A 72089-nucleotide genomic window follows, 5' to 3' on the forward strand; every position below is an offset into this window, starting at 1 on the left:
TGAACACGATAACTTGAGTAAATATAAAGCGAGCTTAATGAAACATTGTATGTAAACTAACATTAAAAGATCTCGGGTGATTTCGAAATTCAGCGTGATACGAACGTAAATTACGGAGTTTTTGCCCTTTACACTAATAATTATTATTGGACATTGTGAACGCGATATCCTGAGTAAATATTAAGCGACCTTAATGAAACTCTGTATGTAGACTAACATGAGAAAGATCTCGGATTAGTGTGAAAAAAGCGTGATTTGACTTAAATTTACGAAGTTATAGCCCTTTGCACTAATAATTATTTTTGGACCTTATGAGCAAGAAAACCTGAGTATATATAAACCGACCTTAATGAAACTTTGTATGTAGACTAATATTAGAAAGATCTCGGACAAGGTCGAAAATCAGCTTTATGCGATTGTAACTAACAGAGTAATTGTGCTTTTCAATAATAATAATTGAACCTTGTGGACACGATAATTTGAGTAAATATGAACCGAGCTTTATAACTTTGTATATAATAGACTAACATTGGAAATATCTCGGACAAGTCGAAAATGAGCTTGATTCAACAGTACTTTAAGGAGTTATTGCCCTTTGCACTAATAATTATTATTGGACCTTGTGATTAAGATAGCTTGAGTAAATATGCACCCAGCTTAATTTAAACTTTATATGTAGACTAACGTTAGAAAGATCTTCGCGAGTTCAAAAATGAGCTTTTTTCGACTCAATTACTTTAACTTAATTACAGAGTTATTTCCCTTTGCGATAATACTTTTTGAACCTTTTGAAGTTAATAAGCACCAATCTTAATGAAACTTTATATGCAGATCTATTAGATATATGTTCCTATTTAATGAACAATCAGTTGGCTAGTAAATGACATAACTAATAGTTATCAAATATCAGACCGTTAAGGCCCATTGGCTTCTTGTTCACTATGTTGTGTCTCAGCAGGGGAACAGAACCCAGTGCCTACCTTACAAGGGCGGGCGCGCAACAGACCAAAGGCTAAAAGTAAGTCGTTGTCGAGGGAGATGTAATGCAGAAGAAAGTTAGTTAGAAAGAGAGAAAAATACAATCCTTCATTAATTCGTCTTTCACGATTCTTGATGGAAAACAAAAAGAACCCGTTCATTCTGCAAGTCTTGTTTAATGACGTTATGTGTTTATAATGATGTCATAATTAATGTTTAATAATGACATGAATGAAACACAGTAAAGGTATACATGTTTGTGAAGAAATAACCTTCATTTTCGTTTATTTTCAATAAATGGTCTGTAATGAACATCAAGCCCATGTAATTACACTAGAGTTATCGTCATAAAATGGTTTGCTGCTGCAGCCAATAAGATAAGGAGACTAAGGAAGTACCTTCTCGCTTTGATTATACGTCTTTACGTTTGAAATTGATAGTCTAGCTACTAAACCCAGGAAAATAATGATAAATGATTAAAACTCTGGACTGTTCTATTAATTCCAGTTAAATACTCTAATTGGAAAACATTATGTAATTATAAGAGAGACAATACTTCCTAGTTAATCTAAGACAGCCTAAGTTATTTTGGTATTGTGTTATTCTATTCAAATGTCCTATAACTAACTAAAGTCATTAAAATCCTTTCCATTGTTGTATATTGTGTAAATGGTATACGTTTTGCTTGTGACTTCTGTCTAGATTACTTATGTACACGACCCGATCCAATACCGCTATATCGATACATTAGTAACGGGTGATATTGGTAAAGCAGGATATGTTTCTGTTTTATGTTTGTTTTGGCCATCAAAATCCACATTTGTTATTATTTTATTTTACGCGGGTAAAACTAGTAAGCTTTAATGGCCATTTTTGTTTTCTTTATGGTTTTCGCTGTGTAACTATGTCAGAGATCCTTTATGGATTGTTAGCACACGCAGTCGCCGTATGATCACTTTGTAACTTACTCTCCTTCAGGCGGCGATATAGTTACCTGCATTAAAATATTTTTGGATTAAGTAAGCCAAATGCTATTGGCAGACAATTTTATCCTAAATGCCTGATGCATTACTTCCGTTCTTCCGTTTTATTTGATGGATTAGATAGAATAGTGCTATATCGTATATCTTACGTGTTGCCTTAAAAATATCAACACGGTTCCGCCCCCTGAAATAAATAATTGCATTTCGATTAGATTTAACACCTGTCTGGCTTCTCGATTGGTTTTTCCTAACTTCATATAATGTCGAAATGGACTGAATTCATATCCAACAACTGATTAATATCTCGTCGCAACACCGCGATTATTAGGTTAGTGTATTAAAGCGTCATTACATAATAGAAATTACGAAACATGAACACCAATAACACTTCCTTATTGGCAGCAAGGTTTCTTCATAGTATTTCTATCTATTCCCTACACAATTACAGATTAATTCATGGTTGTGTATATATATCATAAATACATTAATCTTAAAATGGTTACATTTTAGTAATTTAGTTTTCTTTTTTTTTCCAAATAGTAATTATCTTAAACATTTGATGAGTGTAAGAATAACTTATTATAACAAATAGTAGTTGTTATATATTTTCCGTTTATTTTGTTGTAATTAAAAGCTAGAAACGCGAAAAGGAAATCAATCTTTTATTTTTCTTTAATTGAAACACAATCCAGTGCAAAATTTCCAATTTGTAAGCCGACAGCCACAAAAACACCATTGTTACATTTGTATGTCCTGCTATCGAAATTCCACGACACTCGTCACATCTTACACAGGAAGAAAACGTTCACTTTACCTCATCTAAACCTGTACACCTTAGATTTACCTGCTTACCCGATCTCCATCTGATATTTACCTAAACGTTACATGAATTATGGAAAAATATGTAATTGTCAGGCAAATATCAGATAATTTTATGTGATTTTGACCAGATCATCAGGTACAAATTATGTGACTATCTAAACTCAGGTACGGGTATTTTGACTGCAGCGTACAACATGGTAATCCAGACAATAGGAACCATATGACCTTATTATGCAAAAAAACCCAGAGACACAATAACATGTGGAAAAGGAATGGTTCCACATAAGTTCATGTTTTACTTGTTATTTTATGTGTGTATTTTTTTGATGTTTTTTGTTTTTTTGTTTCAGCCACCTCAACTTGTAATACATTACCCCATCACATTATATGGTCATCTTAGTATGTAGTCTGCAGTGGATTCACTTTTTTCTCGGGAACGATATGACTGATTTCTAACAAACTCTCGAAACCTAATACCTGTAGTGTTTTTATACTTATTGATAAGCTCAAAACATATTAGTTATTATCTTAAAAAAAGTGTAACTGAAGTAAATATGACTTTCAAATGAATTCATAATTATGAACGTTGTTAATTATATATCTTTGATGAGCAGTGGCGTCACTAGGAAAATAAATCTTATTTCTAAAGGGATCTGGTGTGAATGTATCGCATTCAAAGAGAGGTAACTCCTGTTATAATAACTCTTGAATTAGTTTTGCTCCTACCGTTTACTGATTTGTTACTGGCTTTAGCTGTGAGATATTTCTCTCTCAACCACTAGAGTATGACAAATTGCACGTTTAATCTCTTAAACCTGAAGAAACAATTAGCTGACGTCATGACTTAATGCGATGTAACCGTGGTCTGCATGATATCATTAATTTTGAAGTGCAATCTACAGAACCATATTCATGTTGCGTTTAAGGCTTAAATTATCTTAGCTTTTTTTGTATATGGGAGACAATGAATCCTACTTCTAAAGAGTATGAGAAATAAATCACAACACTCGAGGTAATTCATAAATGTCCATCCCACGGCAAGCCTCGAGTTGGACGTTCATGAATTACCCCTCGGGTTTATGATGTCGTTGTTATACTCTCTAGGTAGGGGAAAATTCTATTATAACATGTTGTATATTCAAATTGTCTACACTATACAGAAATGCATTATTTTCAACCCAGGGTATTTTTGGTCTTTGTATGTTTATGTAATCGTCCGAAACGTGCATTACGTAGGGCATGTTTCAAATTTCCGTGCATTTTTCACCAATAGGAACATCATAACATTAGGTACCTTAAGAATCTCCGAGACTGTTTAGTCACATACTCAACGATAGGTATGAAAAATCGGAAAAATTTCAAATAATATTTCCACTATACATTGTGTTTTATTTGCATCATCTGACACACACATAAATATGTAAACAATAACAAAACTATCTTTTTATTATTTGCCAGCGTTGCGGTTTGCACACGGTGGCACTCCATTTAGTGGCTCTAGAATAGAGCTTAAATTTCTACAGTATCGGTGCAACGTTTTTAAAAACTGACAATTGACATAATACTCATCAAGACAGATACGACCATACTATGTATACTGGAATGCACTGAACCATTAAGAATGTTACCGTTGACATTACGACCGACTGCTTACTACAGTAATGTTACATTTATCCATTTGGTGGTATGAACAAGATATAAAGTTCATAGTGTCTATATTTTGAATTTATAACCAGAGTAAAATGTTCATTAAAGGTTGCATTACATATTTATAATCATTTATAATAACTTAAGATTGTACATGGAATGTCCATATTATCAACCATTTAAGTCTGTTCTTTTTGTATGGTAGACAAGGCAGAATTTCGTCGAACTACTTAGTAAGTCTCCAAGAGTGTTACGTGTATACAAAAAGATAATGTGTCGCTTTTATCGGTTAGAGATAGATTTAATTACCCGTTTTTTATGTTGATTTGCTGTGATCCTTTTTAGTCTTATTGTTAGTCTGTCCATGACCTGATTTATACAAGGTCATATTATTAACTGTTTGATGTTAAAAAACGTTCGACTCATTCTAATCACAATCTTTTAATTACCTTTCTCTGCTGGTTCTGACGAAATTCTGGCAGACGTGTTAGTGTTATATTACGTAAATACATTGTTGATTGTCTTTTATGGGTTATAGATATACCATCTGTTTTCTCAGAACCATATTTATATACAAATACTAGCTGTCGTCTAAGGTTGACAAGAAGATATACACACAGGAAACACCTTTTAAATGCTAATGTTAAAATGCAAGTGCGTTGATATTTCATGTAGTTATATTAACTTAACATTCAGGGCACCCAAAGAAAGATATTACGATGTCATAAACTCGAATATGGATATTTTTCAATGTCAATGCAGATATGATCGATTATGATATTTTTGCAAAACTGCCCAACCGATGTCCATCACAGCGTTCTCACCATTACAGAAATATTAGTGTATTAAGGCTTTTAGAGTTTTTTTTATATCGTTTAAGGATTATATGCATTATACATTTTTATATATTTAAGGAGTTTTAAAAGATGTTGTTTAAACAAAATGGAATTAGCACAGTCTACTTAGATATAGTTGATCTTGAACAAACACAAATGTTGTGATCAATCATTATAACACTTATAGTTTGTACTTAGGTGACTGTGATTTGTTTGCCAGTGTACGAATGAATATATCCTTGATCTTCTGCCAAATATATAAGGCACATTGAGACGACATCCTTCGTTGACCTGATTCAGATCCTAGCTATGCATGCTATTTTAAACACTGCTAGCTCCTTTTTCTATTTACACATTAGCAATAGTATGTTCTTGGAGTGTAGTATCACTTGTTCTCTCAGTAAGAGTCTGCCAGATAGCAATTAAAATGAGCAAGATGTCGACTATTTCCATGAGATAAAACATGGTCATACCGCAGTCTGTCAAAACACGCACGTCATATATACAGTCAGCACATAACAAACACAGGAGGCCGTCCTTAATTTACCATAACTGTTATTAGGACGTCAAACAGTTTATCGTGTTAACTCACTGAAGCATGCATAATTTCATTTCTTGGTTTGTTAACAGCAAAGGTAATTTAAGGACAGCCTCCCCTGTATGCAATGTGCTGCGTGTGTGAATGTTTTATATTTCGCGAAAGGAATGATAGAATTGTACCTATTGCCCTGATTGAATGATCGTAAAAGGGGCTAGATTTTAAATTATATTTCCCTTATTGATTTTTTTTTGAAGTATCTCTTCACACCGACTTATTTTGGTGTTGAGTTGAGCGCTTGTGAAGAAGGTTCTTAGTTCTTAGCCTGTATGTATACAAATATATACTTTTGATCACGCTAATTTCGACTAATGCCTGTACATGTATGAACAAAAGGTGGCGTGCTTCAGTAAACATAGCACCATAAATTTGACAAGAGTACCACTATCACAAGGAGACACAACACAAATATTCGAGTTTTAACAGAATGTTTATTTCACAGAATTAGGTTTGGGAATAAAAAGTACACTTGGGGTACTATGTCAGTAGCAAACTATATACTCGGGGTACTATGTTAGTAAGGTATACTCGGGGTACTAAGTCATTAAGGTATACTCGGGGTACTATGTCAGTAAAGTATACTCGGGGTACTATGTCAGTAGCAAACTATATACTCGAGGTACTTTGTCAGAAGCAAAAGGTATACTCGGGGACTATGTCAATAGCAAAAGGTATACTCGGGGTACTATGTCAATAGCAAAAGGTATAGTCGGGGTACTATGTCAGTAACAAACTATATACTCGGGGTACTATGTCAATAGCAAAAGGTATACTCGATGTACTATATGTCAATAGCAAAAGGTATACTCGGTGTACTATGTCAATAGCAAAAGGTATACTCGGTGTACTATGTCAATAGCAAAAGGTATAGTCGGGGTACTATGTCAGTAACAAACTATATACTCGGGGTACTAAGTCAATAGCAAAAGGTATACTCGGTGTACTATGTCAGAAGTAAAAGGTATACTCGGGGTACTATGTCAATAGCAAAAGGTATACTCGGTGTACTATGTCAATAGCAAAAGGTATAGTCGGGGTACTATGTCAGTAACAAACTATATACTCGGGGTACTAAGTCAATAGCAAAAGGTATACTCGGTGTACTATGTCAGAAGTAAAAGGTATACTCGGGGTACTATGTCAGTAGCAAAAGAATACTTTTGAGAGAAACGACACTATCGCTACTTTGTTTGTTGCCATAGAGTATAAATTGTGAATTTCATCACATTTATTTCAAAAACGAAAAGAATCAAACAACAATGTCTGTTTTAGTTCTCCCCAGATAACAATGAGTATACACATGTGATTTAACAAACCATTGGTATATATTATTGAGTATTGATTAAGTTTTTTTTCTTAAATGAGGACTATAGTTAAATTTTTAACTTAATATCATTTGTGCTAATTTTTTTCGGAATGTTCTTGAGGAATATAATGTGGTAACAATGACTGGAATTCACATATGATATACATAGCTAACGTGTCCTTAATGGTTTGGTCGCCATTGGTCGTCCACCCATGTAATATAGGAGACTATCATGGTTACCGTAAACGTAGTTATTAAAGCGCTGATAAATTGTAGCACAAAAAAATTATTTAAATTAGTTACCTTTTCTTCATGAATAAGTGCTTCAACGACAACGCTGAAATGAAACTACAGCTGAAATGAAGCTACCGCTAAAATGAAACTACTGCTAAAATTAAACTACCGCTGAAATTAAACTACAGCTAAATGGAACTACTGCTTTAATGAAACTAGCGCTGAAATGAAACTACCGCTTCAATTAAACTACAGCTAAATGAAACTACTGCTAAAATGAAGCTACCGCTAACATGAAACTATCGCTAAAATTAAACTACAGCTAAATGAAACTACCGCTATAATGAGTAGGTTTACAGTATTACAGCTTTAACTACATATCAATTATAGACCTCTTTTGAGGTCCATATGGTGTTATATCACCAGAGTAGATAAATAATGAACGAGGTCATTATCTTAAATTCTATAAGGGCAATATTATAATATATTTCTGTTTTATATTGTATGCATTTTTTAACGTAAAACGTTTTGTTGAACTAGATAAAGAAACGACTTAAGGTCATTTTCAGGACTCTCGCTCAGTTATTCAATATCCGTTTCCTCTGTTTCTTCCACTGACACTGGTTTAGGGTTTGGCAAAAAATAATGATACATACAACGAAATGGATAGGTCAATGTACCTCTGATAATCTCGTAGTTAGTGGCGATAGCAGGGTTTGGTAGGTCACCGATTGTGACACTTGATCCGCTTCTGATTCTTGCGGAGATACTGTCCTCAAGTTTTCGATCTGTTAGCGATATCCATAAACTTAATGTTTGACCTTCGTAATAATGCTTCAGGAAAACAACGTCCTTCCAAAGAACGATGGGCGAATACACATGCATTAGTTGATCAATGTTATCAACAACAAAAAGGAACGATACGACTTTCTTCTCGTCCATCCCGACCGTGCTAATGACCTTCGTGGTGATCACTGTCTCTCTTCTGTAGTAAATATCATCCAGGCACAGGGATAGTTGGTCCTTAATCGTACACAACGATATCGACCAGTACATGTTGCGTTGTTTATGAAAGGTTTTTGATTGCTCGTTAAGGTGGAACAGTTTCATGGTTATCAACTTGCCGGATTTAACGACTCTATATGCCTTGGCAATGTTAATGTCGATGTCAAGTACAAAATATGTCTTGTTTCTGTCTAGTAGATCGTAGTGAAAGATATTAAATGTACATACTGTTCTGTGGGACTGCTTCTTTGATAAACTCAGGTTTTGATAAACCTCCGTCTTAGTACGGGGTCTACATAACATGTTGACTGAATTCACTGTAACACAAGAAACAAGACTTTTTGATAAGAAACATTGTACATGGAGTTAGGTGTAATACTAAGTATTAACTAGTGTTTTCTAAATTATCAGCAGTTTTTATCATTTTGCACTGGTAATAAACAAGTGGAAAAAGAAATAGGTTTTTTCAACTGGTGTGTTATATACATGTAATGATAATAATAAAGTCAATTAATCAAAATGAATCAAGGAATCAAATAACTTTTGGTCAAGTATACATAAAAAAGTACAGTATTTACAAGTCATAACATATCACACAGCATAAATCATAGTCAAACTATAATGAAGATAATACAAGGCAATAATCTATTAGAATGAGTCCAGAAAAACTTCTCTGCACTTTGTTCAAAAGATAAAAATGATGTGGCATTCCTGACATGGTTACGTAAAATTGACAGGTGTTAGATAGGTTAATGAAATAAGGTGATAAAACTGAATGGCCTCTATCACTCAAAGTATAATTATCAAAATGACGTCTACTATTGGTAATTTTGGAAAACTTGCTGAAATTATCAGGATTATACATATACGTAGACAAACTCACCTTCATCGAATGGTAGAACCATATGGGCGGGCAAGCTAGGAATAAAATATCCTAGAGGGATGAGGATCGCTAGGAGAAGCACAGAAGTTACAGAACACCAAGCGGCCCAACTAGCCGCGATCCCTGATAGTAAAATCAAAAGACGACTTTGTGTAACACCATCTACCAGAGTTTCGAATGTGATCGGAACTATTTCGTCAGAAAGCAGTCTCATTGCAGCCAAACCTTGTTGTCTTTCTTACTTTTAAGTAAAATGATGACACTGAACAGGTTTGTGTAATGATGAATTCGTGCATTGGCATCGTCATATTCGCTTTATACAAAAATTGCTATTAACGCAAAGTTACTAGTTGGAGAAAGTGCTAAAATATAATTGCCCATAACGTAAATATGTACTTTATATTATAAATTTACAGTATATTACTTGAGTAATATAGATTTGCCTGCAACAAGCATTTCCATGGAAGGAGACAATGACATCGCTGTTTGTAACGTCGTTTCCTACTTGGTGATATATCGGCGTGATGATTTCATAGCAAACATAAAAATCACCAAAATGAACTTTGAAGAAGCGGTTATTTAAAAAAGATTGAATGTTCCACATTTCTACTGATATAACGCTATATGTATAAGGATTAACATTATTATCTGTTTATGCTAAGGAAATATATATTCAAATTGATCCTTAAACATGGTTGGTACAGGCCTTGAAACGCCTTTGAATTTATATTTTTAGCCTTGGAAGTCCTTGAAATGCACAAAAAGGCAATGAAAGTCCATGAAAAAATACATTTATTCTAAAAAAGAATTTTGATTACCCATTCAAAATTCGTATCAAAGCGTAAAATTAAAATGAAATTAGATACAACTTGTCGCGGAGGTATTGTGGAAGAATCAGCCTGATTTTAGATGTTTAATTCCAGACTACGGACCCTGTTTTTGTTTTGATTTAGACATACCCAGAACTTCATTTATTGGACCATTTCTTTGTTCATAATCATCAGTGATGATGGTAAATTCAATAATTATTCCAGAAGTTGTAGCTGACAGAACATTTGAATTTTGTATCGATTGAATCTAAATTGATTTATATGGGGCCTTGAAAATGACAAAAGAAGGCCTTGAAAAGTTCTTAAAAAGCTCTGGATTTTTTTTTAATTCAAAACCATGACTTTGTTCATGAACCATGAACCATGTTCATTGAATACCACCCTATGTGTTCACTCACTACTCACGTATAGGTTCTTGTTTCTGTTCTTCTTCTGCATGTTTTCGCTGTGGATAATGCTCCACATCATTGATCAGAAATAGCGGCCTTCTGTTCTGCTGAAATTGGACTAGAAGCCCTGGAGCGAGACGAATTGTCCCTTAAAATATAAACGAGATACAGTTTGATATTTTATAAGGTCTTACAGTGATATCTTTCATTTTGTCTTAATATATTGCTTGATTATTGGCTCAATACTTTTTGATTAAAGGACAGCTGAGCTAGGCAATGACATCAAGTTATATGAAAACCATCACTTTCTCGAATTCCTATTTATCATATGATAAAAGTTTGAGAGGAACAAAACCACTGTATGTGACGCTTATATTTTACCGTTTCATTTATTGTTTTGAACATAAACACCTTTGTGGATATAATGTTAACCAACATATGTTTTGCATGGGTTTATGGTTCTTGTATATCACGGATGCTAAATCGCAAGAATGATTCACCGCAAAGGTATTTTAAACACTTGGACAATAGACGAATGAGTTTAAATGACGAAATGACAAATCCCTGATCAGTATCTCGTCCGTGCTGATCATTATATCCCTTATCTGGGCCGTACTGATTAGCGTATTTTTCTTCAGTATTGCAACGGAAGTAAATTGTTTACATGAACTCGTATAAACCATATAGTTTACAATTTGCGTTTGCGGATGAACCATTAGCATTTCACTTCTGATTGTTAAGACAAGTTCTGTTGATGTGGTGACAAATTTACCCTTCGAGCATTATTATGAACACAATATGGGTACAGGACACCATTACGCAGAGTGGTTTATAGATTTATCTATGGATACATTTGATTTGTTTTCATATTTGTATTTGTATAAACAATTACATTGTGTTTTGTTTAGATCTGCAACAAATAGAAGCAGTGTAAACTACACAATAATATTGATGGATATCAGATTATAACAAGATTACTTGCGCAATACTTATCACTATCATGATAAAATTAAAACATGAGATTATAAGATTAAAATAACATTCTGCGCTTCAACTGATAATCGTAAAACTGACCTGTTCCACCATATCAATAATTTCTTTCTTTATTGAAGGAGTTTTTTTTAATTGTTTGTTGTTTACTGGTGTGTAAACTGCATTTTTATGCAGATATTTTAAATGACACGCGTTAGCGCATCAATGCAGTTTACACACCAGTAAACAATAAAAATAATTCCTTATGTTTACATTTCCAATGATCATTTCATTTAGATTAGGTGTTCAAATAAAATAAAGCTCTGTTGTTTTTTCAATGTTGTACGATTGTTGGAACAGCTGGTCAATTGATGGAATCCCGGAACAGCTGGCTTCAATTTGGCGGGAAATGGTGTCAAACACAAAATATAGTTCCACATTAACTTTATTTTTTTTCTATCTCATTTACACATATTTGTAAAAATATATTTGCTGATATATGCCTCTCGGATGCGCATTCACACTACTTGCGGAAGTCAGTGTTCCGGTTTGTGTATTCTTGCGCGTCAACCACTGCGTTTACGCAAGTGTAAATGATTTCGCAGTCGGTAAGGTTATATAGCAAAGAGAAAACGGGAATGTAAATATCTAACCGTATACACAACTACCTACAAAATGAGTGAACATGAGTATATGCAACTTAGATATTGAAATGGCTGTTGATCATATTAAACGATTTTCCGACATAAATAATACTCACGGATTTGTGTTTTTCTCAATTGCAACTGCTGATCACCAAATTCCTGATCAGTATCTTCTCCGTGCTGCTCACTAAATCCCTGATCAGTATCTAGTCCGTGCTGATCACCAAATACCTGATCAATATCTCGTCCATGCTGATTATAATATCTCTGATCTGGGCCGTACTGATTAGCGTATGTTTCTTCAGTATCTCCTCTTTCCGCCATTTTGTCAATGATATTGAGACAAAGGATGCGTTTTTCTTGAAGAGGACAAAAATAATTTTCGTTATTTTGACAAGGTAGCGTAAGTAGAGATGGGAACAATTATAACAATTGAGTTATGCCTAAAAAGTACTTTTGCAAAGCGTTATGTCGATATAATGCAAATATATTAGCTGTTTACAGTTGGGACCAAAATATGCACCGGGTTTTACCAGTTTGTAACCACATTGAATGATAATATCTCGTCAGCCATACCTATCCATTTAAGATTTTTTTCGCCTTTTTTAATAGCCCCTCATTGCATTGTCTTATTCTAAGTTGCAATACAGATGTACAAATGTATTAACTGAACTTTACAGCATATAGCTATTGTTTAAATGTGTTAGTATGCAATATACCTATCATGCATGCAAAACAGTTCATTGTTAACAAGCTGCAATTCCTGATTCCTGCACTTCATTCAACAGCTTCAAATAATGGTCAGGTGTATGAAAGATTGACCAAGTATTAGTAAGGAATCGTTCGAAGTTTTAAAAGCTTGTCAAACCTATATCGAATAGCTTCGTCGTCTCCTTACCAGCAGGTATTTTTTATAAGATTGTACAAACGACTTACATGGCGGGCATGTCAATATGCTGACAAAGGCGTATATGTATGGCTGTCATTTAACTATCGACTTAATGCCCGGATCATACCGTGTTACAGTTATAAGTATTAACGGAGATAATTATATTGTCTGTTAAAAGTTTGTTAGTGACAAATCCCTCATAGACCCTAAACGTAATTATACACACATTTAAGACCTACCTGGTTAATATCACAGCAATATCACGGAGACTAAACAGTGAACAGACTTATTATTAAAACAATTATATAACATACCTCACGAATACCTCTACCAATGAATGCCTATTTAAGTGCTATCTATACATATTAAAAACTACACTACATTTACATTGACTGATCCCGACAGCATTTATGAACAAACTGCACAATATATGTCTGATGACCATCTGCATGATTATGTACTCATACAATGGAATGACGCATGCTGATTTAAAATGCTAATTTGCATTTATTTTTTTTACGAAAAGTTCCTGGAAGAAGACGTTTCCACGAATATTTAATAGACTTAATATGTCCGCCTTCGAAATATAAACTTTAGGTCACTACATGATCGACTGGGTGGCTACCAAGGGTATGAGTCACCTGGAGTCAGGCAGGATAGAATGTGTGACCAGCTCGTGTTTACATTGACTTCTTAATGTTTAGTGATACAATAAAAGTACCTACAATTTCGGAGTGAAGTGGTAGGTAATTTCCAATCGTATCTACTCTGAAACCAAGAACCCATTTTAAACTTGCTGCTACAAAATAAGCCACGGTTACAACAAGTGTTTATGGATGTTAAACGATATCATAAAGGAATTCAAATGAGCAACAATACCCTTGCAGTTGTCTTGTTGTCCTATAGATATGTAATTGGCGATACACATTTGTAACCACTTAATGCATACACGAATGACCTTGAAAGAATATCCGTCACTTCCTTAACATTTTGTTTAGTTTATAATGTGTCTGGGTGGGGTCTGCTGCTTGGTGTCTTCGGCGGCATGCTTCAGTGATATAGCAATATAAAAAGGACAAGAGTTCCACTTTACAAGTAGACACAACAGAAATATACCACAATCTCCCAAAACACTCGCACCACGCACTACAAACACGCAACACACCGCATACAAGGCCTTAGCTGTTAATAGGACATTACCTAATCAAACAAACAAATTATACTGACAATGGGTGACGCCAAACGACAACAAAAACTTAAGACAAAATGGCCGAATTTTCCTATTTTCATAATAAATGCATATTTCAAGTGGCTATCATGGCAACTAAATCTGCAATATTAGAAAACTATTATTATAATTCATTCTGGGATGTACTAAATATTAAACAAATTAATCACTCAATAATAGTCCTGAAAATATGATGAATTATCATCAGCTAGCCCAAAAAAGCCACACAATTGCTTTTATAGTACAATATGTTCCATATCTTCATTATTGAAGTAACATTTTCCAATACACAAGTAAAATAATTGAGCCGTTAGAAACTTTATTTTATTAATGACTGATACAATATTCATTGTGTACCTAACTATGTTTTGCTTTGTGAATAGCATTTATAGTTTGATTCACTGAAAGCAAGTCAGATATTTATACTGCACTGTTTTATTGCGAGCTCAAAGTTCCCGCGGGACATTTGCCAGACCTGCACACACACCGCGACATAACATTAGCACTGATAATTGATATGATTGATATAGAATATTCTCGCTTGTTTGACGTCAGAATTGGGACCAAAGTGTAATTGACATAGGATACAAATGACACCGTTCTGTGTTCATTAGTTTGATATCTATATCTAGAGAAGGAAGTCTTTTGTAGTATAAAATCTACCCAAAAAGTCCCAAACATTTGAAATATTCACTAAAAGTTGAAATGAAAACCAGGCAATACAGCGTTCAAAACTTTAAAAACAATATTACGAAGGAACACAAAACGAATATACCACAGCCTCACAAAGATGCATGTACATACATTATAAATAACCTCAACAAGTAATCTTTATTTACCCATGTACATGAGATAACAAACAAATTGTGGAGAGGTAAAATATGAACTTTATATCAATACCAAACCTGTAAGGTGATTTGCTATATGAGTGATGTACTATTCATTAGATACTGCTATGCATTGTGGGTTTAAAATAATTCAGAAAAAATATATATATTTTTACAACATCCAATTCGATTTACCTGAATACCTTAGTATTAACGCAAAGTTCATGACTTATATAACTTAAAAATAGTATAATAATGAAATATGTTTGCAGATAATGGAAATTGACCGCAAAGATAAACAAATCACAAACATTGTGACAAATCGAACTTCAATCTAAGATTTCATGTATGCATGTTCTATAATTACCAGCTTTACTAAATAGACAAATGATGTGGAAAATTATGAATCACTAACAATGATAATTTCTGAGTACCACAGTTGACAAGGTATCAAAATTGAAATATACCTTTTTCCAAGGACAGCGTGATATATACACGATACTGTACAAATGTGGTTTGATGTGTATTAATGTTAAGGACCTAATGTTAATCAGTCTTAAAATAAATACAAATACATAAACTATTGAAAAAAGACCCATAGAGCGTAGTATACCGTTCAATAACGCATATAAGTACATGTACAATGTTCATTGTGTACTTCATACACGCTACACACGACATCCATGGGAGGCCTGACCTTGGGAGTTAATAGGACGTAGATTTAATAATTAAAAAAACAAGTTTACATTTCACATGTCGACAGAATGTAAAATAGGTGTATACGATTACTTTGTTTCATTATCGAAAGGATCACGGAATTCAAAAAAACTATTTATTCAACACATTTATGAGGATTATTTGTTCAATTTTCATAGGAAATTAATTAACCTTTGTAGGAATTATTAGCCTGAGATATCATTTGAACATCATATCCAGATTGGGCCTGTCTGACCCCAAGGAGCCAAATGGGCGGGGCCAAACTTAACTAAAATTTCAAAATCTTATTCTCCATTTGCAGATGTGGTAAAATCAAAAAGTCTTCTGAATTCACAGATGTAATAGAATTAAATGTTCCTCATAGATTAAAATGCCAAATTGATAAAATCACTGCCTATCTTCAAGAGTCTGATGAGCCAATGTATATAGTGTTTATGTGTCTTTGTCTTCTGTTTCCGAACTCGGGTGACAGTTAAGAGCCATGTGCCTTTTGTCATAATTGAAAACTACACTTCCATATATATATTGGTACATATGCATGTCAGATTAATATATATCTGGTATGTGTTGCATAGTTTTGCATTTAGTACGCGTTAGGAGTACACTATGTCATTGTTTGAAGAAACTTTAATACATCTCCACAAGCTAGTCTTAGCTTTCCAACGATGTCAAGTGAGCGAATACTGAGCGAATAAATAGTCAAGATGAAATGGTTAAAAGACATACCTTTCATCGACTATTTGCAAATTAAACTTAAAAGTACAAGAAATGAAACCGGTGCATTTATTTGAAAGCAAATATCACGTGAAATGTGCTTACAATTTTTGTATCTCGTAATTACGATTGTATTGTCTCGAGATAACGGAGCAATAAACGAAGTCGTTGTAATAATGTATAGAGAAGGAAGCTTGTGGATATTGGAGAGAAAGAAAGAGACGACTGATTATTTTTTGTATTTTGCATATTAATCACATAATGTTAATTCAAGTTGGAAAACTTACCTTAATTACCACTTAGGAAAAATACTGACGAGCTCGCGGTACTATCGACTTGGCTGTGTGTTAATATATATATACATTGTATATATATATATGACAAACGCAAGATCGTGTGTTTTCCCAGAATGCTATTTATACATGTATATCGTCTTATTACCTCAATCCGACGTAGTAAGCAAACAAACCATAAAACATATCACAGGATCCTGATCACTAATGTTTTCTTTAACTTTAAACATATATAAACGTCAATAGCCTATTATAAATCATAATATAATGCTGCATTAGCCTGTGATACTTTGCGTTGTACTTATAAATAGATAAAAGGTCGTACTATTTTGGAAAAATAAATGGCAGGTACCATTATGGATATTAGCTAATAAGCATGTTTAAAATCAATCATTGTATCGTGCAATGTAGCGCGTTTACTGGTATTTCAAAGTCAGAATAAAGATATGTCAAGGAATGAATAAACTTTGCCGTAAACTGAAATGACAAGCTTGGGTAATATAATGTTTATGGTATGCAGGCTACTGCATTTTCACCAATATCATTTTTGATCGATTTGTGGTCAGTTGACATACTTTAATATTGGAAATCAAATATTCTTGATACACGTGACAATTACTACTTCACTAAAGTATTGTTATCCCGATCAACAACGTATTCTTCCATAAAATGGTTCCGACTTTAATATGATATCCTTGCCAAACATTAAGTTAGTTCATAACACAAGACTTTACTCATACCTTATTAGACTGTCGTTTTAAGCTTAAAAAGTCGCCTCACACATGGTCAATACAGAAAGGAATGAAAACATTTATGGTATATACACCGCAAATGACATGAACGACCTGACTCTGAAGCTATCGTGTGGGGTGGAGGATAACGAATGTATTCAATGGAAAGCTAAAAATCACTCCATAAAAAGGTCTTATACAAGCGCGGTACATTTTCTGATGAGGACATCCGTAGATCAGCTCCTTGATATTTCATTTTTAAACATAAAACTTCTAAAGGTATGTGTATAGTGAGTTAGTAAAATACATTTGAATTTTACATTATGATACGTATATTGATGGATATGACATATATATATCGGTAAATCAATTCAAAATCCAAATCAATTGAAAATGGGTTCATGTTGTTAAGTGTTTTGTACATTAAATATATACATTAGCTATATAAATATTTTTACTGAAAGTCAGTAATAATGCAAGGTATTGAAAAATTGAAAACTCACAATTTTAAAAATTATTTTCTATTCATTTCTGAAGGCACTTCAACTTTGCAATGTTCATGTTCGTACCATCACCACGACTGCCGCACAGTTACATAAATCAAATCTGATCACTCATAAAGTGTTTTCCAAAATGATTGACCAATAAATACCAGTATTCCTCACGAATTTCGCAAGTTTTAAAGAAAAAAACAACATGTTTGATTAAATTATAGCATCCTATTAACAGTCAGTGTCATGTAAAGACAGCCTCCCATGTATGCGGTGTGTAGCATGTGTGAAGTGCGTGAAACTGCGGTATATTCGTGTTGTGTCTGCTTGTATAGTGAAACCCTTGTCCGTTTTATAGTGCTATAGCCGCCGACCACATCAAGTAACACACCCCATCCGGTCACATTACACCGACAAAGGGCGAACCAGTCGTTCCACTCCCTTAATGCTGAACGCTAAGGAGGAGCAGAATCTGCCACTTTTATAGACTTTGGTGTATCTCGGCCAGGGGACAGAACCTAAAGCCTACCTCACAGGGGCGAGCGCTCAACAAAAGGCCAAAAGTGAGGCGGTGTCAAGGGAGACGTTAGGAAGAAGAAAGGTAGTTTGTAAGAGGAGAAAAGATAAAACCCTAAATTTAGTCGTTTTTTACGATCATGCAATAGGGGCAACAGTACAATTATAATGCCCTACCTGCAGGGCCATCCACAATATCAACTGATACTAGAGAAGTTAATATTTGACATTTTCAATATTTACATAATTATGGACATGTGCAGATATTTTAAATGACAGATAATTAATCGTATTGTGAATTGCAAACAAACACGGCGATATTATAATGTAGGTTTTTTTCTGATTTACTTACATTGCAAACCGCCTCACCTTTGGCATTGTTTGAGCGCTCGCCCCTTTAAGAAAGGCTCTGTCACCTGGTCGAGACACACTATTGTCTATAAAAGTGGTAATTCCTGTTCCTGTTCAGCATACCTAGTCCGAATAGACGATATCATTAACTGTCTAAAAAGTCTTTTGAGCTACAATGTTGCAGCTAAAGGGGCATTGGACGACTGGTTTGTCCGTTGTCAGATTACCGGTGTCTTCGAAAGTATGCTTTATGGTGAGAAACGCTATAGAATGGACAAGAGTTTCCACTATTACGAAGAGACACACAAAATACTTTTATGGTATTTTTATGGCATTTATGGTAGGTAGTCTTCATTGTTGTAAAAGGTGATTAAATTTGGAATCTTATTTATTCTCTGTTTCATAAAATGACTTTTATCTCCCTAATGCCTCTCTTGTCTCACTTTTGGCCTAGAACTAAGCACTTCCAAGCAAGGAGACTCCGGGTTCTGTAAAACAAAAAAATTGTAAACTGATTTGCCCATTCTTAGTATTATTTTACTGGGTGGGATGTGTTTTTCGTTGTCTCTGGTGGCATATGCATGTGAGAGATGGAACTACGAGATATAAATTCTAAATATCAGCACAACAAGTTATTTCTATAATTATACAATGAATATAGTTTTCAGTGTTTTTTATTTACCGGATACTTCACATGACCTCCAGGTAGGGCATTAGTATTGTACCTGTTGCAACTATTGCAAGATCATAAAAGGCGTCTAAATTTAGGATCTTATCTTTTTCTTTCTTCCAATCTTACATTATTCCTTCCAATGTCTCTCTTGACACCACCTCACTTTTGGCCTTCTGTTGGACACTCGTCGGCGTACGGTAGTGGGTTCTATTCCCTTGTCGAGTTACACCAAAGTATATAAAAGTGGTAGTTGCTGCTCCTGCTTAGCGCTCAGCATAAAGGGGGTGGGACGACTGATTTGCCCGTTGTCATATGAGGTGTGTTGATACATGTCTTCGGTGGCATGCTTTAGTTATATATAATTATATTTCACTGTAAACAGGCCAACATTTTTGCTATACAAGAAGACACAATACGAAAGTCTCCCAAAACACACCTCGCACGTGGGAGGCCAAAGACGTAAACTATGGCATGTTGTTCCACACATCAACTATGAGAAAAGCTTATTTTCTTTTCCTGAGATCAATCTCGGAATGCTCACCTTGTGAATAATTACCAAGAGAGGTATTTTTTATATGAATTGTGATATTTCATTTTGTACCTTTAAAGGCCAGGTGCTTATGTAGCTTTCCGAGACAAAAAAAAAGGTTCCCTAGAACAATAATAATATAAGAAACTTTATGTTAGTGACTAAGAATGAGGTTACAGCGTTAACAGCAAACAAATGCAACATTCCATGCGTAATCACTGAAAATTAATATTTCGCTTTTCCGTTTGGCGTAGTGCTCGTGGTCATGATATTAGTCAATTAATGAAGCTATGTACAAGTAAATTGGACAACTGTGGGAAACATAAGATGAATGGCCCGTGTTATGAAAAATAACATTTATTTCATTTCAATTAAATTGTTTAGGAGTCGATAATACATGTAAGTGTAGTAATAACATTAAGCTAATAACTTCTGCGACACTGAAAAAATATCAAACTCGTTTTTCAATACCATTTTAGAAATAAAAAAAAACATGTCGGAAAAGTGTATGTAGTGTTCTTATATCCAATTTGTCACTTTTTATTGAAAATTATTTTGCATCGAAATTATTGAAATTAATTTAGAATCTAGTCATATTTTGATACAAGAGCTCGTACATGTACGTTCAAAATATTTGTATTCTGTAAACAGACAACAAAATATCAAATTAAAATAATTTATTCTAAAATAAAACATGAAAAGTATGGTTATTGTACATGTAACATATTACAATGTCAATGTGGTGATCTAGCCATGCATACTCAAGGTATAAAAATCCGGAATATCTTTTCCGGCTCGATTCACAATTTATAGCTCCGGTGTCGACTTCCGGTCAAAGCAAAACGAGAAACCGATCGCGAGGGAAATGGACCTGTTTGGTGATTTACCAGAACCAAGTACTTTAAATATTTTATCTAACGCTGTTCACATGACGAGACATTAACCGCTTCGTTTCCTGTTAACGTTGATTTTTGCGCCTTTACACAATGATCATGATTTCTAGCTAGGTCTGTAATATGGCTAGCTACATGTATGTTAGTGTAACGTTAGCTAATGTATATATTGGTACATGTATTTTACAGCAGCTGTCACCACTTGCACTGGACTGGTACCAGGAACAGACGGAGATGTTAGTCAGACACTTCAGACAGAGGAAAGAGGACAAAAGAGAAAAGAAACAGATGATGATCTTATCCATAACAGATCCACCAGAACAAAGGCTTCTGGTATTAATTATATTTATAAGTTTTAAATTTAATCAAGGACGTATATGAGAAGGATAAGTCACACTGGGTTTTGGGGAAGGCCGAGGCAGGCGCTTTTGTGTTTGTGCACTGACCGTGACGTTGGGCGACGACTGATTTTCCTTTGATATCCGCCGGCGCTGCCTTTGATGTAGCTTGCGGGTGCGAGGGTTACCGTCTTACTTTCTGAAGCGGTGCTGTCATTTCATGGGCTGTCAATTTTTTTTAACGAAAATTTAAGACATATCCCCTAAATATTCCGTCTTTAAAGCAAGTTATAAACGTCGTGAAATTTAATAAACTCTACAATGGTGTTTCGTTTGACTCGATAAGACAAGTATTTGTTGAAAAAAACGGTTTTTATTCCCGGTTCATAGGCGTCTCGCGTGGTGTTTAGTAATGTAAAGAGACAGACACGAATCCTTCTCACTTATAAATCCTTGATTTAATATTTAGTTAATGCATGGCAGCTGCATGTACTTATACATTTTTGTCTTCATTCGATTTAATGGACATACTAAAAGAATTGAATACATTTGTCCCTACAGTGATATTGTGAATTTAATGAAATGACTATATATCTGTAGATAATTATATTTAATTTATTGTATAAGAAACATATTATATATGTATAAGTAAGATTACTTAGTGATACATTTGTTGTTTAACTTAATAAGCATTGTAACTGGGGAGTAGAAAATGTAGCAGCCAGACCAGGATCCGAACCAGGGACCACTGAACATAAGTTGGAAAACTCTAACCAACTGAGCTAGATGCAGTTCACCAATCGCAATGCTCAACCCAGTCAAATTTAGTTACACAATATATATCAATAATGGTTTGCATTAAAGTTAATTATATGTGCCATATTTTTCATATTCACAAATCAAGAAGAGCTTATAATGTGTTATTCAACACCAAAAGTTAGCAAAATTTTGAAAATTACTTAACTTACAATGCAATGTAGATTTTAATTGTACAAATAATCAAGGTAATATAATTACATACTACAGTGTAAAAAATAAGTACGTACAATTTGAACTATGAAGGAAAGTATTATTTAGTAATTGTAAAGTGATTTCTGCTGCAGGCACAATGTATGTTTCCATATTAACATATACATAAGGCATAAAAAAACTATTTTTACAGCTAGCACATACATGTAATGTCTTGTGTTGTAACTAACATTTATAATCCATCATGCATGTTTGTTCATTGGACAGAGTTTCAAAGCTTAATTCATAAATCTTATGGTTTTCAATAGATTATTTAAATTGAAAATTACTGAAGAAAAATTAACTTGTCAGAGTTGTCGCTTCAATTATATTTTACTGGTATACGTAGTTACTTTTATAATAAATAACGAGACACAAACTATTGGTTTGCATTTTGGTATGTTTTCAGAGTTACATGTATATCTGAAATTATATATGTTTGTCTTGTTTAGTTCAATTCAGACTGAAGGGCTACATGGCGGAGAGGCGTGGAGAGAGAGATGAAATGCAGGATGCACATATTATGTTAGATGACTTTACTTCAGAGTTTAACAACTTGGATCCTTCTATGTAAGTATAAGCATTCCTTACTAACTAAATCCAGCCAATAAAGTTGATAAATGTGTGACCTATAGCACCTAACTGTCCGTAGGTATGGTTTTATTAGTTTAACGTCCTATTAACAGCCAGGGTAATTCAAGGATGTGCCAAGTTTGTTTGTAGAGGAAAGCTGAAGTACTTTGAAAAAAATCACTGTGTCACAGTCAGTACCTGGCAATTGCACATGCCAACATGGAATTCAAACTCGCAACCCAGAGGGGAGGGCTTATGGTACCGGGAAAGTGGGGGGAGAGGGGGTGTAATATGTCACGACATCTTAACAACTGGTCAAATGCTGCCCCCTATACCTCATTATATGCTAAGCACATATATCTGTAAAGTTACGAAATACAAATCATTATACTGATATCAATATTTTTACTTGTTGATTTATTTTGATGAAGTCACTGTGGTTTAAAAAGTGAAAATATCCTTATACATTCTGTCTCTAATCTATAAACAGTTACACAAGCCTATGTGTTGTGAGTTTGAAGTCCTCTTGTAACAGTTACCAGCTACTGACCATACTGGCCTGGTAGATGAGTTCATTTTGGTGATGGGCAGGGGTAAATTTAATTATAGCGGTATCCTTGCTTTACTCCATCTCCAAAACGTGATTATATTTAAGCATTGAAGTCACTATTTTTTAATTTCATTGGGGTATGACAGAAATTTTGTTTGCAAACTGTGTGAATCAGAGTAGTGGATTCTCACAAAAATTTGCAAACAAAATTTATTTCATACCCCGATGAAATTAAAAAATAGTGACTTCAATGCTTATAATTAATTTTCCGGTCTACTTTATAAAATGAAATACGTTTACATGTATGATTCCATTGATTTTTCAAGAGATTATTTTTGCCAAATCAATACGCAACGTAAATGTTTCTATTGTGACGTCAAGTTAACGTCAGATGTCCGCGCCATTCCCGATTTTTTTTTTCATCGTGGAATGCAAAAAATGAATAGGCCACTCAGAAAGCCAGAAACAAAGAAAAATTATTTATAAATCTTTAAATGATCCGCTGGTTCTCCATAATATGTTGAACAAAAATAAACCAAATCATGTTTATCACATCACTGTGACCAGAATAATAATATCATATGATGTGCTTTGTAATTTGAACAAGAAATATTTCAACTTGTTCTGAACTCAAATCAATGTGCTGTCACAGGAGTGTAAACATATGGATCTGCCTGTCACAGCCATAGCAATTTTATTTCCTACTGTACATACTAGTATATATAAACCTTGTTGTTTGCATGAAAGAAGTATATGGCAATTGTCTTAGTTTTGAGGATAAAGGAATTACCTTTTGAATAAGACAAATTCTGTTGAATGCTGTCATGATTCCATTCCAGTGTACGCATGTCACTTTATGCTGTCTTCGACGGTCATGGCGGAGCTAGGGCATCCAGGTTTGCATCCGAGCATTTGCATAAAATTCTGCGAGATAATTTTCCTAAGGGTAAAGTATAATGAGATGAAATCACACACTTCTGTGTTGAATGAAACTGATTTTCTCCATGTTAAAATGGCCTTTAAGGACATTGTTTTGATATTTTATTGTTAATTATTCAAATATAGTTATATTGTAACTCATGCTTTATTGGATAAAGTCAATGCATTTAAGAATAGTGAGGCTGTATTTTGGTAATTTCAATAAGATCAACACAAATCTTAAGTTATAAATTTAGATACTGTGCCTGATATTTTTGAATACATCATATTGTATAAGATTACAGGGATTACACTATGACCTTTTGTATTGTACCGCTTTTTATGTTACATTAATATTAGCTATTAGCTATAAAGCTACCCGGTAATCTTGGATTTTTTGTGCAATATTTTTTTTGAAAGCATTGGCTTTATTTTTAGTCATTATTTTTGTTTCAGGAGACATAACCCAGGTTGATAGAGAGATCAAAAAGGCTTTTGTTGAAACATGCAAAAAAATGGATGAGGAATTTCTAAAACTAGCAACTAAAAGGTAGGTATACTAGCTAGCACTGGTATCATGATTATTAAATATATTTATTATGATATTGAAATTTCCCTTCTTGTGAGAACTTTAACAAAGATCTTTGGTAATACTGCCATGTGTAGAATGATTGTTTAATCAGAGTTTTAAAAAAAAATTGTCAGAAACATCCTTGGGGAAATGTGAACTGATTTTGTATAAACTTTAAACAGTATAAATATCTCTTACACAAATTTTTGGCCTGTTGGCCATCTTCAGGTACATAGAAACACAAGAAAAGCTAGGTGAAATCCATTTTGAACCTTTTGATATGATGCTGTAGGACTAGTATTTGGAAGGTGATTCTGTATAAATGATGGCTCTGACCCCTCTGGGGCAGGAGGGATGGGGCCCAATAGAAGAAATTTTGGTAATTTTTAAAACGCTACTAGTCATAAAATTCTCATTGAATTTTGACTAAATTTGGTCAGAAACATCTTTTGGGGAATATGAACAGATTTTGTATAAGTGATGGCTCTTACCCCCTTGGGCAGGAGGGATGGGGCCCTATAGGGTAAATTTCGGTAATTCTTTAAAACACTACCAGTCATAAAGTTCTCATTGGATTTTGACCAAATTTGGTCAGAAACATCTTTGGGAGAATGTGAATTTTGTATAAATGATGGCTCTGATACCCCTGGGGCAGGAGGGGCAGGGCCAAATAGGGGAAATTGAGGAAAATTCCTTCAAAATGCTACAATGTCAATAAGTTTCGAAAGAATTTCAACCAGATTTGTTCTGAGATATCTTTTTACGAGAAGGGGAACAGATTTTGTATTTACGAGAAGGGGAACAGATTTTGTATAAATGGTTACTCTGACCCTCCAGAGGCAGGAAGGGCGAGGCCCAATTGGGGAAATAGAGGAAAATTCCTTCAAAACACTATTAGTCATAAAGTTCTTATTGTATTTTGACCAAATTTTGTTAGAATCATCTTTGGGTAAATGTGAACAGATTTTGTATAAATGATGGCTCTGACCCCACTGGGACAGGAGTATAGAACAGTATAGTAAGTCTGACCAACACTGTTGTTTTGGTTTCTATTTCACCAAATATTTGTTTTCCCTCCCTCCAGTTATAATTTGTTGGAATGATTTTCAGATGACAGTTTAGGCTCATGGGTCTCTTGTTTGTAGAAACACCTATTTCTGTATTTCTGACTTCTAAAGTTTTGTCAATTGGATTCTGTTTCAGTGAGAAATTGCCTCAAACTATTGTTTCTTTGATTATAATTTAAATTTGTAAATGGTATCCTGATAATTTTTAGTATGATATCATACTATAGAAGTTGTAGTATACACACATATAATGTGTTATTGTTGGTAGGTAATTGTTGAGGTCTATATGTTTTATTTGCAGTAAACCTTCCTGGAAGGATGGTACAACTGTGTCTACTGTTCTGGTGGTCAACGACACAGTGTATACAGCTAATCTGGGCGATAGTCAGGTTTGTCCTCTGATCTCAACACCAGTATGGCATTTGTTTCATTGTGTCTTATATTGGTCAATTTAAATATAGTTTAATTTCCATGAAGTTTTTTTATATGGTCATTTTCATAATTTTGATTCTTATAAATCTTGTGATGTTAATACAAGGTTAGTATTAAATTTAATGATGATGTATTGACATCTAGATGGCATAGTATAGCTGGTTGTACTCTACGTATACCAGCAAACCTATTTTATTACCAGTAAAAGTTTAATATTTTGTATTACATTACTCAGGTGTTCCTTTGTCGTCAGAAAGATGATAAACATATCCCAATACATCTAACCACTGTACACAACCCATCAGCTTACGAGGAGCGCATCAGAATCCAGAAAGCTGGTGGATCAGTCAAGTAAGAATTACCTCCCCTCATATGGGAGTCAGAAAGCTTTGCGTCATATAAAGTAAATTAAAAACCTTGTTTGCCTAAAATATTTTCCTCATATGTTACACTAAAAACAACATCACTTAACTTGAACATCTAAACCACTACATTGTTAATTAGACTTTGAAATGATTTTTATAAATTTAAATGTATATTTATAATGTAGCTTTTAGTTTGATTAATGTTGCAGAATAAACAGATTGCATGATCAGGGTCTTACTAATTTTGAGCTACTCTTTTGAATTCAGACTACCGGGTACATTGTATTAGTTTAGATGTGTCTTGCCGCCCTAAGTAAGTCACACTTCTGTTTCTAATGCTTATACAGTGGAGACTGTCTGAGCGACCCCCTGTATGTAGCGACTCCCTGTCTTATGTGACCTTACTTGAGACCCCCAACATATTTTGCTATATAATGGGTCTGTTTTCAGCGACTCCCTGTCTTATGTGACAAGCGGCCATGTTTTTACAACCCACACATCATAAAAAGTCTGTCTTGAGCGACTTTTTAGCCCACCATCATCAGATGGTGGGCTATTCAAATCGCCCTGCGTCCGTCCGTCGTCCGTCGTCCGTCCGTAAACAATGCTTGTTATCACTATTTCTTAAAAACTGCTGCAGGGATTTTGTTCAAACTTCACATGGAGGGTCCCCTTGGTCCATATTTGTGCCATACAGATTTTGAGGCTGATTGGAAAAACAAGATGGCCGCCAGGCAGCCATCTTTGATTTTGGCAGTTGAAGTTTGTTATCGATATTTCTTGAGAACTACTGAAGGGATTTTGTTCAAACTTCACATGGAGGTTACCCTTGGTCCCTAGTTGTGCCATACAGATTTTGAGGCTGATCGGAAAAACAAGATGGCCGCCAGGCAGCCATCTTTGATTTTGGCAGTTGAAGTTTGTTATAGATATTTCTTGAGAACTACTGAAGGGATTTTATTCAAACTTCACATGGAGGTTACCCTTGGTCCCTAGTTGTGCCATACAGATTTTGAGGCTGATCGGAAAAACAAGATGGCCGCCAGGCAGCCATCTTTGATTTTGGCAGTTGAAGTTTGTTATCGATATTTCTTGAGAACTACTGAAGGGATTTTGTTCAAACTTCACATGGAGGTTACCCTTGGTCCCTAGTTGTGCCATACAGATTTTGAGGCTGATCGGAAAAACAAGATGGCCGCCAGGCAGCCATCTTTGATTTTGGCAGTTGAAGTTTGTTATAGATATTTCTTGAGAACTACTGAAGGGATTTTGTTCAAACTTCACATGGAGGTTACCCTTGGTCCCTAGTTGTGCCATACAGATTTTGAGGCTGATCGGAAAAACAAGATGGCCGCCAGGCAGCCATCTTTGATTTTGGCAGTTGAAGTTTGTTATCGATATTTCTTGAGAACTACTGAAGGGATTTTGTTCAAACTTCACATGGAGGGTACCCTTGGTCCCTAGTTGTGCCATACAGATTTTGCGGCTGATCGGAAAAACAAGATGGCCGCCAGGCAGCCATCTTTGATTTTGGCAGTTGAAGTTTGTTATCGATATTTCTTGAGAACTACTGAAGGAATTTTGTTCAAACTTCACATGGAGGTTACCCTTGGTCCCTATTTGTGCCATACAGATTTTGAGGCTGATAGGAAAAACAAGATGGCCGCCAGGCGGCCATCTTGGATTTTGATAGTTAAGGTTTGATATCCCCATTTCTCAAAAAGTGCTGAAGGGATCTTTCTCAAATTTACTATGTAGGTTCCCCTAGGGCCCTTGTTGTGCATATTGCATTTTTGGACCAATCGGTGAACAAGATGGCCGCCAGGCCGCCATCTTGGATTTCGATAGTTAAAGTTTGTTATGGCTATTTCTCAGATAGTACTGAAGGGATCTGTCTCAAATTTCATATGTAGGTTCCCCTAGGGACCTAGTTGTGCATATTGCATTTTGGGACCGATCGGTTAACAAGATGGCCGCCAGGCAGCCATCTTGGATTTTGTTATTCAAAGTTTGTTATGGCTATTTCTCAGAAAGTACTGAAGGGATCTGTCTCAAAATTCATATGTAGGTTCCCCTAGGGCCCTAGTTGTGCATATTGTGATTTGGGACCGATCGGTCAACAAAATTGCTGCCAGGCAGCCATCTTGGATTTTTATATTCAAAATTTGTTATCGCTATTTCTCAGAAAGTATTGAATGGATCTTTCTCAAATTTCACATGTAGGTTCCCCTAGGGCCCTAGTTGTGCATATTGTGATTTGGGACCGATTGATCAACAAGATGGCCGCCAAGGAGTCATCTTGGATTTTGATAGTTGAAGTTTGTTACCGCTATTTCTCAAAAGGTACTGAAGCGATCTGTCTCAAATTTTATATGTAGTATGTTTGAAAAAGTTTAAAAAGTAGAGAAAAGATCCATCTTTCCTTTGTCAGATATAGATCATTCTTTGGTGGGCGCCAAGATCCCTCTTGGATCTCTTGTTATTCGCCTGAGGCCATAATTATGTTCGATAATGAGGTGTGAACTTCGCACTAAACATTGACTGTTGACTACGATAAGAGTACATTACTGTGTAACCAGTTTTGACGGATCATGAAAGATCGTTTTTTTCCCCCACAAAATGTGGCCTTAAACTATTAAAGAGGCTAGATATCGTTCAGATATTTCTCCATACTAAACAATGGTAAACATTGACAATTAATAACGGAACTCCTTAAATAAATTGGCATGTTTTATTTTGCCTACCATATCATCCTGTGGCTTGGCGTGGGTGACTCTCTTCTTGTTTTGTATATGGCATTTACGACCAAACATAATTTCGTTCTTTTGTATGAGTAAACTGTCATTATAACTGCCATCCCAAAGTCTGAAACCCTATATTTTCTTCAAGCGTTTCTCATAACACCAAAAAGTCTTGTAAAAACAAATGCACACGACTTGGGCTTCTGTAATGGCCGCCATTTAAATTCAGCAAAATAAAGCCCAGGTTTTAAAATGTTACCTCTACTGTACAGTAGTAATGGGTTTTTTTAATTTACACAACATCTGCAATTGTTTTGCAATGGTTGTTTTCGGACAAGTGTGATTTTTGTATTTTTTTTTCAAGCCTGAAAAACCATGACACACAAATATTTTTTTTTAATTGCAAAAAAATGAGATTTTTAACCCAAAATTACACTGCCTCCAGATAGAATTTTTTTTCTTGAACAAAGTTTAAAACCAAACATCAATGTATGTCTGCTGGTAATTTATAACTAGATCTAAATGATTTTTAATTAAAAAAATCATTTTTGTTTTATTATTATTTTTTTTTATTTTTTTTTTAAATCAGGTAAGAATAAATTTACAGACAATTAAAGACAGATTTTTGTACAGTGATGTTGCAGATGAACTTGGACTGCCTTAAGTGACTCCCTGTCTTATGTGACTTTTTTGTGATGGTCCCTTGGAAAGTCACATAAGACAGTCTCGACTGTATTTGAAGAAAATGACAAATTATTCTGAAGAAAATCATTGTCCCTGAACTTTTCCAAAATTTGTATGAACCATGTGTTGTCTTTAAAAAACCTTCTATTGATAGGGAGGGCAGGGTAATGGGAGTTTTGGACGTGTCACGCTCCATCGGCGATGGTCAGTACAAAAAGCATGGTGTCACCTGTCTACCAGATATGAAGAAATGTCAACTTACACCAAATGATAGGTGGGTAGTGTTTGATCTATGTGGATAATATAATCAGATGAATTAGGTGGTTGGAATACTATTATATTAACTACTTGAAAGTCTTTGAATCACGATGATCTCCCTGCACATTTTTATCTTAGATGCAGAATCCTACCTAATCTAAAATGCCATATTGTATCATTTATAGAGTGAAATGAAGGGAAGTAACTCTGGTAGAGCTGGAACATTTGTGAGCCATTACAGACATATCATTAACCCAGTTTTTATTTAGTTTCTTCAGACAGCCATAAAACATAGAAACTAAAATGAAAGTGTTCTTTTTATACAGATGTTTTGTGTATGAAGAGATTGTGTCTGTCAAATGCATTTATATGTAGCTGATGTTATGTTTTGAAAGCATATAATAGATAAATGTTCTGAAAAAAAATCCTCTTCGTTGATGACCTAGTTATTCTGTGGTTTACAGATATCTCCTGATTGCCTGTGATGGGTTATGGAAGGCATTTTCTCCAGAGGAATGTATCAAATTTACAAACAACATTTTAGAGGTATAGTTTAATTAAAGATTCTTTTAATTGTTTGATGCTCTAATTTGTAATTGTGCATGTAAGATAAAAAGCAAGAAGCTTCTTTGTAAATGTGTTCCATGTTGTTTCAGGGAAATCTAATTTTTTAATGTATCATTAATATTATATTGTATCGGCAGCAAAGTGGCTATTTCATTGCATACTACAATATGTTTTTCTGAACAAACAATACTAGTTTTCTTTGTGAATAGGTGTGAACATGGTGTTATTTTTCTTTTGAAAATTGCAGAAAATTTCATGCAACTTAACCTGTATGATAAAAACTATCAAAGCTGCTTTTATGGGCAGGTTACTCATAAAGAACAATAAGAACATTCTGCAAGGTCACATGTATTTTGCTTTAAGTTCATTGGTTAAAGTTAAATAGTATGGTACTGATTTCGCTTCATTGAATAGACTGCTGGCTGTATCAGTGACTTTAGGTAAATGTTGTGATAAATGTTTGATGTATCATTACTGTTGAGAGGTATATTATAATTCTGTTGTTATGTTTTCAGGATTCCAGTATACAAGGCACAGACAGTTTGTCTACCTCAGAGGTCCGATTAGACAGTGTTGTTAACAAACTGGCTAACACTGCCGTACTTCGACTTAGCTCTGATAATGTGACCGTGATGGTTGTGGACATTAGAAACAAAAACAGCTGATACAACAAGGTCAAAGACTATATATAGATGTGTACAACAACAATGTGAAATCAAGGTCAAAGACTATATCGATGTGTAAAGCTGATAAAATATCCTGGAAAACACATTAGGTTCAAGGTCAGATGTTTGACTTTACCCCATAGTAGCATTGAATGGAGACGTTGAGAGCTGATACATGAACTGGAGTGTAACACCTAAGAAATTCTTCTTATGGATATGAAAAGGTATAATGTAATTAACTACAGAAAGACATATTGAAAGCCAAGAAGTTGTCAATAGGACCCAGATGTAGGATCAAGGTCAAGTTCTGAATACTGTATAAATGTGAACGAATGATAAATCTTTAGCCAATCAAATCTCACAATGTCACAGATCTACATTGTCAGAGTGGTGTGTTCTCCATTTGCCCACTTTTTAGAAAACAAAGAAAAGTATTGGTATAGGAGAACGATGGAAAATCAATTATAGTCATTTTCATAATAATTTTTACCTGTGCTTACCTGTATTCGTTTACCTGAGCTTACCTATAGTTTGTCAAATAGAGATATATCAATATATACAATACAGTACTACGTGTATATATATTTTATGCATTTTGACTTAATATGCATAATATTTAATATGTTACATCTTTATAAATTTCAGCATTGAGATAAGAATAAGAACAAAATTGCATCCAAGTTTTAGGAGAAGTGTCACAGGAAGAGCAAATTATTTTTTACCAACTGTTTCAATGTCAAGAATTAGATAAAATCATAAAAAAAACTTCTACATCTGTCGTTATTAGGAGAACCCAATCCAGATAATAATGCTTGTAATGTTGGCATGTGTACTTATGTAGCTATATAGAGGATATATCACAAGAAACTGTTCAATTCTATAGGATGATACATGTAACATGTAACATGTAAATATGCATGTATCTATAAATAATTATATAATATACAGTTGTATTCCATATACATTGTATATCAAACTTTATTGATGTGCCGACATTCCAATTCTATACAGTAACAAGAAAGTCAAACATACTGTATATATTTGTATGTTAGACATTGAGAAAATCCAGCTATTTTTCATCAAGGATGATATTTTCGCATTTCTTTTTTTGGAAATTTCCAGGTGGTCGCTAAAATAGGTATGAAATGTTAATAAATTAAATGTACTTTTTAGTCAGAATGTTATATTTGGATTAATTGAGATATCTTTTGTTTACAGTAACCTGCAAAACTTGGTAGATTTGCATAATTTGATAATACATGTATTATTATATAAATGCTACCTGCATTAGAGGGTGACAGTGCCTAGTGTCACCCCGAGGATATCACTGTCACCCGAGGCGAAGCCCAGCCTAGTTGGGACTTCAAAAGCCGATACAGGTATGGAGAGTACATTGAGTACATTTTTTATTGTAATTGAATAAATTTTTACAACATTCATTATGTTCTCTTGTTCATTCTTGTAAGAGCTATGTTACCACAAAGCAGTCTTTGAATATGTATTATCATGGAATTGATAAATGATTTCTATTTGCTTTTAAATCCAACTGATTAGCTCAGCTCTTGGAAAAAAATGTTTATGGAATGCTTGATGGAAAAAAATGTTTATGGAATGCTTGATGCCGGTATTCATGTAAATGTTTAAGCGCTGGTGCTTTCCCTAATCAAATGACGTTGATTTATGAGATATATTGGATTATAAGTGTTGTTTTTGGTAAATAAATGAGGAAAATGCAGGATTTCATTATTTCAAGAGGTCACTGTACATGATTGCATTTGGTTTTACTTTCCTCCGTAATAACGACTAGAGGTGAGATTTATTGTTAGCAAACTGCCACAGTGAATATAGTATGATATATTGAGTAATGATATGTTATAGACTGGCGTAACAAATTTGGCATCCGAGCCAATTGCACGCTCGTTCGTTATTCAGTTCCGGATCTGCCTCAGCCGGTTCTATTTATCACTTCTACTCCACTTCGGAATTATGGAAGCGGAAGTTGACATGTAATGGATGTAGTCCGAATTATCTAACCATTCGATTGCCTTTTTATATAGGTCTTGAGACAATGAAAAGCTCAAAGCTTGAATAAAAAGACGATGAACGGCAGAAGAATTCGGACTGACCTCATGCTGTTTTTGTCTCCCATAACGTTAGCTCTAAAGACCGATCTTATATCGTTTTAGACTCCCATTACGTTAGCTCTAAAGACCGATCTTATATCGTTTTAGACTCCCATTACATTAGCTACAAGGACCGACCTTATATTGTTTTTGTCTCCCATTACGTTAGCTCTAAAGACCGATCTTATATCGTTTTAGACTCCCATTACGTTAGCTCTAAAGACCGATCTTATATCGTTTTAGACTCCCATTACATTAGCTCCAAGGACCGACCTTATATTGTTTTTGTCTCCCATTACGTAAGCTTCAATGACCGACCTTACATTTGTACATTGTTTTTGTCTCCCATTACGTTAGCTACAAGGACCGACCTTACATTGTTTTTGTCTCCCATTACGTAAGCTTCAATGACCGACCTTACATTGTTTTTGTCTCCCATTATGTTAGCTCCAAGGACTGACAGACCTTATATTTATTTCGTCTCGCATTACGTTAGCTCCAAGGACCGACCTTGCATCGTTTTTGTCTGTCATTACGTAAGCTCTAAGGACCGATCTTAAATTATTTTAGTCTCCCATTACGTTAGCTCTAAGAACCGTCTTAAATTGTTTTAATCTCCCACTACGTTAGCTCCAAGGACCGATCTTATATTGTTTTATTATCCCATTACGTTAGCTCTTAGGACCGATCTTATATTGTTTTATTTTCCCATTACGTTAAGCTCTAAGTACTGACCTTATATAGTTTTAGTCTCCCATTACGTTAGCTCCAGGGACTGACATTATTTATTTTTTGTCTCCCATTACGTTAGCTCATAGTACTGACCTTATATAGTTTTAGTCTTCCATTACGTTAGCTCCAAGGACTGACATTATATATTTTTTGTCTCCCAATACGTTAGCTCCTAGTACTGACCTTATATAGTTTTAGTCTCCCATTACGTTAGCTCCAGGGACTGACATTATTTATTTTTTGTCTCCCATTACGTTAGCTCCAGGGACTGACATTATTTATTTTTTGTCTCCCATTACGTTAGCTCGAAGGACTGACCTTATATTGTTTTTGTTTGTCATTACGTTAGCTCCAAAGGTTCTTTCCCTTTGAAATTCCTACACGTTCTTTAATTACTCCGCCCGTTAATGTCTTTTATTGAACTACCTCGCATCCCTTTGTCTTTGATGTATTGTCTTCACAAGTTTTGTTAAATTTCATTCTTATTGTTTTAACAATTACATCATCTAAATCAGTTCGCGACCTTCCCCAACTTCCATGCTCTGTTGATATTTTCTTTCGCTTTTCTCCAAATTTCGTTAGCCTTTAAACGACATCATTTTTTTAAATCCAATTATGTGAAACAGCATTAAATTTTATGGCATGTGGCATCGTTCTAAAGGTTCAGATGTTTTGTAACCCCTGCAGGCGGTGTTTGGTTATAGAAATGAATTATCGCAGCGTATTGCTCAAAATTAAATTATACTTTCTAATGCTATTACAAGGAATTTCAAGACAGTAAAATATTAAGTTTAGTGACGTAATAAAATTACTGTCAGTTCCTGATGAAATACTTTCTTTCGTCATTTTTGATTTCGTCTAGTGATCATTTTGTAAAACGTAATTGAGCAAATTTCAAACACAAATGCATACGACAAGGTTGATGAAATCAAATGATCGTTTTGTAAAACGTCAAATCAAACTTCAAAAACCACTCTATAATATGAACACAACATTTTTGGGGAAAATGTCGGGAAAATATAGACCTCGAAGTTTCAAAAGGGCAGACTTTAGCGTATTATGTACAATGTCTTTGGTGGCATACTATGTGAAATACTCGTAGCAATATCAATAGAGCAAAAGTCCCTTTATTACAAAGAGACAAAACATGAATATACCGCAGTCCACCAAAACATAGACATTTGTAGGTCGACATTAAATTACCTCATCTGGTAATGGGACACTTATGAAATATAAGCATTATGAACGCGTCACGGATGCGTACATTGTACGTGTATATATCCTTAATGGGGACACGTGTGCTCCAGATTTCATATTGCTTTGGTGCTTTCAGGCACGTATGTAATAAGAGGTCAAATACTCACGGAACATATTTATATGAAGGAAGCATACTGTGAATAAAATTTCATTTGCGGTAAATTTCGCGATTTTTATTTTAAAATAAGTTCGCGAAGATTGGTTATCGCGAATTTTACAATTAATGGAATTTTATACCATTTACTACTAATTGATATCGATGTTAATTCGCGGTAAGAAACTTTCGCGAATTTATTTGGATCGCAAAAGAAAGATGGTTAACAGTTATTAAACAATCCTACTTACATTAGATAGGACACGTCCACTATCAGATGTACTAGACCTTTCATTTCACTTAGATTTGGGTGCTACAGTAAAGATATCAAGGTATATATTCATTAATGTCATTCAGACTCTTTTTTAATGTCATTGTAAACAGTGCTAATTAATTCATTTTAAAGTGTTATGGTCAATAGTGATTTTAAATATCCAAACGTACGCTTTTGACAAATAAGAACACATACTCTTAGTATTCTAGCTATACAATATCGCCTTTTCTACTCGATCATCACACTTTCCCTCCAGTTCTCACCATACAGACGACTGCGGATTTAGTGCTGTAAGGTTATACAATCCGGTAATACGGGGGATACTACTACTAGCTGATATTTCAAATCACTGTCTCGTTTTTCAGGAAATTCAGCGACACTAACGGCCTAACCATCTTATCCGGATTCGGTTTTTTTTTTTCCGATGGACCGAGCTCAAAATTGTAATTTTGTTATAGGCCATGAATAAAACCTACGAAATGGTTTTTCTAGTGATTCTATTCTTTGGTGATTCGTAATTATATACATGATGTATATGGAACACGAGACTATTAGGTGTTCGCTTTCTATTTTTGTGACAGTGAGGTGTAATTATCAACCGAAACTATTTCATTTTACTGCATTCTACACCTCTTCTGTGTAATGAAATAAAAGTCACTGTAATAAAGCTCATTTATTTATTTTTTACTGATTCAATTTTCAAACTCTCTCCATATATAATGTATTCCTCGTCATCGGTCAATATCATTTTTCGTTTGAGTAATACAATAATGGATTGACCTCGAAACATGGTTAAGCTTTAGAAATAATAGTAAATTTAGAATCCCCACTTTGATTTGAAATATCTTACGAATCGTCATCCTTCATTCTATCGTATCCCCGCATAGCTGATTGCACCAGATTGAATCCTTTGATCTTAATTACAGTGATTTCCTCCTATTCAAACTTATTTGCATTTCCTTGAGTTAGGGCCTTAATTTCAGGGTTCATTTTGTTACGTGTAATTATACCTCTGTGGAAATACTATGAGAATGCCTATCAATATTTCATTGATTGCAATAAGGCTAGCAAATGTTTCTTTTCCACGTTGAAATATTCGGACAAGTTATGGACGTCTTAAACTTTCATTCGTCTTCACTTCATACCGTCAAACGGTCTGTTTTAAGTTAATTATATTTGAAAGACAAATATTGATGACCATTCGTTGTCTTCTAATAAGTCTAATAATTAATCAACATAGTCATCGGGAAATACAGCGTTCCAGGATAATGGATGCACATACGAACAAAAGTTTGTATAACATGTCACTTAATACTAAAACTGCAAGTGATAAGTACATGGATCAGTAACTCAAAATGTGTCTGAACTGTATCACTTAGTGTTCGGTCGAAATATCTGTTTATCCCAAAGGGGTTGCCATCGCTATTAATGAAATTAAAACAAACACTCATACAGATAGTGCTTTGTCAAGGGAAGCCTTACGTATTACTTTATTTGTGTTCTAATTGAGTTTCTTCAATGAAAGCATCTTCCAGGTATTTTGTGAATTCCCCGATGAACGTGCTAATATTGTCTAATGTTATATACCAGTACTAGGTTTAATCTCGCTTCTTTGTGAAGCGATATTTAAACAAGGACAGGAAAAGAAGATAAAACGTTTAATGTTTTAGAATAGACCGAAATCCAATCCTGGTCATTCCGCACCTCCCGAAGCCCGAAGGAAATCAAATGAAAACGTGTCAATTAAAGAAACCTCGCATAGAGACCGAGGCCGAGATGTTTTTACTCTAAAACTAAAAGTCGCCAGTCTATAGTCGAGGTTTCAAATAAACGTACTTTTACTTTCCCAATAAAATAGCATGTGGTGAAACAGACGGGCATATATGATTATCGTTGTAATCGCTGCCTGGAAAAAAACAAGGTTACTTGAGTTCAAACTAAAGGTCAAACGAAAATATAGCAAACAATTTGATAGGGTATATGGAGGTATTTTATTTCGTCCCATATAAAAGTATGGTGAGTTTGTGTCAATGGCGTTTATTTACCTATCGGAATTTCTTTAACTGTTCCATTTGCAATGAATTTTGTATGAATTCGTTATAGCTGGGATAATCAAGGTACCACACATTAGCTGGTATTGACAACGCTCCTTCCCTGCTAGAATGATCCAAATATAAATACAAGCTCTATATACAAATACACATGTGCTTGGGACAGAAACCTTTGTTACAATTCGAATTACACCACCGTATGATCTGTTGGTCGCGTGAGTATGGTCCATTTCCTTTACACCGTAACAAGCCGGAAGACTTGCTCTTACTCTGTCTTCTTGAGACTATTGAAATGTCATTGCTCTTTCCACTAGAACGTAAAATTGGACGGAAAGGACTTACACGTGGAGAAACAGGCTTAGTTTCAATGCGTGTTCTTTTAATATTCATACTGCATGTACACATAACACTTGGACAGTTTCCGGCTTTACAATTAACTGTACACCACTTTGCAATGCCTGAAACTTTGGCGAAATTATTTGTTCCGTGGCATGTTGTAACGTTTTTTAAGTTTCTAAAAACTGATGGTAGTATTTTCTTCTTAACTTCCTGCTCAAACGGCGGTTCAGACAAAATGAATGGACCTGTCTGTGTTTTATCAACTGTTGCCTCGACGATCATTGGTTGTTTAGGCGGCCAATGAGATCTCACGTTATTAACAGAAAGGCGACCTTGCTGTCCTGGTTGTCTAACATTAGGACGGACGTAAACAATATTGGACTTATAACTCCGACTTTTGGGGTCCCATTTGACCAAAGCGACATTCCGTCCACTCGGATCATTATTCGTTAAACTTTTTAAAAGTGTCCACAAAACACCGCTTAGATTATTCAATTCCTTGCCTTTGCGGACAACTGCTTCTGGAATCGTGTTTTTATGGTATTTCACCCTTGCCATCTGCTTAACTGCCGTATTTAAGACTTTGTTTCTGATGACTTTGTTTTTTGATGGTCTTTTTACCACCCTGATAACAGGTTTTCGGGTTCGGCTGGATACTCTTCTAACTTTACTGACAGGTTTGGAAACAGGAAGTGACGACATGGATAAGCGGAAGTCAAGAATAGAAATATCTGCGCAGCCATAAAACTCTTCCTGTGGTCCCAGTCCCTTACCACATTTACCGCTCTTCTGGTCACAGTTCCATCGGTTACCTGAAACAAGATAAGGCCATATTAATTATTTTATTAACGTAAAATTAGTTTATGTACGTAATTGATTAATGTATTTTAATCAAAAACAAATATCGAAAGGTAAAAGTGGAATAAGAGTAAATATGTATATGCCTCGTTCTTCTGGAACGACTCGCTACATGCAACACTGAAGTTTGAAACAGGTAAAAAAGTACGTTGGCTAAAATAATTCCTCTCAACCACATCCATCTGATTAAAATCATCTGGCAATGACTTTGTTTACTATGTTCTGGATACTCTACGCCTGAACAAGCAACGGGGATAATGAACAAGTTACGGACAGAGAGACTTAAATCAGATTATATCACATCGTCATTACAATTGTTTTCAGTTTTGCTTAAAGTTGTATCTGCCGTATCATCATTCTCACGATTCAAGAAGAGGTTTTAATATGTTACTTGTCACCAAAAGATTTTGGGAATTACAATACCTACAATGCATAGGTTTTAGTTTTACAAGTACGGGCTAAGAATTGTTTTTAGCAGTACTGCCAAATATCATGATATCTACATCTACTGTACAGTGCTGTGAAATGAGTGCATCCGGTCAGGCTATGAAGTCAAGGTGTGGTCTACAATTTTCATTTTTACAATGTAATTAGTAATTGTTAAGAAGGCATCATACATCCATTTGAATGATTTTCATTGCTTAATTTATCAAGCCTGTTGATTTGCAGTAGGTTACTGAACATAAAATTACATGCTTAAATGTTCGCTTGGTTATGTGGCATATATAACTTTAAAAACGTTTTATGAGCTTATAATAAGAAATGTAGTTTTGATATGAATCTTAGTTTGGGAACTGCTCCACATAGATTTTCAACTCGCAGTCAAGAGGTGGAGATGAGCCGTGCAATAGTTTTGGCCACTCGGCAACCGCCTCCCCTTAGGATTTAGATTTCAACGAAAAAAAATCACAAGACGTCTAAATTAGATTTTAATGTTGGAGAAAAAAGATATCTTTCCCGACAGATATCTCACCGCACTATGTACAGCGAGTGGTTAGACGTGGGCGGTGAGTAGTTGTGTCACACAAGTGCTGTAGCAGATGTTTCTCTAGCGCAGTAATGACCATTTATATATCACTGAACTGTATTGACATTGACATGTAATACATAACATAAAACATAACACATAAAAACTATTTCCATTATGACAGTAACAATGAATTACCTATCAATTAAGCAAATGACGTATTATTAAAATTTACACTAAATTACAGCTTGACGCCGAGTCATGGTTTGTCGTTAAAATATACTGTATAAGCACTGTTGTCGATAAATCGAACTCAAACGTTTCCTTCCTCGTATTAATAGTTTGGTGGTAAATACTGTCAATTTATAGAACGGCTTGTCGTAAATTAAATAACCCGGACATGGCTCTTTTGGTTTTAACGACAATTGTGATACAATTGATAAAATGATATGTTCAAAACAATTCTATAAAGATTAATTTGCCAAAGGTCAGAACGTCATATGTATTGTAAATATTTAACAAATGATTGATACGAGATAGTTTTGTATAGGAGATCGTGTTAAATTTAATTAAAGCTCAGATGATTTAATAAAACTATTTAGACAAGGTGTAGATTTGTCATTTTTATGTTTCCATAAATACTTGTGTTATGTTAAATTGATTTGATACATCAAATAATTTCTATTTGAAGTTCATCAGCATTATGCTTATTTGACATGTTTGCATATATAGTAATAATATGGCCTACAGCACTAAAAAAGCAGCTGTAAATACGACAATGTAGAATCTGATATTATATACAACCACTATTTCCATTAATGTCAAACTATCAAAATAGAATAAATGATCAAACAAAGAATAGCAGTCTTGTACAAGAAATGGCGACCCGAACGATCTGCCCCTTTTCCCTGAAGCATAGATTTTTTTCGCATATTGTGCCGTTATTTACAAGCTTTGCAAGCATCAACAGCATGTAGATCATTTAATTAGTCACGTCTAACCATTGATCAAATTTCTTCCGTTAAAATCAGAGTAGAATAGCTTATGGACTTGCAAGATGGCACTAGATTTGCCTTGGATATTGATATTTTTAAGTTTTACGGTTGTGCAACAACACATGAAGTTGCATTTATCGAATATATGTTTTTGCGTGGAAAGCACTAAGTACAATGTTTTAAAGAGCGTCCCTTAGTAGCAATGCTCAAATGTTCCTGCATCCAACGTATTTTATAGTATACATAAATAGTTATTTAGTGTACCCAAAGTCTAGTCCATCTTCCGCTAGAGGTATTGTTTGAAAATTTAATAAACACGTTGCTTTTCCTGAAATTTATATCCCCCCTGTTGGATCCAAAAGTACGCTTAGGCAACTATCGAAGTTTATAGCTGTTTTGGTCATTGATATTCCTCCAAACGAGCGGAACAGTACAATCTACAATTGGTGATCTTAGCATTTTGTATGCCTCTAGTACAATATTTTTTGATAGCAGCAGTGCTAGTGGATTCTTTAGTCCACAAGGCTGGTCCTAACATATACGCACATTATCACTCGTTAAATAACAACACATCATAGAAAATACATATGTTATACGATTATTCCTAAATCAGGTTTGAAAATGGTGAAATATTTCCAAAAATGCTTATTTTGCTCTTTCAATAAACATTCTTGACAAACGTTTCTTTAATGTAAAGTTTACAATTCGGTTTTCCACGCCTTCAATAATAAATAATCGTGGCTAATAGCTTTTCTCTGTAGTCCAATATTGGCTTTTGGTCCGCCACGGTGTTCTTCATATCTCCAGATTAAACTCACTTGCCGGAAACTTCCAAAATTATCCGTTGGTGATATCCAAACTTATCCGATTCAAGCACTCAAACCTGAATAGCAATTGGTAATGGAACAGATAAAAATGTCAGACTTCTCTCGTTTATTTTTTCTAGTGCGACAATTTATTGATTTCGTTCACAGCCTGGATTGATGTTAATCCGAAATCGAATTAAGTTATAATCTAACGAGTTCTAGAAAGGCATAGCTCTTTTGCGATAAGGCTTCTGCGTTGAGCAGACTATTAATAATTAAATCCGGAGAGGCTTGGGTAAGAGGTTTTAATATTTCATCGTATGTCACGCACGGGTCTAAACTCATTAGTATGGTGTACAAATAAATTATGTGTCTCAGTTCAACAAAATAAAAACACTTTCAGACATAAATCAAGAAAAAAAAAAAACTTCGTTAATCTTTTAATGTTTTATAAGATAACCCTCTGATTACAATGTATTACTGCGATTAACAATTCCTCGTATTTTTTTTCTATTTGTTTTCCTTTGATTATAGTTGTGGAGTAAGAATACCACTCGAAACACTTTTGAAGTATTTGATATTTTAATTGGAAGCACAAAACCAAATGGAACGAAAATCGACCACGCTTGCTACATTTGAAACAAGCGTTGTGAATTTGAATCGAAAGCTGTACTAAGTACAGAAGGGATCGCGAATAAGGGGTCTTCATATGCCAGTAATGCGTTTAGATCGGGATCAAAGTTAGGTCCTTATGCATCTTTGATGTAGAATATATATATATAGGTATCTAAACGTACGCAACGATATTGAGACTATATTTCACTTATTTTTATAAGATTCTATATTAGAATACTCGCAATGATGAATGTTCTTTTCGTGTTGCCAATATCCTGTATATTTTAATATACAATCTAAAAGTAATGACAACGTTGAAATACAATAAATGTATATGTTTATAATATCTTTGTGTGTTTAATACGAAAATCAAAAACGAAATTATTTTCATGATGAATAAACTCGGTGGCACTGATCACTGAAGCGGGTAATGTGCATCGAGTACAATTTTGGACAGCGTCACATCAATGTTCGACATTCCGCATTATAGCCGCTAGATCAGTTACACAATAGGACTTTAATTCAATGTATCTATATGAGTGATTCATTGCAGTTATTTGCATTCATCGTTACATGAACTATCGTCGAGGACCTGTTATGAATGCACCTAACACTGGAACACATGGCTAATGATTAAAAGTATAGGCTCATAGTGGGGAACATTTCGGACACGTCGTTGACATTTTTACTGTGAAATATGTGCAGCTAGCTGTCACCATCAAATGAGATTGTTAAGATATATGCATCTATGTAGGATACTTTATGGACACATTAGTTGATATTACAGCGTGTACAAAACTTATTCCTAACGGAATGTCAAAATGTTTTGCCCCGTCGGTAACCAAGGTGTCCGCCTCCTAAATCTATACCTACGCTTTTGGGGTAAAAAACGTGTAGTAGATATGATCAGCATTCTACCACTGCGTGTTTACTTCCCGTCTCCTCTCATTTTCTGCATCCTGAGTTGCAACCCGACAATCTACTACTATAACACGATTGGCTAGTTGGCATAGTAATTCAGATGTGTGTTTGTTGTATTTGTTTGCCACCAATCTCCACTTCTGAACAACAGTAGCAAAGTGGTTAAAGTGTCTAACATTTCAGTTGATTAACTACTGCGCACAAACTGTCTGGCATTGGAAAAGGGTGACCAAATACGAATTTAGATTAAAACAAAAACAATTTGGATGAGTATTTTCAAACCTTCATAAAAATATATGGAAACAAATGTTTGACTTCTTAAAGTTGCTCTTTGTAAATCACAGAACGCCGGTAACCGACCATATGTTAACCGTAAACTTTGTTAAAGATATGATTCATTAATGACAAAGGGTATGTTTTGGCTTGTTTCGATTTTCCTTTATATCAATTGTATATCGTATTGTCTTATGAAGAATTCAAATAAAAAAATTTAAATTAAGATAGCACAGTAAATGTATGACACAATACAGACAAATCATTCAACAGTCATTCATATTGATATCTTGAGCATGAGCTTTTAAAATGTTGGTTGCATGATTTGATATGTTTATTACGACTGTAATTTCAACGATGGAAAAAAAGTGATATCCTAATATGCACATTTGTAGCTAACATCTTATTAACACTCGTGTCATGTAAGGTCACAATATACTGTAACAGGTAAAGCAGTCATCTCTCTTATGCTGAGTGCAAAGCAGGAACAGTTATTGAAAGTTTGGTAAATGGTAGCAGTGTTAATGATTGCGCAAGCGCCCCAAGGATTCATACATGCACAATGACAATTAATTGTACGTGATGCGAACATGAAGATTTGTGTCATTCTATACGAGGAAATAAATGGACAATAGACTTTTCAAAAACTGTCAGTTTCGTCATTTAGAGTTTGAAAAATGCATGTATTATGGTGTCTTTGAGAAACACACGCAAAACACATCACTGATATTAAAAATATTCATATTTTTGCACTTTTGTTGAAGTCGTAATATCTTTTAGATTAATGAATGTATAGCGTATAAACTTATAAAACACGGATATATTAAAAATATTAGCATACACCTGGACATAAGCTTTAAATAACTACAGTTTGATTGTCACAATAAAGCAGATATAATTACTTCTTCCTGCTGCTTATTTTCATATTAGTATCCGCTTAACCGCTAATCGTTTGTCTTCATCGTAAAGTTCCTAGACTAGTAGTCACGCCTTTAATATTCCTGATTTATTAAATCTCGCAGGTGATGTGTTAAACAATAAACATGTTATATATACCCTAATCAAACAGCTTTTTGTGGTTTTATTGGTAACACTTATATGACCAGTACTTTAAATGAAAGGTTTTGCGTCGATCAGCTATTTTCATCATCATGCGCAGTAATATCATTCAACGGTCAACGGATTTTTTTTTTAAATTTCAGTTTAGCATAACATCGTGGAAATTTTGGAAACAAAGCCACCAAATAATATCTTGAAAAACCAGTAATTGTTTTTATTTGAAAATTTTATACACCTTGTTTGTCTTAATTGTTTGCTTCAGATTTTTATGCACCACCAAGATGAAGTTTTTGACGATTACTATTTCTACATACAATCAAAACAAGTAGATTTATACCGGTAAGATTGCGGTGAAATATGGCCAATTTCTAAAATATCTTGCTGCGATACAAAACAAGAGATTTAGCAATTTTTCAAAAGTTTTAAATACAATAACATTTTTACAAATTGTACATCAAGTACATCATATTGGAGCCATGCTTGTTGTCGTCGTCTGTGGTACGGGCGCCAGATACATATATCAACAGTACAGAATTATATTGTCATTGCTGTTACGAGCAGATGACCTACTAACTTCATGAGCATTAATATCTCAAGAGTTTTGAGTTCTTGATGAAACACGTCAAAAATGACTAAAGAGAAAACGGAATGTTTTTGTACTCACTCAGTGATGGCTTTGCCGTTGATTAAAATCAAGTATAAACTATTTACGGGGAATCCTCAATCTAATGACTCCAAATGCACTATGACTTGTTGCGTATTTTGCATAATGTCTTGTATTCCAATATTCAGCATCAACCTTAAAAAGGTTTTAGGAACCAAGTCTAAAATGTGAAGGACAATATGTAACATAAAATGCGATTAGACACTTCTTTTTAGAACATATTCTCCCTGCATGCTATCGAACACTCTATTTCTAATAATTAGTTCCCTTTATTTATGTTCTTTAGACTGGCCTAACATGCCATCAGAGTTAATATACTGTTCATTAATTTAAGCAGTTGTACGATTTCTTCTCTCTCGTTCCATGTTTCTTTAATGATTTAGTTACGCTACACATGAAACGGACATGTTTGTTAAAGTGTCTTATTAGTAATCATGAGGATATAGAATGAAAGAACATACGTCTTCAAGGCAGGAAGTGTCCGATCGGTGTTTAGGATATCTGACAACATTCTCCCCTGAATAAGGACCGCGATAACAATGTTGGATTTTTTTTACGTTTTACTTACATGATATTTTGTGAGGGCTGACCTCGGGGACTGCTGGCGGAACACAATAATGCTTGCTTGTACAATATAGAAAAAAACCCAGTTGGACGTTGTTTGATATCAATTGGCAAGTACTTTATCATTATTCATCAACATAAACCTCAAAGGACTGTCAATAAACAAGGCCGATAACTAGAATTTTGTGTTCTTTTAGTGCAGTCTAAACAGTTATCTTTGTTTCAGAGAATTCCATATGAAGTTTCCTATAAAATAGCATAAATTGTTGGCGTTATTATGATAAATTCATATGAATGTTTTATCGTTACATTATGATAATCTGTGTGGTTTTTGTTTGTTTTGGTCTCGCTAGATTAAGGTGAAACGTCCGGTCACGCGGAATGACTTGACCCCATTAATCTGGACAGTGTGACGTCGTTTAGCCCCGAATGTACTGTGTGTGACATACATATGTCAGGAACTAGCTGGCCTCACACATTTGACGAATATTTTCATTATTGCATATTGTAATGGATATATAGACGTGAAGTCATTCACATTCTGCATGTATGTATACATTTGGATATTTAAGAATACGGAGCTGAATATTCCTTCATCGGATATTATCAGTTACATAGTTTATTAGTGACTTAGTAAGGACAAAAATATTGGGTCTAAAACAAACGTGTATCAGGCGAGGCGAAGTCAAGCCTGATACATCTTTATTTTAGACCCTATATTCTTCCGTATTAGGTCACAGACACACTGTGTAGAAATCTATCCCGTCGAAGGCCCTTTCAAATATATAACTGCAAATGCTTTATGCATGGGAAACAATCTGATTGAAATACAGATCCTTATAACCGCTCAATTCTACAGAGGCCCCTTATCTAACGTAATGATAAAAAGGATCTGTATTTTAATCAGATTGGCAAGGGAAACAATATGACACAGATTTTGTTTGTTTGATTACTTAACGTCCTCTTAACAGCTATGGTCATGTAAGGACGGCCTCCTATGTATGCAGTGTGTTGCGTGTATGTTGTGCGAGGTGCGTGGTTTTGGAGACTGTGGTATATTCATGTTGTGTTTTCTTGTGTAGTGGAACTGTTGCCCTTTTTATAGTGCTATATCACGGAGGCATGCCATCGATGACACCACGCAACACATCTCATCCGGTAACATTATACTGATAACGGCCGAAGAACGTTTCCACCGCATTAAATGACTCGAATACATGATCATGGTTCATTTCTGTGAAATAATCCAAAACAAGTATTGCCGATTTAGTTTTGCTTTTGAAAGTGGTCATCAGCGTCAGTATTCACACATTTTGTTTCTTCCATCTCTGTGACTGCCGTCGTAACGGAGCGCTGCTTGGCCGCCATCTTGTGACTAAAGACGTTAGGAACAAAGATAATTCTAAACCTAATACGATATCTACTAACCTAATACCACAATATCTTGGATATTACGTGACGTCATTTTAACCAACTGGAAAACAAAATTGTTGTCCGAGACTGGATAAATATTACTGTTGACAGACTTTTTCGTGTGCGATTCAATTTCGCGTATTTCGTGTGCGAATAGACGACGCAAAATGGATCGTCGTAAATATGTTTTAAGCAGAAAGGGGATGCAGGGCTAATAGAATCTTACATGGGTCTGTCAGGTGGACAGAGATATCTCAACCTGAGTGAAAAAATTTGGCTGGTCAATCTGAGACTTGTCGAAGGTTGACAACCAATATTCCTCATACTTAAATGGAAAAAAAAGCTAAAAATGAAATCGTATAGAAACATTTCAAAAGCACCGCCATCAAAGGAACGTCGCAGTGCTTCAAAATTCATGACGTCGCCGACAATAGTCCCCACATATAATGCATATAATATAACGCCATTGTCTAACGCGTGTAAGCTACTGGTAAATAGGGTTGGCGGTCAAAATCTTTCACGAGGTTTGAAATATCCCTGTCCACTTGACAGACCCATGTAAGATTGTTTTTCTCCCATATTTAAAAAAAATATATTAGGAATTATTTTTATAGTGTTGACAATTAATGGCGTCCCCGACAATAATCTACGTATGTATCGATGACGTCATAGTCAAGCGCGTGTGAACTGTCTTTTCCCTACCCCGGTTAAAGACAGAGTTGTCTTTTTCCTAGCAACCGCGGTATAACCCTGTAGGAATGGGTGAGCACCCTTTCAAGTATGGGAGAAAACATGATTACAGATCAAGAAAGTAATGTCAGCGTAAAAGTGTTGACATAAAAACACGAAACAATCAGCCGGTTGACAAAATGAACAATGGTTTAAATTACTGAACATGGAAAACACAAGGACAATGACTTATGCATACATGAAGACTAAAATAAAAAGCGAGTGTCATTCAAAGACAAAAGACATATGTTGATACAATTATACATATCTACATGTACAAAGACATGGCTATTGTTCAATAGACAGTTGTTAATCACAAAGCACACTCATTGATATCAAGAGATTTTTCTGTGTTTCCTTAAACAAACATAGGTATTATAGCTTAGTGCAGACTTTGATCGTATGCGTATCTGTAATGAAAGCTGTCGTTGAATTTTAATACAATGGCATCGTATGTGTTTTATCTCAACGGAAATGGGTCATACCAGTTAACATGTACAATGTACTATTTCACGAAGACTCGATCTTATCGACGCCTTTTACTACTTATAATTAATATTCCTGGACATTATAATTGATACATGCAATTTTTTCTTCCCTGCGAGTCGCATTTCGAGAGCGTAAATTTATCTTTCGGCCTTGGTAAAAATTACTATTTCATGAATTTCGTGTAAGTTTATGGAATTGCACGCATGGCAGATGTTAAGGTTGAATACTGAGAATATAAGTTTGAGATTGATTACCTTAAGGTTATTTGCATTATCAAACAAAAAGATCTGAGGATTTCGCCATAAAACTTGTCTAGGCCAATTTAACGGAATAAACTTTTGAAAATGGTAAACATTTTACAATAATTGGTTTGCTTGATATCCTTTTAGCTATTTCATATTATGTCATGTTATATTTGGGTAATACATTCCGTTAAAAATCCTATAAGGCATCCAGCAGAGTGTTGCAGACTAATCTGTGCTAAATGGTATCGACTATGTCATTATGTAATTATTCCAAAAGAGGATTAAAACACAGATAATTGTATGCGAGTCATTTCAAAGCTTTCCAAACTGCTTTAACAAATGTAATATATGAGCGAGCAAAGTAAGACTATTGCAGATGGGTGCGCAGCTATGCTTTATCACAGAAGGGCTGCGTCCGTATTAATACTTACCAGTTCGATATCGCCACTGAAGCAGACATCTGTCGCATGCCAGGCCGGTAGGAAGTTTGACCTTCATATCAATAATTCCGTTCTCATGGGCCTTTAAATGGTAACGTCCATCTGAATGGCCAATGACCGGAACCGTGTAGCGATCTAGACATGCTTGAGTTACAACGTCATCTGCTGGACACAACCGGAACTCGAAATACCCTTCGTGATTGGCAGTGACGTCTACAGAAAATGTGACGACGTCACCAGTCTTGTAGTGACGTGATACAGTACCCGTAGCGTATTTCCCGCCAGCCTCATTGTCGCGAGGATGTTGTTGATAAGGATCTCCACAAATACCACACATTCCGTTATATTTAATCCAAAGATTCTGTAAAAATAAAAATAAATGAATGAGCAACACAGTGAGTATTATAGTGCTGAACCAGTTTTATTTCCCTTTCAGCTTAATTTTAAAGCGAAATAATAAACTAGATAGATTTGAAGAAAAAAAAGTTGCATTTTGAGGCAAACCTTTTCATACTTTGTGTGTATTCCCTCTATAAAATGGATATTTTTATCATATCAAGAAGTCAATGCTCCCCATATTAGGGTTCCTTGAAAGCAACTACATTTGATGCATTATCTTTTTCTTTCTTTTTAAAAGCCCATTACCTTTCCGGGGCAAAATTTAAAGGTTAAAAGTTTCTTAACATAAGAAATTCATATCGATGGCCTAAGATGAGGTAACAACACCTAACTAATGTAAGATTTCCTGCATAACATGTGATAACTGTCGAAATCTATTTCGCTGTTTTGCCGTCTGGCGAAGTAATAGTCAACTACGTATACCGAACGATATTTAGGACGACGGCGGAAACATATGACGACCCGCGTTATGAAAATTAACATTTCATTTATTGTGAGTGAAGTATTAACGGTAAGTTAATAACTTTTGCAACTCTACAAAATTATCGATCTCGTTTTACATATCAATTTAAAAAATCAAAAGCTGTTTCGGAAAGGTAGTGGCCCTTTAAATGACGTTCTTTATCTTGCCTCTTGATACCGCCTTAATTCTTATCTTGAATTGAGCCTGCTTCCCTGTTCGAACGGATTTGTGTTCTGGTGGAGAAACATCATCACAGTTTACACTAGTGTCAGTTTCTGCTCCAACTTAATATTTAGCATAACCGGAATGGAACAACTGGATTTTCTGTTATAAGTATGACGTGATCGGGTGTTGGACACCAGCACCTCATAAAAAGATACTGCAGTCTCCCAAACCAAACAAGTAAGTACTACACACAACATCAAACAACTAGGATAGTTGGTCGATCAGATTAACGTCATAGTAGTTCTATTATCGGTCAGTTTCATTAAGGTTGGTCTCCCATTTGTCAAATGTGTGAATGTATGTTTTGGGAGGCGGCGGTATATTTGTGTTTTGTTTCCTTGCAATAGTAAAACTTTTGTCTTTCTTATAGTGATATTTCACTAAAGCATGCCGTCGAAGATACCGAACAAGCACACTCCACTCTGGCACATTATGCTGACAACGGGTAAACCAGTCGTACGACTTGCTGATCGCTAAAGGACAAATTAACCCTTTTAAAGACTATGTGTCGACCAGAGGGCAGAATCTAGAGTTTTCTTCACAGGGACGAGCGCTCAGAAGAAGGTCAGAGAAAAGCCCGTGTCAAGGGACACGCTAGGAAGATCATATTCTGTTTGAAGAAGAGAAACAATACTCGGCCAAAAAAACATATCTGTTTATGGTTACCCGACCGACCCTATTTTTTTTTCCACTCTTCCACGAAAAAAGATTAAAAAGTCGGGATTTTAATCTCCGGTTCCGGCCATCATTTTAGAGTGAAAGACAAAAAAACGAAAAATCCTCCCGACCGACCGACCCTATTTTTTTGCCTATGTAACACTAAACAGACATATTATTTTGCCTTAAAGATCCCAATTAAATTTAGTCTTTTAGTCGATCACGGAATAGGGGTAGCAAATACTCTAACATCATATATGAGCAGCACAAAGATTGCCGAATCACTCATCCTACACAATGTATTGGGTAGTTTGTAAATGAAATACATGGAATTAATATTTTTAGAAAACAGAACAGTATGTTCTGATAACTCTTCTAACTAGTCGACAAAATACAAATATCTAAAACAATTACCTAATATTTGTTTTCAATATTTTTCCTTTGCAAGTTTTGGAATATATTTTCATTTCTACATTTTTACATTTCTAATTTGTCTGATATGCTTCTTTTATCCAATTTTGCTAGCTAATAACTTTCATCGGCATCGGGAGTTACATTAGTGTGGTTTACTCGTTCACATTAACCCTTCATACTCTCTTCCGCCAACATTACAACAACTTATGTTTTTCTAACTTATGTAATTAAACACGCGGGACCAAATGTGTGCTTCGAGCGTAGGACCAAGTGGGTCTCAGCCTCCTCTTTTCTTGCAGACCGCATTCAATTCGAAAGTTTTCCCCTACAAATATTGTAGCTTGCCACTTCTTTATGTTGCTTTCCATTAATTTTGATGTTAATAAAAGTTCTCTCTTTATCATTTAAAAGTACTCCACCTGTCGAACAAATGTTTTGACCTCAGTACCGATATATTTATAGAACATTTTCACAACGCCGCCGTTACCGTCCCAATGCCTTCTCTCTTCCATCTTTGCTTAAATGTGAAGTTGCATCAGGAATATTTCGATTTTTTCTCTCAAAACGCATTCAGTTCGAATTGTCTCACTACATACACTATTAATGATACGCTACTATCGGCTAACAAGCCAAATGTTTTTCGACTACTGTCGAACAATTTTTCTAGCCTATTTTAACTTTACTATAGGCATTCTCAATATGCTTCTTTCATACGAACGCATGCCAACGATTGTTCAATAACGTTTTTTTAAATTTAACTTTGCGAGTCAAAGCTACGTATGTTTTCGTTTGAAAAGGACGTTACAGATTTGATTGACAATCAAATGTCTAACTTGCTTGTTGATGACCTTACCTCATAGCCCCCACAATTAAGCTCGTTATCGTTAGTGTTGACTGGAGTTGGAAATCCTTTTCTCCACATAGTTGATCTTGCGGGAGGCTCCCATAACCGTGCATGTCCAAATATGGTCACAATCAAACAAGAGAGTATATAAAACAATAGTCCAATAACTGAATCTCCCATTATGTTTTTGTACCAGCTTCTTAGAACAACTACTATCGGTCAGTACTCTGTCCAAGTTTTCTGGTACATTCCTCGTATTATTATCACATTTTATCTTTGTAACGCCACGTGTTAAAACCATTAACGTAATTATCGTAATTTCTAAAACGTCATTCTTAATTTTTAACGATACAAAAAAGGTTGCTGAATTCACGGATCGCAGCACACATCATTACATCGAAAAGGGCTACAACACGCACGTGTCTCTCTAATCGTAGATTTTAGTGTACTTCCGGCGACTCTAATTGAGACTTTATTCCGATAATTGCACTTCCGTATTTTGCAGTTTGTCTCGTCACTTCAGTGATTTTAAAATTCCTTAGTTTCCGTCCTTGTCGAAAATCCTATTGCATTGACATTTCTTGCACAGCGTCGCCGGAAAGCAGACTGAAGTGACACAAACTGCAGGATGGTGCAAGCATGTCCACAGATCGTGCGGGACTGTTAACGAGAGGACTAGGTAATGTCTCCACAGAACTGCTACTTATCTGTGACGGCTCTAAAGAGGGGGACAAGCTGTCTAAGTGTCAGACCCTGTCACACGGCTTGTCTCGCCCCGGGCGACGGGTGCGAAACTTTCTCCGACAAGGTCGCCGCCATATTGGACGACTCTCGACATACCTGTACGATACGCACTAAAAGCGGAAAGTGATCAATGTCGAAGAGTCATTATCTCCACGAAGCGTATCTATGGACCGACTTGAGACTAGGTTTATGTTATATGTACATATATTTATACAAATGTAAGCAGTACTATGATTGTGTTGTATAATAGATAACAATTCATAATCTGTTTGGATGTTTCACCTGTGGCAATTATCATAATCATCGGAATTACATTTGTAACTCATTAAAAGGTTTCAGCTGAATTATACATTATGATGGTAATATCATCGCATATTTTATACTTTAATGTTACAGAACACTTCTTGTTGGAGAAATGTTTTATGGATGTAGAAACGTTTGTGCACAGTAATTTGCTATGCATAAATAATTCATTAACGTTTCGCCTTAGCAATAATAATTAATGTTGATTTAGGTGATATTTTTCAATAAAGTTTAAATTTTGAACAACAGCGATCAGGGGTAATACTTTACTATCTCGATCTTGCATATCTATTTTATTTCATTATCGCAGCTTTGACAAGGTTGTACAATCATACGTAATCATCAAATGTATATGAAAAAATTGATTAGCTTGTATATTATCATTAAATGCATTTCTTAATATTAAAACAAAAATGTCTGTACTTACTTGAATATTTTAGTATTACGATGTTAGATTTTAATGATTATTTTATACTTTTGACAATGTATTGCTCGTTTTCATTTTTAATTGCAAATTGCATCTTATTTCATGATAATAAAATACGTTATTTTGCAGAAAAGATAACTGAATAATCTGAGAAAAACTAAGATGATTCTTCATTAAATTACGGCAACAAAATCACAAATCTTGTACATGTGGTGCTGCACTACAAATGTATATCATTAAGGGTTTTGTTTTACCTAGTTCCTCGAATTTCCATGTTTCTATTGTAAAAGAGCATGTGTAAAGTAAATCTTAGTTCAAATCAATTTACAAAAAATAAACATCTCTATTACATATCTTTGCTTTTTATGTTTGCAAAATAATATTTTGAAAAAAAATACAAAAGATTTTTTGATAACCTTTATTTACGTTTGCTATTTATAACACGTCAACGGATTCCTGTGCATTGTGTACACGAACTTTAGTAGAGAAAAAGTTGCATGAATATATATGATTAAAGGTGTATTGAATGTTCATGCTCTTTACGTGTATACAAACAAGCGTATAAACGTATCATCAACCGTGCAGATGTAAATCATAACTGGAGTAGAAATTAATTTGTAACGGCTGTCAGTCACACTGACATAATTATGAAACAAAAACATATCTCGACATCGGTGTGTTAACTTGACTGCGGAACAAATGTCATAATTTACATAAAACAATATCCAGATCAGTCACTTCTCTTACATAGCTGACGATGGTCAATATTTCTAAGGTCAGACGCTTGGGGTTGATGGTCAACACTTTGGGTCAGGGTCGTTCAGGAAGGGATCTATCTGTATGCTAATACAGTTAGACGCGGGTTGATGTAATACACCTATAAACGTCCAAACATATTAGCTCACACACGAGGGACATACGACCGCCATATTTTTTGCCGTCGTTTTTTGTACACTGCTTCCCATCATAGAACAAAAGTGTACTTTATTGGAGTTTAAATGCGTGTAGACATGGTTAAGCATTACTCTTTCTAGTATTTTTGATTAATCATTCCCCTCCTTGCGGAAAGACTATATGTATTAAATATAGAATAGAGTTTGTAGATTTATGTGGGCCAGACAACACACAGAAGTATTTTATAGCTATCATTTATATTCTACAACGAACGAGCTGACTCTGATATGAAAAGGCGGATGGTTTATATTAATTGTATATTTTCTCCTAGCGAATTTATCATCACCTGTATCAACCATATTACGTAGAATGTAATATATATAGTGTATGATATTGTTTGTAATCTACAGATATTTCCATAATTATTTTAGTGTTGTTTTTTATACTAAAATTGAATCTTTATTTCTATGGACATGTGTGTTTAACAATAAACATATTTCATACCAGAAGCAATTCGTATCCATACTTAATCCATAATTTGTAAAATATTATCAAAACAAATCGTTGATAAATAATGGAAGCAATCTTAATACAGTTAATCTTAGGAATTGATCGATTGTCTTTTATTTTACGAATAATATCACAAATTCTTGATTCAACAATTCCACGTGTTTACCGTAAACTGAATTTTGTGTGTGGAATTTTCTAAATGCGAATACCTCTTTCTGCCTAATGAACTAGGGTCTATTAACTCGATCGACATTTATGCAACAAGTGGTGACATTTTTTTTATTATTGAAATTAGCTGTTGAATTATCTTGTCGTCACAGTGTGATATCAAATCGGATTGCAATATTGAAATTTTTATTCATATAAGAACCGCAATCGCATGAGATATTCCTCTGTTAAATCTCATGTTTATGTTTATCTAAGATTATGCCGTCTGTTTATTCGGTTAAATTAACGTCCTATTAACAGTCGGGGTCAGGTAAGGACGGCCTCCCATGCATACGGTATGTAGCGTGCGTGTTTTGAGAGACTGCCGCATGTTTGTGATGTGACTTCTCGTATAGCGGAACTTTTGTCCTTTAATCCTTGTTATAGAGCTATATCACTGAAGCATACCGCCGAAGATAACAACACTAAATTTAGTCGCCTTTAACGATCTCAGCTGGTTCAATTATTATGCCCTAACTGCAGGGCTATTTATGCCGTCAACAATCAGCGAAACAATCACATAATTTAATTTCATATGTTACACTCAATTCTATTGGTTAGATCTTATCACGTCATACATGCAGATTATTTTCGCTGGTAAACCGGCACAGTCCTTGCCCAAACTGAACTACTGGATAAGATATCAATGCGTCACATCTCATTTTGTTTTATTGTAATAGTATGTAAAAAATCACGGACATTTATGCCTAACTAGAACCGAATTGAACTAAATTATAAGCTTTATTCTAAATGTATTTTCGGTTTATTACGTTAGAAAAAAAATGGAAGGACATTCGTCAAAGACTCGACAAAGACGCATGGCAATAAAAATGTGCAAAATCAAAGTTTTAAGATAAATCCTTATACTTATCAATCAGGATGATAGTAAATAAAGGATTATTCTAATGTGTACATGTTAAAGAAAATATTTTACAGAGTGCATCTTTAATACTTTTACCTTTAATAAAAATCCTTTTAAAGCAACGTTCAAAAAGCGTGGTTCTTTATAAGTCAGCCTTTTGTGTAGGAAACGAACTATGTATTGCGGTAACATATGTAAAGTAACGTTTAAATTGTACAGTACCTTAAAATCGCGGAGTCTATGTGAATTAAAAAAAGCGAACAGTACACCTATCCCCTGCCAATGGAGATATCAAAGCTGAAGTAAGTTTGATTGTAGAGACTTATGTGTATGAAAAAAAAACAGGAAAAAGGAAGTTGAGCTAAAGAAAGATGGAGTATAATTCAAGTAGAGCGGGGCTGCAATTGTTGAATCAGGTATACAGCCTTGACATTAATTTATATTAGACTATATACACAAAGATGGGTGGAGTTTTGCAAAGTAACATTTACCATTTACCATGATATTTTCAGCAATGTTTCCATGGTAACGGAAAAAGTGCAAAAAATGAAAACCTGAAAATAGCAAAAGGTACTACTAGACCATAAAAAGAAAGTGTCTATGAAGTTTCGTGGAAATATCTCTGCTGGTTTTAGAGTTATGCTCCGGAAATGAACCTGCTACAAAAATATGATATTTCAGCAATGTTTCTATGGTTACAGAAAAAAGCACAAAAAGTGAAAACCTAAAAATAGCAAAAGGCACTACTAGACCATAAGAACAATGTGTCTATGAAGTTTCATGGAAATATCTCTGCTGGTTTTAGAGTTGTGCTCCGGAAACAATTCTTACACAAAAATCTGCCATTTTCAGCAATGTTTCCATGGTTACAGAAAAAAGTACAAAAAGTGAAAACTTTAAAATAGCAAAAGGCACTACTACACCATAAGACTAATGTGCCTATGGGAGTTCCGTGCATATATCTCAACCGGTTTTTCCAGTTATGCTGCGGAAACGAACCTGGTACAAAAATATGATATTTTCAGCAATTTTTCCATGGTTACGGAAAAAGTGCAAAAAATGAAAACCTAAAAATAGCAAAAGGCACTACTAGACCATAAGAACAATGTGGTCTATGAAGTTTCATGGAAATATCTCTGCTGGTTTTAGAGTTGTGCTCCGGAAACGATTCTTACACAAAAATCTGCCATTTTCAGCAATGTTTCCATGGTTACAGAAAAAAGTACAAAAAGTGAAAACTTTAAAATAGCAAAAGGCACAACAAGACCATAAGACAAATGTGTCTATGAAGTTTCGTGGAAATATCTCTTCTGGTTTTAGAGTTATGCTCCGGAAACGAACCTGGTACAAAATACTTTTACCTTTAATAAAAACCCTTTTACCAATGTTTGTGTGAAGTTTCGTGGAAATATCTCTACTGGTTTTAGAGTTTTGAGCAACGTTCAAAAAGCGTGGTTCTTTATAAGTCATCCTTTTGTGTAGGAAACGAACTATGTATTGCGATAACATATGTAAAGTAACGTTTAAATTGTACAGTACCTTAAAATCGCGGAGTCTATGTGAATTAAAAAAAGCGAACAGTACACCTATTTTGTAAAAATGCAAACAATGCAATCATCAATTGAAAACAACATGTTTTAGTTATAATATTATGCACCTCAAGAATAATATTACATTTGAGATTTCGCCGAGATTTGATCTTCAATTTTTAATCTCTGAACAGTAGATGTTCTGTTGGTAACTGTATTGCTATTTTGGAAATCGCGTTGCAAGATGCCATATATTGACATTTGGAAATTAATTGCCTATTTTTATAACATATATAAGAACAGATATAACTGATTATAGTTACATGTATCATAAAATGCTATGTATTTCATTTTATTATCTTAATGACTTACGCGGAAGTTGTAAGTGTTGTGATATGAAGATAGACGGAGTGCTCTCGTATATTCGTCACTCTAATAACTGTGGCAAGTAACGTAGCCAATGAAACGGTCAGCGGTCATATCATACTAGTGATAAAGCAGCACACGGGCGGCTTATAACTGGATGACACAACGATTAACCTTAGCGTGCATTGCCTCAGCTGGTGCTTCGCTAACAATGACCGCATAAGGTCATAATATAAATATGTCGCAATAAACAAAGTTGCGGCAATCACAGGATATTGTGCATCCAAGCTGTCAGCCCATAGGTCAGTGACACTAGAACCGACGGGATTAGCATTCCAATGTCTTTCTCTCAGGCGATACCAGCTTAACCTTGTGCATTGAACGTTCCGCATAGGTTTATAATGATGTAATATGGAAATAATTCAAATAAATTGTTACGCTAGGGGACAGACTGATTTTTTGCAATCGGATAATAGTGCAAACATGAAAATATATTCGTCAGAATTTTCCACTGACTTTGAAGGATTACGATTCACACGTTGTTTATTTCGTCTTATCTTTGATTCTTTGGGGTTTTATGTGGTCGGTTATATACGTACAATAACATATTGGTAGTTTGGTTTAATTAGTTAAACGTCCTAATAACAGCCTGGGTCATTTTTGACGTGTAATGTTTTTTGGTGGAGGAGAACCAGGACACTTGCAGACAGAAAAACACCTTAACTATAGGTAATGGGCTAGGAGGGTCCCACATGCACCCCCACCCCCAAACCTCCGAACCAATATTTTTCTGAACCCTTATGACCCACTGATCACAAATCAAAATGTTAACATTGCATAAGTTGGGATGAACTTCCGGTTATGACGTCATCAAGATGGCCGCCATCTCGAATTTGACTAAAAATTGAAAAACAGTCATAACATTGACATTTTTCAACCGAAGTAGACAAATGAGAGAGATATCAAAATGACCACAAGTGAACAACAAATACATATTAGGACCAAAACAATCCAATATATATAGTGATTTCTACGCAGGAAATGAAAAAATCTTATTTTAAGCTCAAAAATGGAGATTTTTCAGCAAATTTTTCATATTTGGCTTGACGCAGCAAAAATGTTTCCCAACAGCAAACTGTTATTTCTAATAAGTTTTTTGACCACTTATCTATCAGTTTAAGCATAGAAAACAACAAAAACCAATGTTAACATCGTATAAAATCCGGTTATGACGTCATCAAAATGGCCACCATCTCGAAATTCACTGAAAAATGAAAAAATAGTCATAACATTGACATTTTTCGACTGAAGTAGACAAATGAGATATCAAAATGACCACAATAGAACAACAAATACATGTCAGGACCAAATAATCCAATATATGTAGTGATTTGAACGCAGAAAATGAAAAAATACGATTTTAAGCTCAAAAATGGTAATTTTTCAGCATTATTTTTCTTGGCTTGACGCAGCAATATTGTTTCCCAACAACAAATTATTATTCGTATATTCGTAATCAGTTATTTGACCTCTTATCAATCAGTTAAAACAACAACAACAACAAAAATATATAGAAATGCAAAAGAGAATTGTTGTTATACCATCATTTGGTTTACAAAACATCACCGGATGCGGCATATGATTGTTATTTTTTTCCAAACCACTGACACTACAGTTTCCTGGTGTCTCGGAATTTCCTGAATATAACATTGGCTATTGACGATTTATATCTTAACAAATTTGAATTTAAAGTTGGCTGAATATCTAAGTAGAACTTCAAAATAATTCATTTTCATGTTCGAAATATTGTAGACTAGTAGCCTCTCAAACTGAATTATTACAGCAAAACGCCAACTAATAGCTATAGGGTATCAAATTAAAATTCCGTAAATACCATGACACTTTTCGAAACGTGTTGTGTCTTTTAGAATGAGCACATCCATTATTTACTTCCTGTGTATAACGTTAGGAAATATAAGATGGTTACTACAGTGTCACATATTTCTTTCACTAGTTCTTAATGATAATCATTTTCGTTGTGCGTGCTTTCTCGCCAGAGTGTCGTCTTCGACCTCGATGACCTGATGTGACATTACATTATCGGGTTACCATCGTGGTTCTAACTTGTCAACCGTACATGATATAACATCAGAAACATCGGATTCAGGGATGTTGGAGCTCTTCCCCTTTCCTACCTAGTTTCATGTAGATTCACATATCGTATATGATGTTCCAGACTTCCCCGGCATTATGGAAAAGACACCAGATCCACATTCTGCGGAGGGTTGGGTTGGTTCTCCTTAATTCGTATGAAGCACAATTCCTCATTCTTGTGAACCTCAGTAACCATAGGTGGCACAGGTGGATTCTTTGAGGTCATAGATGAGGTCTGCAGTGAAGTTTCACTCTTTGCCAAGTCTGGAAAGCACTGTAGAGAACTTTTTACCTGAGAGTCTTCAATGTTCTCTTTACGCATACACCAGATGTGACACAACCAGCACCTTCAAGGGAGTGGGAAAAGTCAGACCAATGAAAAGCATTTAACATTTATGGCCTCATTAATGACCTCGATGATATCACCTGTGCCATTTATGGTTGCACGAGGGTCCACGCGATTGATGAATAGTACTTCATACGAATTATTGAGCTATGCGCTAAGGAAAACTCTGAAACAGCATATATGTACGATATGTTAGAATCTGAAAGAGATCCCACATCTCTGAACCTGTTGTTCCTGATATGAACTCTTGCCATGCATGGGTCATAAAAGAAGACAGGCTAGAACAACACTGGCAATGTAGTGTCACATCAGCTGATCGACATCGAAGACGACGCTCTGAATTCAACGAATTGGATACCGATATCTCGATTACTCTGATTCGGACTGCATGTGCCAGCTACCAGATATGCCGAGTCTCTTCAGTGGATAGTGCAGTGAGGCGAGAAAGCACGCGCAATGATAATGGTTATCATTGAGAACCAGTGAAAGACATATGTGACACTGTAGTAACCATCCTACATTTTGCTTATGCTATGCATAGAAAATAAACAATGAATCTGCTCATTTTCAAAGACACAAACGTTTTGGAAACTGTTAATGATATTAACGGAAACACAGGCTTAGCTTAGGTTACATTTGTTACGCTATCATTATGCGTTGTGCTATAATAATTATTTTTGAGGCACTGCTAATCTACACAATTGAGGGTATAACAATTATTCTTTTTTGCATTTTTATATATTTTTATTTTATTGTTGTTTTGACTGATTGATAGGAGTTTAAATAACTGATTACGAGTAATAATTTGTTGTTGGGAAACATTTTTGCTGCGTCAAGCCAAGTATGAAAAATTTGCTGAAAAATCACCATTTTTGAGCTTAAAATCTTATTTTTTTCATTTCTTGCGTACAAATCACTACATATATTGATTATTTGGCCCTGATATGTATTTGTTGTTCTATTGTGGTCATTTTGATACCTCATTTGTCTACTTCGGTTGAAAAATGTCAGTGTTATGACTATTTTTCAATTTTTAGTCAAATTCGAGATGGCGGCCATCTTGATGACGTCATAACCGGAAGTTCATCCCAACACATGCAATGTTAACATGTTGATTTGTGATCAGTGGGTCATAAGGGTTCAGAAAAATATTGGTTCGGAGGTCTTGGGGGGGTGCATGTGGGACCCTCCTAGCCCATGGCCTACTAGCGGTCATTAATTTGCAACTGTCCCTCGTGGTGTTCTAATTCGCAACCCAGAGTTTGAGGACTTGTGGTATATGTGGGGACATCTTAAACACTCAGCCGCAGTGGCCCCTAAGGGTATAGTGTACACCATAAAGGGAATTTGCAATGTTTGTTTTAAATACTGAGAAGTGTTGCTTACTGCAAACAGTATTAATTAAGCGTTAAGGATTTAAGCACTACAGCAATTCTGCGATCAAATATATATTTATGCTAATTCCAAGTTATTTAATTTTTGCCTATATTATAATTTGATCTTGATGAAGCATACCGGATGTCATACGGGTAATCCAGTCGTTACACTCCCTTGATGATGAACGCTAAACGATTATACACTGAATCATGTCTTCCATTGTATTCGTTATTAGTAAATATAAACAGATAACATGAGGTGACTCGGCCAGGTACAAAGCGTCCGCCACAATGCTAAACATCACGTAATGTCAAGACAGACATTATGGCCAAGCAACCCATCTTGAAAGATAGAGAATGAGATACCAAATGTAGTAGTATATAATAACTATCTACAGGAACAGATCCTCCTCACAGCCACTTAATCACCACGCTAATCACTTATCGAGTGTATGTACAGAAACAGAACTGAGATTCCTCCTCACAGACACAAAATCACTGCTAATCACTAATCTAAACAGTTATCGAGATTCGCTAAAACTTCTGTTCGCGAAAATAATAGAATAAAACAAAATTTTCTTTGATAACGTCGGGATAATTGCATCTCCTATTTACATCGTTTTCTGATCTAGCACGCCATTCCATAATCAGCACCAAAGGGTGGTTTCCACGCCGTATTTCCTATCTAGACAACGAAGACAAAATAAATTACTCTATCTAATATTACTAAATTGGCTGGTTCTAAATATATACCATTTCTCCCAATACTAGTACGGATGCGTCAACACCAATTAAGCATGCGATGTTAAAGAAGTCTTTCCAGTCACCACATTTAGCATCACTCCGGGATACTTTGTTATTTGTATATATAGAGTCCTAATTTGTACACAACCTTTCTCAGCTTAACATGGGAACATTTTCGCGGACAACAGCTGTCTCCCAAATATAACCTGTGAAAAATGTGGACATCGAAATATGTATTATATATCATTAAACAACATTTCTATGTGATTTGCGAAGTATTTGTAGAAAAACGAGATATCAAAATAAATATTTCATAGTTGTTACAACCATGAAGCTGTGGAGCAGGCCGTTCTCTACTATGTCAGGTTATTCAAACCGACGATTATTCCGTGTAGACTTGGATCAGAGACGCTTCTTGTTATATCAGTATTGCGCAGTCGTGCCACGTGTTATTGGGTTGTCTTGCACTCATTTCAAGAGGGGTTAAACCTGATATGTTCCAATGGAGTGATTTGTCCTTACTGATACTATTAAATAAGAAGAATGTCAACTACCGCTTCGGATTCCTTAAATATTAGAATTGAAATTGGTCTCCACTATGGAAGTTCGCTGAGGCTTCATGCTAGTTAAGATTCGATCTGACCTGAATTAACAAGACTAGTATGATTTTCAAATTAAATGGCAGTTTCGAATAATTTACGGAATTAGGGTTTGTAAACCCGTTTTAAAATGCTAGTTTCCAGCAAGATGGTTTCGTTGAGAGGCAAGATTTATAATCACCATTGGGGTATAGTCTTAGCTCTATCAAGAAGACTTTGGGTTGTTCTGTTAAATGTCCTATTGATAGCCAGGGTTATCTAAGAACTATCATTTTTAGGATACGGAAGAAAGCCGGACAAATGCTGCCGACCAGTAGTATCTTGTACCTGCGCAAAATGTCCATCGATCGAACTTGCAATCAAGAGGTGGAAGGCTTAATTGTGGCTCACATGTAATGTACATATTAATTTGTCTTTTTCATACGACTAAACCTATTATAAGGCTAGAATTAATTCCTTCATAGTAATTGTATATTCCCTATGATCAAATCTTCTTTCCTAACGTAAAAATAAGATATATTTTCTGTAACAATGGGCAGTTATCGAACTTTTCCGTGTTGCATTATTATCATGGTAGTTTTGGTAGCACTTGTAAGTTTGCCTCGCTTTCTTTGTCTCTGTCTCTCCATCTTTCCATTTTATCGATATTCTCCCTCTCGATCTCCATTTTATACACACTACTTGTATTTTTTTAAAATCTCGGAATAGTTGCATATCGATTGTGCTTTCATATTTTCTAATCAATTGCGAAAAGATTATATAAAAGTGGTTATAACTTGTTTGAATTATCAATGGCTGATATCCAGTCAAATATATTTAAACAGCTATTTTAGCTATTTTGATACTGCCGTACATTGCATTATAACATTCCACACGTGAATGCCATGCTAGTTCGCCATATAACTGTCGGTAAACAGTACTACCTTCACACATAACGCGATCGTAGTGTCCCTTAGACAAGGTGTTTTATGGTAGGCGGCAGGTTTAGATGTACGACGCTAATTAGTGAAGTCACAACCTACCGAAAGACATACACCATTACCATATATGTGTACAGTAAATATAAATAGCACGCCCACACAATATACTGTCTATCTTTCTTCTCGCATAATACACGCCCTACAAGACTTCCTTATTAACTTGTTATAAAAATCTATTAATCGTACACCCACACATATAAATATTACAGTTATGTATTTAAAAAAATCTTGCATGTGCAAAATTAATGCAAATCCTCTTTTACGGTAATGGACGCATATACAAAGCCTACTGTAATAATGCGTCCATTATGTCTTGATGTATTGTACAAAATATTTAATTTGAATGATTCGAGGGAAAATTAAGAAAAAAATATGGAAGAAATGTTACATGCTCTTATTTGTTGTCCCAGTACCATTATGTACATCAGAGTCAGTGGATTAAGTCAAATTCTGACGATAGAAAATTAACTGCAACTCCCACGTAGATTCAATACATGTCTTCATTTTAGCTTACTTAAAGTGCCTCGTAAAATCGAAAGAGTTATGATTGTAGGTGCTGCCCACACTTACGTTCTTAAAAGTCGATTAAAATGAAATATTTTCTTTTCTCTTTTTCCTCAATCAATATTTTCTTCCAAACACTGATACACCATATAGTTTCTTACAATGAAATATAAAAGCTTGATTTATTAACTCTGTTCACATTTACTTCATTGTCTGTGATGAGTGAATAGTCAGAAGTCTGGTGACCGATACGGACCATTGACCTCTTGGTTTTTTTTATTCTATGACCACCTAAATTTATGACAACACTCAACGAAAAAAATGATACTTGCGATTTAAGAGCGAAATGGTACTTTTTTAATTTAATTTTTTTTCATTCAATTTGTTCATTAGACCTATTCGTGGTAAAAGTGTTTGATTTCATAGTGGAGTATTCCTGACACAACGCTTTCAGGTACCTTAAAAGAGCTGAATATATTGGTGGAAAATTAATATTCATAATTGTTCTTAAAAATGATACTTAAAATTGGAATCATCAGAACAAAATGATAAAATGTGTGGAGAACTTGTCTGTCCTGCAGCTAGGGCGTTAGAAAGGTTGTAAAATACATAACCATAAAAACTATAGGAACACTAAGGACAATGGGTTGACTAGACTTACCACAACTAAACTATAGGAAACAGTTGGATTTACTTCACGTGTCCTCACTGTGCTCTTACGGACTATCATTCACAGGAAGTTAACTCTCCATTGCAAGTACTGCCATATAAATAAATTATTACTTTAAGCCGTTTTTGGATTTTGGGTTCCGTAAATGTCACTGAAATGTCACCGTTATCTATCCTCATGCCCCATGCGAAATCCTGTCATTTTGAATCTCTGCCCAGATACATTGTTACTGCATGCATGTGTTGGTTTTGCCTCTTTATATTGAAATGTCAACGTTATCGATATCAAAGTTGTACACCGCACGGTATTAGACCAGAAAAGACCTACACGTCAATGTCGATATGGCGTCTTTAGCATATCAGAATATGCACTTTAACATGTAAATTTATCGATTGCGAATTATGTTATACAAATGACGTTTGAAGACCCGAATGAAAGCATGAGGGGCCTTAAACCGGAGTGCCCGGAGTAAATCCGTGTGATCGGATGTGTTATACCTGACCTCATCACGATCGTGCCGGTGACTAACCTCAGGCAGCCTAGGTGTAAGGCGAGTGGCTTAACCACTACAACACCTATCCACCTAATTATTATTTGTTTATATTTTAAACTATTTTATTTGCTTATTCCACATATGCAACAGTACAAAGAGCGATTACAAAATACATCGCTTTCTCACTTAGAAGAGGTAATTGTGACTTCAGGTCAAAAAGTGATTTGAACGCAAATATTTCAATTTGCAATGCATTTATTTTAGTTATGATTATAGTATTAATAGTCCATTAAATATATGAAAAATAGAAGCCTAACCTCCAAATAATTGCAACAGAATTTGTTTTCTGCCTTTTGGGTTGGAGGATCTGAGTATTTTGCCGTGAAAAAAGTCGCCAAAAATCACATGTTCGGAAAGTCGTTTTTTGAACACCCGAAAAATAAGAAAATATAAAGAAATCACATTTTTGACCACTTTTAACGTGCAATATCTGCTATTTTTGCTATACTTGAAATATGAAATCGGGTATATAGTAAGACAAACTTTAGGTAAGTACAAATAAATTGAAATGATTTAATAATTTCAGTCAATCCAAGAAATTAAGAAGGATAAAAGCGGCTCAAAACCTTTGAATTTAGCTAGCAATACCGTTGTTTTATGTCTTAAAGCATTACCTTTTTTATATTAATGCATAATCGATAATACATTAGCTAGAAAAAACTAAATATTAACCCGTCAAGTTGACTGATCGTGCCAATTTGAAGTGTTTTTTCTTTACTTAGATTTTCGGCAAAACTCCCATTTTAATAGTTAATATTTAGGAAAATAAAAAAGCAAATGCTTCCAAAATATGTTATATCCTTTTTTTTTGTATATTTTGTACTTGTTATTTTGATCATTTATTGTAAAAACGGTATAAATATGCACATCTTATTTAGTAGTAAAAACTTCCTATCGCGTTAATTTGGCTGAATAACAAAATACGTCTAAGTCCATAGATTTGCAATACAAAAATCTTAATTTTTCGAATATGCTTTATTCGTTTGTCATAAAATGTTGCCAGTAAATAGATCAGAATTGTGATGATTTTCAGCTATAAAATTGAATTTGAATTTTTATTTTATCCGTTTATCTCATTTAAAATTATGTAACACCCATCCGGTTCCATTATGGAAAAATGAAAAACTGACCTATTCAAATAATCTGATTAGTCATAAAATAGATATTCACATTTTTGATATTTCAACTCAAGGACTTATCCAATTATAGTCCAGCAGATAACTACAGATTTTCAGAAGAATTGTGCACTTAGTGGTAAAAGCACCAAATTTGGCACAGATGTTCTTTAGTGTATTCTGTTTCATTTTAGCGATGGGGGCAATTTGTAACTTCCGGTGTAGGGTGATGGCGTCCATTTTCCAAGATGGCCGCCAAAACTGTTGATTTTACTGTTATTGTAACTCTAAAAGACACTTTAATTATTTGTTTTGTACATTAACCCATGTTCTTATAACTGCATTTATTTTATTTAATGATTCAATTTCGTTTTATTTATTTAAACCATGTACAAGACGCCCCAGGAAAAAACCCAGAAGCGGCAAATGGAAAAGTTAAAAAAAAAATGTTCTGCATATGTTTATACTATATATGTGCTACCGTATTTTTTTATAATTAGTCATTATATATGATGACTGGCTAAATTTCAGTCATTATACGCAATAAATGAACTTTTCAGTCATTTTACAAAATGCAGTTGTCGGCTACAAAACATTAGCAGAAAATCTTCTGAGGTTGGACGAGCTTCACATTCTACCTTAAACAATATATTTGAAAAGTCACGAAGATGGAAGTAGTATCGCGAATTATTTCATCAGAATAAAGCAAACTGGCATAGATCGTGCTACATAATATAAAATACAAACGAAGAGAAGCGAGCTGAAAAAGGGCATCAGAAAAAAGACATCGAAGTTGATGGTCCATCTGAAGAAAAAGGTACCAGAAGAAGCCTGTCAAGTAAAACCACCATTGGCGCATCAACCTGTTTCATTTGTGGTCAAAAGTCTGAAGTTGCACAACTACACCAATCATCGACTTTCGCTATCGATCAACGTGTTCGCGAGTGTGCTATAAGGCTCCAAGATATAGCTCTTCTGGCAAAGTTAAGTGCAGGAGACCTGGTAGCTCAAGAAGCCAAATATCACAGTAAATATTTGGTAGCCTTATACAATAGGACTTCGCGAATGGGAACTGATATTACTACGAAAACAGAATTGGATGAACGAGCGATCCATGGAGTAGCGATTGCGGAACTCATCAGTTACATAGAAGATTCCCGAAGTGAAGATAACGCTGGCCCAGTCTTCAAGATGTCGGAATTAACTAAAATGTATACTGATAGAATTAAAACACTGGGGTTTACCCACAAAAATCGACTACATAGCACCAGACTGATGCATAGAATCCTTGCTCATATTTCAGATATTGAGGCACATAAGGACGGACATGACAATTTATTTGTGTTCAAGGATGATGTAGGAGCTGATGAAAGCAAAGTTTGTGAAGAAGACTACTACCTAAATTATATGAAGATGAGGGCCGTATCATCAAATATACGTCAGGATATTTTGACACCGGAATCAGTATTTGAGCACATTTTCATATGGATGTCAAGAATCGTCAGTGCAAATATCTTTACTGACCTTAGTCAGCATGGTAATGCATGGACCTGATATCAACAGAGAGGTTTATTCGCAACAGACTCTTCCTGTCTCACGAATACTGATGTATAACACATTCAAGGGCGGGAAATAAGATCTGGTACGCAGCGACATCGTGCGTGTAGGGAAACGCCTCTACCCGTGTATCTCGGTATAATGGTTCATTGTCAGACTAGGAAGCGGAACCTCATTTGTCAGTTTCTTATGACAGAGTATTGGCCATATCGACAGATCTTACCAACTCACTTTGCCAACGTTACAAGTCAGACAATTTGGTATGCACTTCCGCACTGAATAAGAACTTGTTCACCACTGCGGCGGTCGATAATATAGACCATAACCCCAGTTCGACAACAGTCAATGATTCGTTCCATGGGACCGGGATATCTATCTTCCAACACCCCGATAGCGACAGATCAGGACAGGACAGACCACCTTTTCACGTCACATCCTCATCGAAGAGTCTCGCGGCAAGTCTCCAAGTATCGTACACAAGCATCGCTCCAGCTATTCTTCGGACGAATTTCCCCCTATACCGTCGAGACTATTGGACATCACCGAGCTACTTCGAAGGGAATCTCAAAGCAGCAGCGAAATGCGCGCGTGAGATGGGTAACAGACGTCGAGTTCAGTCCGAGTCGTGTATTCCAAAGAACTTGCAATCCTCCCTTCGTTTGAATGAGAATATCGCAGAGCTGTTCGAATATCTGGCGTATCCCAATACGCGAAGGAGATAATCTCCACCTACAGAGATAACAAGGGACTGACAAACATATTAATTCGAACTGTTGACACGGATGTTGTTGTTCACGACATTTATGCAATGGTGTCATGTTTTTCATTTCAGAACGGGTTTTTTTTTCAAAAAAATTCTTACTATAGGTTAGTGTTCTTAATTTTCCTAATTTTTGGGTGTAAATCAACTCTAACAAACATGTGTAAGCATTTAACAACAACAAAAACATTAATTTTGATAATAAATTTTCGAAGAAATTGACATAAATATTATATGTTGATGAAAAAAAAATAGGTTGCGGCCATTTTGAAAAATGGCCGCCATGTTGGTCACGTGACATACGCAGATTGCCCCCATCGCTCAAATTTATCAGAATATTCTATAGAATAGCAGTGCCAAAATTGTTGTTTTTACCACAAAGTGCACAATTCTTGTGCTTATCTGCTGGAATAGTCCAGCAGGTAACTACAGATTTTCAGAAGAATTGTGCACTTAGTGGTAAAAGCACCAAATTTGGCACAGATGTTCTTTAGTGTATACTGTTTCATTTTGGCGATGGGGGAAATTTGTAACTTCCGGTGTAGGGTGATGGCGTCCATTTTCCAAGATGGCCGCCAAAACTGTTGATTTTACTGTTATGGTAACTCTAAAAGACACTTTAATTATTTGTTTTGTGCATTAACCCATGTTCTTATAACTGCATTTATTTTATTTAATGATTCAATTTCGTTTTATTTATATAAACCATGTACAAGACGCCACAGGAAAAAACCCAGAAGCGGCAAATGGAAAAGTTAAAAAAAAAATGTTCTGCATATGTTTATACTATATATGTGCTACCGTATTTTTTTATAATTAGTCATTATGTATGATGACTGGCTAAATTTCAGTCATTATACGCAATAAATGAACTTTTCAGACATTTTACAAAATGCAGTTGTCGGCTACAAAACATTAGCAGAAAATCTTCTGAGGTTGGACGAGCTTCACATTCTACCTTAAACAATATATTTGAAAAGTCTCGATGATGGAAGTAGTATCGCGAATAATTTCATCAGAATAAAGCAAAATGGCATAGATCGTGCTACATAATATAAAATACAAACGAAGAGAAGCGAGCTGAAAAAAGGGCATCAGAAAAAAGACATCGAAGTTGATGGTCCATCTGAGGAAAAAGGTACCAGAAGAAGCCTGTCAAGTAAAACCACCATTGGCGCATCAACCTGTTTTTGTGGTCAAAAGTCTGAAGTTGCACAACTACACCAATCATCGACTTTCGCTATCGATCAACGTGTTCGCGAGTGTGCTATAATGCTCCAAGATATAGCTCTTCTGGCAAAGTTAAGTGCAGGAGACCTGGTAGCTCAAGAAGCCAAATATCACAGTAAATATTTGGTAGCCTTATACAATAGGACTTCGCGAATAGGAACTGATATTACTACGAAAACAGAATTGGATGAACGGGCGATCCATGGAGTAGCGATTGCGGAACTCATCAGTTACATAGAAGATTCCCGAAGTGAAGAAAACGCTGCCCCAGTCTTCAAGATGTCGGAATTAACTAAAATGTATACTGATAGAATTAAAACACTGGGGTTTACCCACAAAAATCGACTACATAGCACCAGACTGATGCATAGAATCCTTGCTCATATTTCAGATATTGAGGCACATAAGGACGGACATGACAATTTATTTGTGTTCAAGGATGATGTAGGAGCTGATGAAAGCAAAGTTTGTGAAGAAGACTACTACCTAAATTATATGAAGATGAGGGCCGTATCATCAAATATACGTCAGGGTATTTTGACACCGGAATCAGTATTTGAGCACATTTTCATATGGATGTCAAGAATCGTCAGTGCAAATATCTTTACTGACCTTAGTCAGCATGGTAATGCATGGACCTGATATCAACAGAGAGGTTTATTCGCAACAGACTCTTTCTGTCTCACAAATACTGATGTATAACACATTCAAGGGCGGGAAATAAGATCTGGTACGCAGCGACATCGTGCGTGTAGGGAAACGCCTCTACCCGTGTATCTCGGTATAATGATTCATTGTCAGACTAGGAAGCGGAACCTCAGTTGTCAGTTTCTTATGACAGCGTATTGGCCATATCGACAGATCTTACCAACTCACTTTGCCAACGTTACAAGTCGGACAATTTGGTATGCACTTCCGCACTGAATAAGAACTTGTTCACCACTGCGGCGGTCGATAATATAGACCATAACCCCAGTTCGACAACAGTCAATGATTCGTTCCATGGGACCGGGATATCTATCTTCCAACACCC

The 72089-nt window shown here is 35.1% G+C and overlaps 3 protein-coding genes across 6 annotated transcripts; 1 reads left to right on the forward strand and 2 right to left on the reverse strand.

The window, feature by feature from the left end:
- Positions 1 to 6041: 6041 nt before the first annotated feature.
- LOC138321780 (uncharacterized) lies at positions 6042 to 14910 on the reverse strand. 4 transcript variants are annotated; one of them, XM_069265759.1, is made up of 5 exons: positions 13331 to 14910; positions 12244 to 12486; positions 10528 to 10659; positions 9293 to 9415; positions 6042 to 8726 (listed from the first exon to the last, which is right to left on the reverse strand). In XM_069265759.1, the coding sequence occupies exons 2-5, from the start codon at positions 12449 to 12451 to the stop codon at positions 7987 to 7989; spliced, it is 1203 nt and encodes a 400-aa protein (XP_069121860.1). In that variant the 5' UTR covers positions 12452 to 12486; positions 13331 to 14910; the 3' UTR covers positions 6042 to 7986. The 4 variants fall into 4 exon arrangements, with proteins under 4 accessions (XP_069121860.1, XP_069121843.1, XP_069121865.1 ...); XM_069265742.1 differs by having other exon boundaries at positions 13256 to 14910; XM_069265764.1 differs by lacking the exon at positions 9293 to 9415 and having other exon boundaries at positions 13256 to 14910.
- A 5985-nt stretch (positions 14911 to 20895) lies between these two features.
- Positions 20896 to 32056, forward strand: LOC138321802 (integrin-linked kinase-associated serine/threonine phosphatase 2C-like). The gene is made up of 10 exons (XM_069265778.1): positions 20896 to 20982; positions 21169 to 21312; positions 22778 to 22895; positions 24288 to 24394; positions 24823 to 24916; positions 26306 to 26393; positions 26672 to 26787; positions 30381 to 30500; positions 30949 to 31030; positions 31567 to 32056. Exons 1-10 carry the CDS (start codon positions 20952 to 20954, stop codon positions 31714 to 31716), a joined length of 1050 nt encoding a protein of 349 aa, XP_069121879.1. The 5' UTR covers positions 20896 to 20951; the 3' UTR covers positions 31717 to 32056.
- Positions 32057 to 37650: 5594 nt separating this feature from the next.
- Positions 37651 to 53415, reverse strand: LOC138321808 (uncharacterized). Its single transcript, XM_069265790.1, has 3 exons — positions 52636 to 53415; positions 49616 to 49985; positions 37651 to 39398 (listed from the first exon to the last, which is right to left on the reverse strand). Exons 1-3 carry the CDS (start codon positions 52804 to 52806, stop codon positions 38383 to 38385), a joined length of 1557 nt encoding a protein of 518 aa, XP_069121891.1. The 5' UTR covers positions 52807 to 53415; the 3' UTR covers positions 37651 to 38382.
- Positions 53416 to 72089: the final 18674 nt, after the last annotated feature.

This window comes from Argopecten irradians, chromosome 1 (genome assembly GCF_041381155.1).
Source record: "Argopecten irradians isolate NY chromosome 1, Ai_NY, whole genome shotgun sequence".
NCBI classification, from domain to species: Eukaryota; Metazoa; Mollusca; class Bivalvia; order Pectinida; family Pectinidae; genus Argopecten; species Argopecten irradians.

Coding starts and splice junctions, on each gene's coding strand:
- LOC138321802 (XM_069265778.1), top strand. CDS start 20,952: ATGGACCTGTTTGGTGATTTACCAGAACCAA. Junction 22,896..24,287: donor AACAACTTGGATCCTTCTAT/GTAAGTATAAGC, acceptor ATTCCATTCCAG/TGTACGCATGTCACTTTATG. Junction 30,501..30,948: donor CAACTTACACCAAATGATAG/GTGGGTAGTGTT, acceptor TGTGGTTTACAG/ATATCTCCTGATTGCCTGTG.
- LOC138321808 (XM_069265790.1), bottom strand. CDS start 52,806: ATGGGAGATTCAGTTATTGGACTATTGTTTTATATACTCTCTTGTTTG. Junction 49,986..52,635: donor TTAATTGTGGGGGCTATGAG/GTAAGGTCATCA, acceptor TTATTTTTACAG/AATCTTTGGATTAAATATAA. Junction 39,399..49,615: donor TCAGTGGCGATATCGAACTG/GTAAGTATTAAT, acceptor ATCTTGTTTCAG/GTAACCGATGGAACTGTGAC.
- LOC138321780 (XM_069265759.1), bottom strand. CDS start 12,451: ATGGCGGAAAGAGGAGATACTGAAGAAACATACGCTAATCAGTACGGC. Junction 10,660..12,243: donor ATTGAGAAAAACACAAATCC/GTGAGTATTATT, acceptor TTATATTTTAAG/GGACAATTCGTCTCGCTCCA. Junction 9,416..10,527: donor ACAGAAACAAGAACCTATAC/GTGAGTAGTGAG, acceptor TTTTACTATCAG/GGATCGCGGCTAGTTGGGCC.